The 72,089-nt window shown below is 41.9% G+C and overlaps 1 protein-coding gene across 1 annotated transcript; it reads right to left on the reverse strand.

Moving 5' to 3' along the window:
* Positions 1-25,013: 25,013 nt before the first annotated feature.
* INSL3 (insulin like 3) lies at positions 25,014-38,633 on the reverse strand. Its single transcript, XM_077475552.1, has 2 exons — positions 38,388-38,633; positions 25,014-27,310 (listed from the first exon to the last, which is right to left on the reverse strand). The coding sequence occupies exons 1-2, from the start codon at positions 38,581-38,583 to the stop codon at positions 27,039-27,041; spliced, it is 468 nt and encodes a 155-aa protein (XP_077331678.1). The 5' UTR covers positions 38,584-38,633; the 3' UTR covers positions 25,014-27,038.
* Positions 38,634-72,089: the final 33,456 nt, after the last annotated feature.

The raw sequence follows: 72,089 nt of genomic DNA on the forward strand, positions 1-72,089 counted from the left end.
AGGTTAAGGACGTGAGCTACACAGGGCACATGGGTCAGTTGTCCCTGTCGGAGGGCGGAGAGGAGGTTGGTGCCATTGTCGCAAACCACCATTCCTGGCTTAAGCTGGCGTGGCGTCAACCACCTCTCGGCCTACCCCTGCAGAGCTGACAAAACATCCGCCCCAGTGTGGCTCCTGTCCCCCAAACAAACCAGCGCAAGCACGGCATGGCATCGTTTTGCCTGCGTACTTGCGTAGCCCCTGGAACGCCTACGGAGCACCGCTGGTTCTGAGGACAGAGCACTGGAAGAGGCCATGGAGGAAGAAGAAGAGGAGGGGGTGGAGGAGAGAGATGTGTCACAACCAATAGTAGCATTTTGGAGGCGTGGTGGTGGAACAACCTCCAACACTACTGCACCTTGTCCTGCATCCTTCCCAGCTGCCAGAAGAGTGACCCAATGGGCCGTGAAAGACAGGTAACGTCCCTGTCCATGCCTGCTGAACCATGAGTCAGCGGTAATATGCACCTTACCGCTGACCACCCTGTCCAGCGAGGCAAGGACATTGCCTTCCACATGCCGGTAGAGAGCCGGAGTCGCCTTCCGTGAGAAAAAGTGGCGTTTTGGGACCTGCCACTGAGGAACCGCACATTGTACAAACTCACGGAAGGGGGCCGAGTCTACCAACTGAAAAGGCAGCAGTTGAAGTGCTAGCAATTTAGCCAAGCTAGCATTCAACCGCTGGGCATGTGGATGGCTGGGAGTGAACTTCTTTCGCCGGTCCAGCAGCTGGGGCAGGGACATTTGCCTGCTAGAATCGGACGTGGGTGTACTGCTAGCAGAGTGCCCAGAAGCACTTGGCTGTGACACACCTAATTCTACACCTTCATTCCTCTCAGAGCAGGTTTCAGAGAGGACTGAAGGTCTAGTGGGGTTGGAGATGCCAGCTGATGAGGAGCAAGGAGAGGTCCGCTTTGTTCTTTGGAGTGGGTCTTTGAGGTACGCTTGCCAACGAGCTGCATGGCAGGTCAACATATGTCTGGTCAAGCATGTGGTGCCCAAGCAGCTGATGTTTTGGCCACGCGAGATACGCTTGAGACATATGTTGCAAATAGCAGCGGTGCGATCTGATGCACTCGTCTCAAAAAAGGCCCACACCAAAGAACTTTTAGAATAACGCGCAGAGGCAGCGCCCTGCACAGGCGGAGCTCTACGGTGTGATTCAGTCGGTGTGCTGCCCCTAAGCTGGCCCCCTGAGGGCATCCTGCCTCGTTGGACATGTGTCTCCTCCTCCTCCTCCTCCTCCTCCTCTCGCCTACCAGGCACCCACGTGGAGTCAGTGCCCTCATCATCCCCTCCCTCTTCATCGCTGTAGCAAACCTGGTAATATGCTGCAGCTTGGGGAACATGACTGCCCGATTGCTGTCCTTCTTGAGCATCCCCTCTCTCTGCATTCACGCTACTGCCTTCCTCTAGCTGAGTGTCATCATCAGAGGCTACAAAACACTGGGCATCCTCCTGGAGCATGTACCCAACACTGTGCTCAAAGAGTTCAGGAGACTCCTCAGGAGGACGTGGTGGGTCTAGGGAAGAAGTCACTGATGATGACATTGAGACGAGGGAAGACGATGCGTTGGCAGCTGCTTTGCTAGTACCCTGAGACTGGGTGAGAGAGGATGAGGAGGATGAAGAGGGCTTGGTCATCCACTCTACCAAGTCATTGGCATGTTGCGGTTCAACATGTCCAGCTGCCGAAAAGAAGGACAAGCGTGTCCCATGGCCACGTGCTGATGACAATGCACCGCGTCAATGACCAGCACTGTTGTCTCTAGACACAGAGCCTGCTTGCCCTCTTTTATCAGCTCACGCCTGTCTGCCTCTCCTTGCTGGCCTTCCAGACATGGTAATGGCCTGAAGGGAGTTGGGTAAAACAGCAGTTGGGTAGTGTATATTGTGCTGGAGGCACACAACACCCACTAACTCCTGCAGATGCCTTTATTATAGAACACCAGAGATAAAGGGGTATACTGTAATGGAGTCACACAACACCCACTAAGCCCTGCAGATGGCTCTATTAGAGAACAGCAATAAACGGTAGATACAGGTGTATATTGTGCTGGAGTCACACAACACCCACTAACTCCTGCAGATGCCTTTATTATAGAACACCAGAGATAAAGGGGTATACTGTAATTGAGTCACACAACACCCACTAAGCCCTGCAGATGGCTCTATTAGAGAACAGCAATAAGGGGTAGATACAGGTGTATATTGTGCTAGAGGCACAAAAAACCCACTAACTCCTGAAGATGCCTTTATTATAGAACACCAGAGATAAAGGGGTATATACAGATGTATACTGTGCTGTGTCGGAGGCACACACAACTTCCAATAACTCCTGCAGATGGCAAGTGGGCTCAAATAGAGAAGAGCTATGTAGGTGGATATAGCGGTGTGTACTGGGTACAGAGCACGCAGACAGCACGCACAAGCTCCTAACACTACTGACTGCAAGCTCTATTATAAAAGATAGATCACTAGCTATATAGGTGAGGTGAATATAGCGGTGTATACTGCGGTCAGGGCAAGCAGACAACAACCACTACAGAAGAGCAAGATCGAAAATCGGCCGATAACGATCGGTGTGTACTGTGTTGAAGGTACACAGAACACCCACTAACTGCTTCAGACGCCAACACACTACACAAGGCCGCCGCGCTAGTGGCCTTATATAGTGTGGGGAGTGTACTACACAGGCTGAGCTATAATGGGCCACAGGCATCCTGCCTGTGGCCAATCATGGCTCTCCTCGCTGCTGGCGCTGTGATTGGCCAAGCATGCGGGGTCACAGTGCATGCTTGGCCAATCATGAGCCAGCAATGCACTGCGATAACGCAGTGCATTGTGGGCCGTGAGCGCCACACAAATTTGGTGCGAACGGCCCATAACGTTCGGAATTCGCCGAACGTGCGAACAGCCGATGTTCGAGTCGAACGTATGTTCGACTCGAACACGAAGCTCATCCCTATTTCTTAATATCACTTCTAATTCAATAATATAATTTTTTCATTCTAAACATCAAACATAACTGGAATATAAGAAATAACATAATAATACTAAAAATAATTACAATAGGATGTGATAAAATATTTCCTGCTGCTGAAGTTATCGAAGTTTTTCCCCAAATGGATACACTATTACAAAATTTTTTTCCACCAATTACTTCCTGAAAATTCTGACCATTGATGCGATATTTCTTGTAAATTACCTTGTTCATGTTTAAACAATACTTCTGCATTCTGCAATTCCTTAGCCAAAGCTATTAATAAACCTTTATCCTTTTGAATTATATTTGCCCATTTTTCCCACGAAAATTCATCTATTTGGGAAATATTATACTGTGTAGGAAGAGCGCTAATATTTTTCATAAACATATTTGTTAAATTTGTTCTCAACCCATTAATACTTATTGCAACAATGTCTCCTTCTATACAATACAACCCTTGATTTAGGTTTTCTGTATTTGTACAAGAAGAGAAAAAAGTTTTAACCCTTTCTGTATCTGACATAATCTGAAAACAAACCTTCTTTTTATCTACATGAGTAATTAATTCAGAACTTATTTCATTTTCAATTCTTGCTGAACATAATGTGTGATTATGATAACAAGAATGAAATATACTTTTATCTTGATTAGGTAAACATATCATTTTAGACTGGAATTGTAAACATGATGACAAATCTAATTGTTCTAATTCAGAATTGTCATTGTTAAATACAAAATCTGTATACTGTAATTTATAGTATAATAATTGCGTATTACTGACAGGTAATCCCAAAACAGTGATTGGAACCAAAATTTGTTCTTTTCCGGCTATTGGAATCATAGAAGAACTATAACATATGTCCTGCTTGCATCCTATCCATTTATTTACCCATAAATCTGTATGATTTATCACATATAAATATTCTTTGGGCAAATACTGCAAAATGCCAAGAGGAGTTATTCCACTCTGAAATGCTTGCGCAATTATTTTAAAATTAATGGAATATTCCGTTTGAATCTCTAAGCATGATCTGGCTATATGAGAATGTTGTTCACTTCTCATCAAATCAAGAGTAATATTTTGAAGATGTAAAATAGATGGACCCATTATATTAGCAGTTTTAATTACCATATTTTCTAAAATCTGATTTAAATGTCTTTGTATTTTAATACCATTACTTCCCACTAAACCAGCGGTTTCTAGATCAGACTTTAAAGTATTAATATCCATACTATTTGTTATACTCCCGATTGTGCCCATCCCTCCTAAAATACCTTCAACAATACCACGCTTATTTCTGTTATAATTTCTATTATTAATTCCAAACCATCTCTCAATACCCAATTCCATATTAACCAGATGTCCTTGACATTGTGGAAACCTTGTAGAAATTTTCCATTCTGAAACAATAAAGTTCCACAAAATAATGACAAACTTTCCTTCTCTCAAAAGAGTTCTGGATTGGAAATGGTTAATCTGAAAAGGGCTTGCAGAGAAACTTTTCTTATTAACACATGGAGTTTTCCTTGGAGACATAACAATAACACTTGCCTTAGCACATTTCACCGGATAATTTTCTATTGATATGCAACATTCATATATGCCAGTATCATTCAAAGATACTCTCATTTGTTGATAAACAAATGTATCATTGATCCAATTCACACTATCAAAAATTCCTTTATGAATTATGATAGTAGAACTGTAAAGAAAACTACCCAAAAACTCATCATTCCTTTTCCAAGTTAACAATGAATTTTGAGGTAAAGATATTTTTGTATCACATATCAAATGCAAATTATCTTTATCTTCCATAATTTTCAAAGATTGTGGGAAAATATTAATTTCTGGAACAATCCTATCAACTATAAAAATATCAATTTTGACCCTTATTTGAGTAAATTTTCTTGTTACTTTAAAATCCCATGTTCTTACAACGTCTCCTTTTTCATCTCCAATGATGTTTAAATGTTCTGGATCTAATATTTTTACGAAACTTTGAAAAAGATAAAAAAATTATTCTAATGGATAAAGTGATTTTCCAGATCTTGACATACTATTATCCACATCTCCAGACCAAATTGTTGACTCATTACCCTTTAAATATATAGACCAGGAACTCCTCAACAATATGTTACATTCAAAAGTTCAGATTTTGTTATTTAGTCTATAAGATCCCTGCATTTTAACAAAATTTGTTTTGGATTCTATTTTAACTGTGATTTCAATATTATTGCTGTGAATGAAATACAATTGTAAATAACAATCATATCCTTGTCCTACATATAAATCTATACAAATCTTCTGCTGTATTAATATCAACATCTCTAAAATTATGATTTTTATCATATGCATTTATATCAATAACTCTATAATTTTTGTCCTTTGTAATGATATCAATGTTCTTATTTTTTAGTTCATCTGCATTGATATCAATGTCTACATCTCTCTTATTTCTGAATAACATATGATTTTTGTTGTGTAATTCTTCAATCCTGTTAGTCTTTGCATAACTTGAGCAGTTCTTGATATATATTATCACAAATAAAATTGTCACTAGGGAAAAGATGAATCCTGTGATGAGGATACATTTTCTCTCTTTTACACTTTTCATTTGTTGTGCTGACATCTTTTCTTCTTTTGGAATACGCACTTTCTTCAGGTTCGATTTTTATATTTAATTCCTGAAAAATAAATGCAGCATCATTATCTCGGAATATAAAGTTTGCATTGATCAGTGTGTACCCACGTTTTTTGTTGTCTACGTGCGTTTTTCACTGAATTAAGAGGTCTTTGTACCTGTACCATTACCCCTTGAACATCCAGGATGTCAAATGGACCTTCCCAATTACTTTGCCATGGCTCACTTTTCCTGAAACTCTTTACCATGAGCTGGCCTCCTTTCTCAAACTTAGAAATATGAGGATGAACCATTTTTTGCATACAGGTAGCTGCATGTGGCAAGATACTGTTCAAATTATCTTGTAACATCTGCAACCATTTTGACTTTTCTATCCCCTCTCTTTGAGGTGTAGACAAAAAAGGTTCATGGGGAAATACAAGTGGTATTTTCCCTCCTGTCATTAATTCAAACGGAGAATACTTTGTAGCAGCAGAAATTGTGCTTCTTACACCCATTAAAATAAAAGGAACAACATCAACCCAAGTATTTCCTCTGTCCAACAACATTTTTGCAATTCTAGATTTAATTGTTCGATTCATCCTCTCAACAATACCTGCAGACTGTGGGTGATATGGCACATGAAATCTCTGTTCTATACCCAAAATTTTACACATTGCCTGCATGATTTTACCTGTAAAATTGGATCCTCTGTCACTACTGAGGTGTGCTGGTATACCCCAAACTGGAAAAACATGATTAATCAACATCCTAGCAGTTGTTAAAGCATCATCTCTGCGTACTGGGAGTAGTTCTATCCATTTTGAAAAAATGTCCACCAAAACCAAAGCAAATCTGTATCCAAAAGAGTTTTCACTTTTTGTCCATTAATTTTAGCTTTTAAATAATGGCGTCCACTTTTGTCTAAAAATATAGGGGCAACATGAACTAGAGAATGATAAATTATTTCCTTTTCCTCTATCTGTCATGGGGCCGATAACAAAGGCTGTCTCCCATTGCTATCACCATTTGAATGAGCATTCATATTCATTCCAATCTCTTTCAACTCTCTTCTCAGAGGGGCGTAAGGAGAAAAATTTCTAACTTCTTCTGTTGAAGGTGGGGCAGAAGGTTTATTGGATACTAATCCATTTTCTTTTCCAATGTTTTTCAACTCAATATGTTTTAAATACTGTCTACATTGAGATTTATAATGACCAAGCTTTTGACAAAAAAAACAAGTTATTGACTTTTTATTATCAAACTGTCTTGCCCTGCCATTCCTGAAGGTGGCAGTATTGCCTGCTTTAACATCGTTCTGATTGTCTATTTTAGAATTGCTATCCTGAATGACAGAAATTTTTGATTTTAAATTACTTCTCTTTAATTGTCTCCTTACAAGATCTATAACTGAGGTAGCATCATCCAAAGTTTCCTTTTGACTAGCTAACGCCATTGATGCAGGGTCTAAATATGTAAATTTGCGAACAAATGCCCTTATTAATGCAGAATTCTCTTCATCCACTGCATACACCATTTTGAATGCCTTCGCAAATGTTTCACTAAAATGAAACGGATCATCATGTATTATTACTTTTAAAGAATCCAATAACTCAGCTGTTGGGGTTTCTTCTGCATTACTATGAACTTCAATGCCATAATTATCAAGATAGGGTGTTTTGACTAAACGTCTTGCTATGTGACTAGGAACCCATAAACAAAAGATTTTATTCCTTTGTTTGTCACTCAAATTGAAACGATCACAAAAACTTTCAAAGACATCCCCGTTGAAAAACACATCTGCTCTTGAATCATAACGAGGGATATCTTTCAAAATTTTCATCAGCTGATCATGTATTAAGCTTAAGTTTAGACGCTCTTTCTAACAATTTCTGTTTTCGAACATCATCCAAAGAAGGATCCTGTATGTCAACCGGATTGTCCGGTATAAACGAGGATTTTGCTGCATCTGACTGTTTTTTCTCATCTTTCTTTGAAATTACCGAAATATGCTTGTCTTTTGAAGTTACATTATTCTGCAATTCTACTTCATTCTCTAAATGCTCAATATACGTACAAAAAGTTTCACAACCTGAACAGCTAGGTTCAAAAAATAAATTTTCATGTGTTTGTATATTTTCAGTTACATTTTTACTTGCTGCTTGATTCACTACACAAATCATTTGTTTTTCTGGCTCATTAAATATCATAGTATTAAAAACTGAAATTAATTTCATTACATTACGTAATTTCCTCTTAGTTTTCGTTAATGAAAATTTAGCTTTCTCAATTTCAGTATTTGCTTGTAAGCATTGACTATACATAGATTTCCATAAAACAGCATCAGAGACCTGTTTCGATAAACCTGTAAATTCTAATTTACTTTCATCAGCTAAAACATCTACAAATTCCATATTACTTTTCTACTCACCAAATATAAAACTTTTCAGTGTCCCCTCTGTACTCGAAATTCAAGTCTGTCAAGACTTCTGTATATCTGAAATTCTCCGGTCTTTCACAATCAATCGATCAAATTTTCTTCTAGGTTCTTTTCAATCTTTGCGAAGTTAATTTCTGTTCATCACTTCATTACTTCATTCCCCTCTCATCAAAGGATGGAAGTGGAAAAAAAACGTCCGACTTATGATTGACTGGGTGACTGAGCCAATGTAAACATAGCTCGCAATGTAAAAATATTTCAATGTCTTATATACATATATCTCTTATATATATATGGTGAGACCGATTGAGATTGTGAGACGAATTTCCTTAATTAGTTCTGAGTCAGCGTAATTCAAAAATGTGTATTTATTTGTACACATTTAAATAGAAAAGAATACTTACAAAAATAGTACAATAATAATCATTTGTATCTTTAAAAATTGTCTTATGAAAGATTTAAGGTTATGCCATGTGGCCTATATAAAATGGCCGAATAACCCTTTGTAAGCTGAAATCTCTGTGTGCATGAGATGTGTCTTTCAGAGATGTTCCTTCCAAGCTGCTGAAAATCAAGAAGGACCAGACCCCCAATCTTATGACTATATCAACCAGTCTCTAATTTCCCGCCCGAAAGATAACTCCTCCTTTACAAAAGAGTGGGCTAATGAGTGATTACTATAGCAATCTAACATCTGCTAACACTTATGAGTTTGGGGAAGTGAAACCTTAAACAACCTCTCAATTACATATATGAGGTGGCAGGAAATGGGGGGGGGGAGGGAAATCTTCAGACTCTAAGCAAAATATCATCTCAGTTACATAGGGGTAAATTTCTAAAAGTATATATATAATGAACTGGGGAATTTGAACATAAACAACATTTATCAAAATCCTGACAGGTTTTAAATGTTTACTTTTTCAATTATCGCAAGTCATAACATAGAATCAAGTGACTCAAAGTTTTCTTTCACACAGTATGGAGAGATTATATTCTGAATAAAGTATAATAAAGCCATACACGGTCGGACCCAGTTGTCGGATTTAGCGGTTGCCAAGAACGCGGTGACGTAAGCCGTGTACGGCGGGACTAGAAAAGGGAAGTTCAGCACCACGTCCGGCACCCTTTGGGCTCCTTCTGCTGATCTCGTGTTAGTAGAAGTTTGGGGAGAGACGATTCGCGCTTTTCACATTAGTGGTTCATATCGCTACTGCTCTTCTGTTTCTGCTTGTCTTTGCATATCTGATAATCAGTGCGTGCAGTCATTAAGTATTTGTTTCTCATTGTGGACTATATCTTGGTATAGTACGCTTTGAAAGGCATTTTTTCTTGTCTGCTTGCTTCTGCCATTCAGGTCGTTCTTTCAGGCATTGCTGTTTATCGGTGCTTTCTGTTGTCCGTTCTGACCGTTTTGAAACCATGTTTCGTCTACGTACTCGTCGTACATTTTGTGCTGTGCAGGGGCTTTGTGTTGGGGTTCTTACTTTGACACAAGCCCGGTCCATGAACAGGGAGGGTAGGCGTTTGTGGACCAAGAATTGGTTGCGCCAGCGTGACCAGTTCTCGCACATGCCTTTGCTCCGTGAGATCCGGGAGAATAATCCTGATCATTTCAGGAATTTTCTTCGGATGACGGACCCCGTTTTTCACCGTCTGCTGGCTTTGCTGACCCCTTATATCACCAGGCAGGATACCTGCATGTGGCAAGCCATCACTCCGGAGCAGAGACTCATCGTCGCGTTGCACTACTTGGCGACAGGGAGAAGTCTTCAGGACCTCAAGTTCTCTACAAGCATCTCCCCCCAGGCTCTGGGGATCATTATTCCAGAGACCTGTTCTGCCATCATTCAGGTCCTGCAGAAGGACTATATGAAGCTAAGTTTTATCCTTAAACATCACATTCTATGTATTTCATGATTGCTAATGTCTTGCATTTCTTTCCTCATTCCCTAATTACCATCATTGCAATATGCTGTAATTCATATGCTCTGCCCCTTTGTCCTCATGCATATTTGCCTCACTAACTTCCCCACCATGCTCTTCTTGGCCCATAAAACTATAGTCTAGTCACTTAACAATGTCTTTTGGCAGCTCCATAGTATTGCTTTCCCCTAAACACCCCCTAAAATGTCTACAAATGTGATGTGTGTGCTTCAATTCATACAAAGTGACCTTTTTTTTATTTTTGGAGTTGTGCCAAACTCATTAGGAACCCCCCTCCCCCCAACTGCTAGATCAGCTGATAGCAATCCTCTATATGATGACTTGACCAAACCCAATACACACTATACCTACCTTTTTCATGATCACATTTATGGATGAATTCACCAAAGCATGTAGTGTAAGGGCCTGCCTCAATACTTTCAAATGCTATTTTTCTTTTTTTAACACATTAATTTTCTTGCTATGTAATAGAAGAATGTCAAAATGTGCTTCCATTTTGTTATTATGACACTTCTTACCTGTCCGGTGGGCTGACAATAGTGTAACTAAGGAGGGGCTTCCCAAAGTATCACACATTATTTAGGCATTCAGCTCTCAATCAAGTGGAGAGGGTTACCTGTCCTAAACATCCCCCCTCATTTTTTAGCAAGGGCCCATCATATTGGGGGGGGGGGGGTGATGACTCTCATAAGGGGACCTTATACTTTAGGCTTTAAATACTCAGTTGCCAAAATGTTATACTAATTTTGACCAAAAATGTGGGTGTCTAATCTGCTTGTAATGTTGATTTGTCAAATTACTAATTTTTGTACTTGTTTCACTCCACAGTGTCCTTCAACGCCACAGCAATGGCAGACTGTGGCCTCCCACTTTGCCATTTTTTTTTAAGTTGTGCCTTTTTTACCAACAGTGCAAACCCAAGTTCAGAGCGAGATGAGGGGACAGTCTCTTCTTCAGATAATGTTATTATGTTGTGGGTCTGCTACACACACACCTTATTTTTGTAACTAATGTATGTAGTGCATTACTGACCAAAATCGTGCTCATTTTCAGCACCATGGCAGGAAAATGGCATGATTGTCCAAATTTCCACTCACTGTGGGTGTTTTTTACTAAAGGCACATCCACTATGCACTACAAGTGCACTGCAAAAGTACACCTGAAACTGCACTTGGAGTGCAAAGTAGAGTTTCCTTTAGTAAATCGCACTCCTTCTCAGCACAAACTAAAATTTGACTACAAATACATTTTATGCGCAATGAAAAAGGAAGCCACACATTGTTGAGAATTCAACTTTTTAATACAAGCACATTCACATGCGCATTTCGAAAAGGTTTTTTACAACAAACCAAGAGATTTTGTGTATCCAAAACAGAGTTTAATCAGAATTTTGTTTCCTTGTTGTTTTTGTGTAAACAGGCATGTATCAAACCGTTAAATACAGAACACAGGAACTTGCAAAGTTCAACTTTGAAAAGTGAAGACAATATCAGACATAAGTATGTACAAACTGGGCTGATATTGCCTTCATCACATGGGGTGTCACCCCTGAAAAATCCAAATTTGGAAGATGCACACAGTGTGTCAACATGTGCTATCTCCCATCATGGGAGATCAATGTACATGCTTTGGGGCTGCAACCCCTTCATCTCAGACACTTTACACACTCTGGGCATCTTCCAAATTTGGAATTTCGATAAATACAACATTTTGGTTTTAAAATAGCAAAAATAAAACCCTATCTAGTTTTTGTTGTTTCACACTCTCCCCAAAACATCAATGATGTTCTTCATTTTATTTTTAACATCACTGATGTTTTGTTGGATAATTTCCAAATCACGATTGCACCCCATTATCTCCCCGATCAAGATCTGGGCACTTTCACTGGTAAAACGGGAATCTTCTTCCACATCACCTACAAAACAAAGCAAACAAACACACCATGTCATCAAAATATGGTGATATACATTGATGAGCTTACCGGAAGCTGTGTTCTCCCACACTCACCTGTTGTGGTGACAATTTGTCCAACCTCCATGATCTCTCCTTCCTCCTCCTCCTCCTCCTGCTCCTGCTCCTGTTTCTGCTTTTGGAAGTTGCCCTTCTTTGGGAGGGGTGTGGTCCCTGGTGTCCTCATACTTGTCGAATCTTCTCTCCCCTATGAGAATGTAAACAAAGAATAATTAGCACACAGAGGGCAGAAATAGGAATCTGAAACATTGCTTGGAAGTGTTGTACAATTGTGTTTTTGGGCCGAGTTACAAGGTGAGAACATTATTGGGTACACTTTGCTAAGCTGGAATACTTCCCTGCAGAACGATGTTTCATACGAGCGAACGAAACCATGAACTTGAAAGTGGCCATTTTAAAATGCACAACATGAAATCAAAGCACATGGAGCAGTATGTAAGCAAGAATAATCATATGAACACACAACTACTTACTTTTTTAAGAACACGCTTGATCCTTAGGTACTGCTCGTGCTCCCTCAGTTTCAGGTCTGACCAGCGTTTTCTCAGTTGATCCTTGGATTGGTGTACCCCAAAATTCTTCTGAAGACTCTTCACAACTTTAGTCATGATCTTGGCCTTTCTGATATTTGGGTTTGGGTAAGGTCCATACTTCCCATCATAGTCGGTCCTGTTCAATATGTCCACCATCTCCAACATCTCTCCAAAAGACATATTTGAGGCCTTAAATCTTGTCTTCCTGGATCAGGACGTTTCAGGCTCCGGGCTTTCCTCACCCTCCTCCTCGTTAGTGGAACTATTATTAGTGCGCACCTGTGTTCTCTCCGACATGTGCTCTCCCCACTGCGCCAGAAGCGAAGGGGCGGGGAATAGTCTGGAAAGAACGTCAGGGGTGGGCGGAGTTTCACGCATGCGCACTGTATATAAAACGCAACACGCGTGTATCGTCCGTACGATCTGGGAAGAGAGTGAGGCGCGGACGTGACGAACGTGGAAATGAAGGTAAAATTTTTAAGTTGGTGCTTCACTAGACTACGCTGCTTCTATCTAGGCCGATGTTGGGACAAGATTAGGAGGGTTTTTAATGGCATTATTAGTATTTGAGGGTTTGTCTTGTGTTGTGTCTTGCAGACAATATGGATCCTTTCAAAAATGCCAACTTTATGGGGCTATTCATAGAACTGTACATGGAGATGCCCTGCCTGTGGCAGTTCCACAACAAGTTTTATGCTGACAGAACAAAGAGGAACGCAGCACTGGAGAAACTGCTTTCTTTGGTGCGGATCATGGTCCCCACGGCAGACATGGACTATCTGAATCGGAAAATTGTGGCCATGAAGCTTATCATATTTCAGGGAGAGAAAGAAGCACCTGTAGTCCTTGAGAGCAGGAGATCCAGATGCCGTTTATTCCCCCAGGATGGTTCACTTTGAAGGGCTGCATTTTCTGGTAGACCAAGGGGTACCCAGGCCACCACTCAGGCCACCACTCTCCAGTCTTCCTTCAAGGCATCCTTCACCCCCAGCTGAAGCTTCTGATGTCCAACCTGGGCCTTCTAGGCAGCAACATGTGGTGCCCAGCTTGAGACAGGTATTGCATTGTTGAACATATTTCTTGTGTTACATTTAATGATGTTAACTAGATGTTCTTATTGATCAGTAAGTTGTGATTTCTCAAAGTGGTTTACATCTCAATAGACAGTAGTGACCAAAAATGATTGGGACGGGAAAGGAAAATGCTGGTCTCAGAATGATAGTCTGTTCTATTTGGTAACATTCAATTTGCAAAAGCCAGGAGCACAAAATGGTGTGATTGATGATCAAAAAACTAAAACTATGTCCCCTTTTCATACACAGGAAGACCTCAGTCGGGGGGAGGCTGTGACAAGTGGCAGCCAGAAGGTCGAACAACGCCCTCCTTCTCTTCCTGCCTCAACTACAGGAGCCGAGCCACAGCCTGGAAGGATGCCTGGTGGGAAGTGCCCAAGGAAGACGAGAGAGTGATGGCCTGGGTTGAGTCTGGTCTGCCAGAAGATGCAGCCTCTTGAAGATCCACATCCTGGGGACAGAAATGGTATCTGAATTTCCTGTTCTCTAGGACTTCGGGACCAGACTTCTCTCCCTGAGATATCTACTCCTCAGGCCACCAATTTTTTATATTAGAATTTGTTCATGTCTGCCCTGGTGGCCAAAGGCTGCACCAAAGTTAAGAAGTTTCTCCAGTGCTGCGTTCCTATTTTTATTTTATGGCGACCTAAATAAAGGTTTTTTTTTGTTTGATGAAATACTTGTGTAATGTGTTTTCCTTCCAAAAGGCCAGTTTATTTGTGAGCAGGCAGGTACATTTCAAAAATACAAAGTGAAATTAATAAAAAGGGGTACCAACACTAAACAAACTCCTGTAGATTAAAAAAGAAAAACCAAAGATAAAAAATAAAATAATGTTGTTGTGGTAAGTTTACACACAAAAAACACACCAGAAAAAGGAGAAATGAGCAAACTGTCTTTAAAGGAGATTTTTAGGAATTAAAAATAAAAAAGCATCCAAAAAAGAATAAACCAAATCTAAAATTGTGTAGAGGTGATGCAAACTAAAATTGTATTGCTGAAATGGTTAAAAAAGAGTAATGAAATACGTTCGGGAGAAGTGTGTGTGACTATGAGCATCAAAAGAAGTTCGTTCTTGCAGCATTGTAAAGAACAAGAGAATGCGCTTGATGAAAGAATTTTTGAACATTGCAGCGTGACGAATGTGCTATATCCCTTTCGAGCAGTAGTTTTACCTGAACGAGCGCTTCCGTGTCGGAATTTGAATGTGAGCATGCGTGGCACCTTATCCGTTGGAGTAGGCTACACATGATCGGAGTATGTCCGATCGGCCCAGTTGGTCGGGAAATATTTCCAACAAGTTGGAAAATTGGGTCCGATGGAATCAGTCCGATGCATACCACACACAGTCGGATTATCCGACAACACGGTCTGATAGGACACATTCCAACGGATTCTCCGACTGTGTGTACAAGGGCTAAGAAAGCTCCAATCTGCCCACACGTACTAGAGGGTTGGTCCCTTCATAACATCCTGTTGGTGTTTTGGCCTCTACTCTCGGAGTGACCACATTTGAAGGATTCAGGGGGGCACAACAACCATCGGTAAAATCTTCCCTGGTTTTCTGTCGTGTTTTTAACCATAACTCGGAATGTCTATTCAACACACTGTTATGAATATGTAAGTAAATTATTAGTAAATATATCACATATGTGCATTTTTGAAGATAGGAATCTCTCTCTAATGTACATGTTATGTACATGTTTTATTTCCTGTTTCAATAGATTATCACTTATCAATGTACATATCCCTTGAAGAAGGAGATTTAGTCTCTCCGAAACGTGTAGGGTATTTCGAATAACCGATATATGTACAGATCATCAGTGTATTTATGTATTCTTTTAATATTTTTTTCAATAATTTTTTTTTTTTATGTATTTTCAAAAATTGATACTTACTGTAAGGGCCTTAAAAGTCCACCATTAGGGGTATTCCACAATTTTCATCTGGAATTGTACTTACCTGGGGTAGGCTCTGCAGGTGCTCAGGCAAGTTGACGCTATGCCCACGATCATTCCCGAAATCTGCAGGCCTCCCCAGGCTTTTAAAATTGGCGCCACGTGACGTCACGGCCGCACCAGGCCCACGATCCTCATGCACGAAACCAAGCCTTGCTTTCATTCCAGGACCGCACATGGAACCAGAAGTAAGAGGGAGCGGCGGCTGGAACACAGAGGGAGCCAGCCGCTGCTAAGGCAAAATATGAAAAAGGACAGGTAATGCAGAAAAGACAATACGCAACAAACACTGCTGCCATGAAGGCGATCGCTTACCACCACCTACGATCGATTCAGCCAGGACATCCATACACACACACACACACACACACACACACACCGGGCTTTTCAGGGCAGATAATGGCCACCTGCAAACTGCTAGGCAAACAGGTCTGTGCGTGCTTGTCTTTCCAATAGTAGACATGATTCCAGCTCTTCAGCGCTTACTCTGTAATACACTCCAAACCCTGCTAACAATCAAGGCTTATCTGAGGGATGTGACACCATATCGTTCGGCCAATCATGATCGTAGGACATCGTCTTCAGCTAGGAGAACCAAAACATATGGTCCTACGGAGGAGGACAAAAGAACATGGCTAGGAGCTCACAGCTGAAATTTATAGGGAGGGGTCCTATTGGGTAGTTATGGAGGCTTGGGCAACCCACACGTATGCTGTCATGGAGCCTGTCAGGAAACGAAATGTGTCATTTATGCTCCTAGAACGCCTGAAGGTGCTACTTCAATGTTGGGACTGTGTGTGGTCAGGCTGTGTAAAAAGTCTCACACATGGTATCGTTGTACTTGGGAGGAGTAGCAGAATGTATTTTGGGGTGTTATTTTTGCTATGTAAATGCTGTGTGTTTGAAATATCTTATAAATGGACAACTATGTGTAAAAAAAATAAATAAATAAATAACCGCATTTTCATTTTTTTCCGTAAAAACCTCTGGAAAAAAATGAACCATTCAAAGGACGCGTTATGCCTCATAGATTATACAATGGGGTGTTAGCTTTCCAAAATTGGGTCATCTTGTGGGGGTTTCCATTTTCCTGGTGCTCCAGAGCCTTCAAAGGTGTAATAGGTGGTTGAGACATGAAATGTGTAATTTATGCTCCTAGAGTGTCTGAAGGTGCTACTTCAATGTTGGGCCTCATTATGTGGCTAGGCTGCTGAATAGTCTCACACCTGTGATATCATTATATTCAGGAGGAGTAGAAGAATGTATTTAGGGGTGTTATTTTGCTATGTAAATGCTATGTGTTGGAAATATCTTATAAATGGACAACTTTGTGTAATAAAAATGTGTTTTCATTTTTTTTCCCAAAGACTTCTGGAAAAAAATGAACTATTGAAAGGACTCGTTATGCCTCATAGATTATACATTGGGGTGAGCTTTCCAAAATGGGGTCATTTTGTGGGAGTTTCCATTGTTCTAGTGCTCTAGGGCCTTCAAAAATAGGTAGTCCACAAGTTGTGTAATTTATGCTCCTTGAACACCTGATTGTGCTCCCTGCATGTTGTGCCTCTGTATGTGGCAAGGTAGTGAAAAAGTCCCACACTTGTGCTATCTTAATACTCAGGAGGAGTAGCAGAATGTATTTTGGGGTGTCATTTGTGGTATGCACATTCCATGTGAGAGAAATAAGCTATTACAATGACAATTTTGTGAAAAATTTTTTTTTTTTTTAAATAAAGTCTTAATTGTGCAAAAAAATGGTTGGAAAAAACTTCATTAACTTAGCATGCCTCTCACTAAGTTCCCTGGAATGTCTACTTTCCAAGGGGTCATTTGGATGGGGGGGGGGGGGGGGCATGTATATGTAGCGGCCATAACCCTTGGCAGGGAGGCCTTGACTTTTGGGCTTACCAGTTACCTCCACTTGGCTGGTTCTTCCATGTCTAGGGGTTCCCAGGGCTAGTACCCAACAACTTTGGATGCTGACACCATAAAAGTCTTTTAGAAAAGGTTTTTATTTGCAGGGGTAACATCCAACAAACACAGTCTCATATGGGAACAGAGGGCAAGGGTGAAGGAACTCAGGCACCTTGAACTGCTAATATCAGAAAGTCTCTAATACCACCCAGAGAGTAGCCACTCGCAGCTGGGCGCTTCAAAGCTGAACAAATCTCTAGCCAGAGATTGTGGCAGTCAGCACTTTGATCCAGAACTTGTGAAATCTTTGACCTTGAGTAACTTGTAACAGAAGTGAACAGGAACCTTTTTTCCTCAGTACCTGGAACGTTCTCTGTCTCCTTGACAGTACTGAAAAAAGCGTGGATTCGTCAGTGTCCTTCACAACCCAGCAACCAGGCACTTTTCAGGATGCCATCTTGTTGGCCCTCCCCTGAAGAGTCCTCCCCCAGTCATTTACATGAGCTGCAGTGCCCCTCCAGGCCGAGAGCACACCCGGACGCCTTGAATCCTCCCTCAGTTACTGTGCCTCAGACCAGCCGGTTCCGAGACTTGGGAACAGACGGATCCTCACCCCAGACCAGGCGGGTCTATTGGGGCTAACCAATCGAAGCATGTTGCGGAGTGACATACGCTCCCGTGACCAGGACCCCTCGCGGGGCTACCCCGGTCCAGTATTGGGAACAGGCCGCTATGGCCTCACTAACGAACAAAGAACACGTGACTTCAACATCTTAATTACCCTTCCCCAGACTCCTCAGCGGGGCACGGCGCACCCATTAATTTGTTCTCGGGGAACGCTGATACCCAAAGCGTCCAACCAGGCCTGATTCTAAACTTATGTGCACTTAACTGTACACATCACCAGGTAGAACTCTAACACAGCCCAGTAGAGCTGCCACGACGCGTCAACGTAATCGACTACGTCGACTACGAAAATGCGTCGACGTGCATGAATGCTGTCGACGCGTCACGCACGTGTTATCTCGCGGGTAAATTAGTGGTAATGGCGGCGGCGGCAGCTGCTGCTGATGCTCCTCGTCCCCCTGCTCCCAGGAATGGGGAAAAAAGTTCCGGTGCAGCACGAAAAGCCAGACCAGGACTTTCAAAGGTATGGGAATTCTTTAAACAGAGGCCAGATAAAATGGTCCTTTGTTCCCTCTGCAAAAACGAAATGGCGTACCACGGCAGCACTACTGCGATGCACGAGCACCTCAGAAGAAAACATCCTGGCGCACTATGGCCTCAAACAGACGAGCCATCTTTGTAAGTACTACTTACTAGTATTTTGTTCGTTTTGGGAGACAATGGGAGTAATTTGTGGTCAATATTTATTAATATATTAATTTTATATGGTCATGCTGCTACTGCTAGTAAGTAAGATACATCATTATTAGTGCATGCCCAGGGGGTACATATTTGTTGCTGTGCTAGTGTGCTGCTTTACTCATTTCTTTTTTTAGTGGCCATCTCATGTTTTTTTTAAATGTTTCACATTCACAAGGCACTTTTTGCACTGCAGCCCTCTTGCTGATCTGGGGATCTCTCAGGGCATGGTTTGACAACTTCCTGCAATGTATGAGCTGAGAGAAGAGATGCTATGCTTTTCTTCCAATACACAGAGCAGCAACAATATGAATATAATATTAATTTAATTGCAGACAGACATTTACTACCCTACCTGTACCCTCTTTTAAATACGCAGTACAAGTACATTATTAGCATTGAGCATTCATGTTGGTTAAACTTGGTTCAGGTTCCTAAATGTAGCATAATCAACATAATTGTAAAAGATATGAGACCTTTGAAACATTACCAGTTGCTATCTCCATGCCTCAGCTTAGGAATATTCAGCGAGCCTTTGCTAAATTTATATGGGGGAATAAGTTGCATAGGATAGCCCAAACAGTGGTTTTTGCTCCACGGTCTCATGGAGGGCTGGGGGCCCCCGATATAGTGAAGTATTATTATGCAACGCACCTTCTGGCGGCTATCTCCTGGTCGTCTTATTTTGCTACCAGTAGATGGTCAGAGCTAGAAATGAGTGTGGTCACTCCTGTCCATCCTTGCTCCATGCTATGGTCTGATCTGACCTCCTCTATGGCTCAGCTTAGGCGCATAAGCCTTGGACCGATGCTTTTTACTCTGTCCATATGGAAAAAGTGTCACAAGCGGTTCTCTCTCTCCTCTCCATGCTCACCCCTGTTGAATGTCATTTTTAATCCAGATATGCCTGACAGCCTCTCGGTGAAGAATATGTTTCCTTGGTACAGGTCAGGCATCTTCCAACTCCGCCACCTGGTGCATCCGGTGTCTCGCAAATTCCTATCCTTTCCTGAGCTTCAGGATAAATATGACATTCCAGATCGACTCCTTTTTTCATACATTCAATTTAAACATTATTTCCACTCCAGATCCCCTGACCTGACTTTGGCCAACCCTAACACCTTTTGAAACTTTGTGCTCCCAAGGCCCATGCCAGAAAGGACTTATACCTCTATATACAGTATCCTCCACAATTCAATCTCGCCCACCACGGAAACACATCTCTATATGAGAAGATGGGCTACAATTTTACCGTCCCCCTTAACCATTTCTCAATGGCAGGACATCTGGACTTCTACTTCTAAAGTCTCCAGATGTGTGGAGCAGAGAGAGACGGCTTATAAGATACTAATGTTTTGGTACAAAACCCCTGAAATGTTACATAAATATGATCATACCGTATCTAAGCTGTGTTGGAGATGCCTAAGAAATTAGGGCACCCATTACCATATTTTCTGGAGCTGCCCTTTGATTATACCTTTTTGGTCTATGGTCCAATCCCTACTACAATCTGTTTTGGAGATAGATGTTCCGTTAGACCCTAGACACTACTTGTTAGGCCTACCTATTGCGGCGCTATCTAAACACGCCAAGAAACTGACAGCTTATATTCTCCTAGCTGCTAAGAGAGTGATTCCTGCCCTTTGGTTGTCCCCCTCCCCTCCGTCCCATTCGCAGCTAATTTCTGCAATTGCATACATACGCAGGATGGAACATATGACTGCGCTGGTACAAGACTCCCTACCCAAGTTTTCTAAAATATGGGACAGGTGGGACAATTCTGCGTTTAACCCTGAGACAACACCTTAATCTGTGGCTACTTACTCTCGGGAATGTTTTTCTCAGGTTTAACCTTGGGATTCATACTCTACGTCCCCTCCCACAAATACAAATACAACTCTTGGTCTATTTACGTATCCTTTTTGGTAGATTCGTGGTGTGTCCTTTTCTTCTTACCTTTTGACGTGATGTATTAAAATGTTAACATTTTACATTCCGCCTGCGGCAGGTTTTTTTTTTTTTTGTTTTTTTGTTACTATTGCATTGTCAATCTTGATTGTCTGTATCGGAAGTACAAATTTATCTGCTGTACAAAAATCTTTTTTCAATAAATATACATTTAAAAATAAAAATAAAAGATATGAGACCTCTTTCCATTGTAGACGGTCAAGGATTTTGTGAGATGATCAACACATTTTACCCATGATACACGCTTCCCTCCAGGTCCCATTTCACTAAGCTGATGAAGAAGAAATATGAGGAGAATTTTGAAAGATTGAAAGCGTCACTCAAAGATGTGAAATCAGAAATAGCTCTCACCACAGACCCATGGACCAGCATTGCCACAGAGGCATACTTGGGTGTCACATGCCACTTCATCAATGAAGACTGGAATCTTACATCGCACAATCTGACCACTATGCCACTTGAAGATCGGCACACAGCTGAAAACATTGCTAACTGGGTGGAAAAAGCAGCTGAAAAGTTTGAGATATCCATGGCCAATGTAAATGTAGTTGTCCATGATAACGCTGCAAATGTTGTCGCTGCTCTGCGTATTTTGGAAGAAAAGCATGGCATCTCTTCTCTCAGATGTGCTGGTCATACATTGCAGTTAGTTGTCAACCATGCCCTGAGGGATCCCCAGATCAGCAAGACCCTGAGAGCTGCAAAGTGCCTTGTGAAACATTTAAAACATTAAAAAAAAAGTGAGCTGGCCACTACAAAGCTTAAAGCAAAGCAGCAAAAAATGGGTAACCCTGAGCATGCACTAATAAATGATGTATCCGTAAGATGGAACAGCACTTTACACATGATCAGCCGCCTGCTTGAACAGAGGTGGCCTGTGACTGTAACTCTTTCCGATCCTGATGTCACACCACGAGGGAAGCGCTTCCTGGATTTAAAGCATGATCAGTAGAGCTTACTTGAGGAAGTGGAACAAGTCCTGAAGCCATTTGAGTGTGCTACTGTTTTCTCGAGTGAAGAGTCCTATGTGACTGCTTCTGCTCTACTTCCTCTGGTAAAGGGCCTCCAGAAATCAGAGCACAATTTGCGAGACAGCAGCAGTCAAAGCTTTCCAAAGTGTTGCTGCACAGGAGATAACATCAAGATGGGAGCGGGAAACTAAATTCAGAGATGATGGTAGAGAAAATATATGTCTTATTGCAGCAGCCCTGGACCCCAGATTCCGCAAACTAAAATTCCTGCCAGCAGAGGACAGTTTAAAAGTTCACCTCAAGGTCCAAGCTCTTGCTCTTGAAGTGAAAAGAAGATATGAGGAAGATAAAACGCAACATCGATGTGAGGAACAATGGTCAGCCAGTGCAGACATAAAATTTTCTGAGAAGAGGCAAGTGTCTCTGTTAGACACTTTGTTCGGTTCTTCAGATTCAGATGACCACCACAGTAATGGCGAGGATGACACTGGTCACATCCAAGATCAAGAAACCCACAGTGAAGTTGTGCAGAATGAGATACACATGTATTTCAGTGAGCAGGCTATTCTAAAGGAAGAAAATCCGCTGAAATGGTGGAAGGAAAATGAAAAGAGGTTTCCCATCTTGGCCATGCTGGCAAAGAGTTACTTGTCTGTGCCTGCAACATCAACTAGGTACTACACATTGTTGCACATGCACAATGCCTTCTGAATGCATCTTTTGCAAAGTGTTAGGCAGAATTTATATGGCATTTTCATGCCTCATGCCCTAAAGCGTTACCTTGTATTTTTTGGCACTTGTGTTTTTGCACACACAGTGTTGAGCAGCAGCAGTTCAGACTCAGAGCAGCAGTGCTTTTGTGGATATGGCCCCGCCTCCTTCTTGAAAACTATGTTACCTCCTCGGGTATATTTTACATTACAATTAAAGTAACACACCACATAAATACTGCTCAATCAGCACTCTCTACAATAACACTATGTATTTAATCAATGATGATTACAATTACATAGTGTTATTGTATGTTGACCAGCATTTTTGTGGTGTTAAATAACAACACTTTAGGTCAAGAGGCATAATGCCATATAAATTCTGCCTAACACTTTGCAAAAGATGCATTCTGAAGGCATTATGTGTGGTTGAGTAGTAAGGTTAACACACAATGCCTTCAGAATGCATCTTTTGCAAAGTGTTAGGCAGAATTTATATGGCATTTTCATGCCTCATGCCCTAAAGCATTACCTTTTTATTTTTGGGCACTTATTTTTGTATATGATGTCTTTCATGTGGTTTGTACACATTGTTGAGCAGCAGTGCAGAGCAGCAGTGCTTTTGTAGCATTTTTATATGGCATTTTTTAATGCTTCTGGCTCTGAATTAATGGCAATGCCATTATTCATGCCTGATGCTAAAGTGTTGTTTACATTTTATTTTTGGCACTTTTTTATACTGTAAAAACTTTACCACATTAAAGTACTTTTTGGAAAAAATGTAATAAAAGTTGAAATATTATATTTAGAAGTTGTACATGTAATTTTTTTGTAAAGTTATCCAAAGGATTATTATCTAATCACAAAAGGAACACACTAGATTCATAAAAAATAAAAAATAATAATAATCGGATAGTCGTTGACTAATCGAAAAAATAATCGATAGATTAGTCGACAGACAAATTAATCATTAGTTGCAGCTCTACAGCCCAGCCAAAATGATGTCAAAGTTAACCTACACAATTAACCCTCAGAACCCCATTACTGTTCTGAGATAAACTAAATGTATACATGACAGACACCTTGTCCAAACTGTCATCGCTACCTATACTTTCCTGGCTTGTTAGGGTCTCAAGAAATAGGCTGCCAGTACATCAGATGTGATCATTTTTTTATTATTTGCACCACAGCTTGTAGACTCTATAACTTTCACACAGAGCACATAATATCCACTCATTTGGGTTGTTTTTACCAAAGATATGTAGCAGTATAAATTGTGGCCAACATTTATGAAGAAAAATTGCTAATTTGAAAAATTGTATCAAAAATTAAATGAATAAAAATGTGTTTTTTTTTTTGTTTGTTTTTTGCTTTTTTTCCTACATTTTCTGTCTTTTTTCATTTATAGAGCAAAAAATAAAAAACCCAGAGGTGATCAAATACGACCATATGAAAGCTCATATTTGTTTGAAAAAAAGGACAAAATAATCACGTGGGTACAGTGATGCATGACTGAGTAATTGTCATTCCAAATGTCAGAGCACTGACAGCTGAAAATTAGTCTGGGCAGGAGGGGGTTTTAAGTGCCCAGTAAGCAAGTGGTTAACAAGGTCCCACCTCCTAGAGTCCAGTGATAGGCAGAACAATACCAGTGTGTGTTATAAGAGGCAGAACCTAGTCACAGCAGCCGCTGGAAGAGGACAAGCACACTGGGATGACACCCCCCCCCCAATGTGTGGCACCAAAGAAGACTGACCGCCGTTGGCACTGGTAAAGCTGCATTGCTGGGGACACTGGTAAAGCCGCATTGCTTGGGGAACTGGTAAGGCTGCATTTGATGGGCACTGATCAGACTGCATTTGATGGGCACTGAGGAGTGAACAGCCATATCTGTGGGAGCCCCCTGAGAAAATGCTATGCGTTTCCTGAATGGTGCCCATGGAGTGACGACCTCCTGTATTTGCTAAGCAGCAGGGGACCCACTCAGCACGGGGCCCAGAAGCTAGCAGCAATCAATACAGTTAGCAATGCTCACTACAGTGATTGGCAGTTTTTTGTGGGGACCCCAAAAGCACATACTGTACATGCATTGGTCCAAACTGGATTAATATAGCTACCATATGTAAAAATTGCCATACCTGGAATTTAGCTTTAAATTAAAAGCGATGTGCCTGGAGGTATAAAGTGCTGGCAATATCTACAGCCAAATCCCCTGTTTTGGAAAGAACAATTCTCTGACACTTCCTTGAAGTGATGGCGCTTGCCTGTCCCCTCCTTGCCTTACACACATTCTCAATGACCAAAGGGGCAACTCCATCATAGTCATGGGCAAATAAGAATGTGTTGGCGAGATGGAAGTGGATAAATCATGACACTATCTACAAACCTGCCCCTTGTAATGGTACTGGTTATTTTTCTAAAGCGACGGTCACTTTAATTAAAAATAAATACCTATAATATTTAGACTTAAGAATACCAATGTATACTAATGTCCCCAAAATAATTCCAGGCCAATTATAAGTTCATTTCATACACTAGAATTGTTTATTTTATAACGCTAAGAGAACATAAATGAAGATCAGGCGACGAACACAATTCAGGAGATTGTGCATTGCTATAATAGTCACTTCACATTCTCCAGTTATTATGTTTATTCTTGTAATTGTTTTTATTTTTTTATGATTTTGGTTGATAAGCAATATTCAAAGCCTTTGCTAAGCAGGAACTCCATTCTAAAGACAAAACAGGGTATATATTTTTTAAAAGAGTAACATATAAAAGTATTACAGTTAACACCTTAATTGCCGGTTTATTTTTAATGCCCAATAAAAGGTATATACTTTTATCCAAAATGATATTTGCTCATTTATTCTTAATTGCCCAGATACAAAGCCTACTTAAATTCGTTTTTCCACATACTAAAAGAGACCCTGTCAATTTTCAGGTGACAGTGCATAAAAATCTAGTATTTTAAATGTTTACGTGTAGTGTTTTTAGTTTCTTTGAACACATTTTTTCTTTCACTTGCAATGTACCTCTGAACTTGTTAATGGAATTACTACTCTAGAAAGTATCAGCTCTCTAGCAGCAAAATTGTTGCACACAGAATCTGGTGCAGCTCTGTTTACAAACCAATTGCTTTCAATGCTTTATTATCAAAGCTTAATTGAACAAGCTGAAGTTAGAAGCTGATTGGTTACTATGCACAGCTACACCAGATTCTGTGTGCACCAGTTTTAGTAAATCTCCCCCTATGCGTCACCAGAAGTCAGGGTAAATCTCCTAAATGGTGAAATGGACTGTGATAAAAATCTCAAAGACCTTTCCTCACTGTGCTAATAAGGTTTCGATAGTACTACATTGTATTTATATGTATCTCTGTAGGAGAGATGTCTTTCTACTTCCAGTCACGGGAAAGCGAGGGGACATTTTGCCAACTGGGGCCAAGCAACAAAAATGAATTCCTCCCCACTTCAACCACAAAAAACTTTTATCTGGAGTTGGGCTTTAAGATATATACAAGTATACTATTTATTTGCAGCTGCACTTAGCAACACAGCTCATATTTGTGGGGTGAGATGTTCACCAATAGATTTTTCTGGCACCTAAAATTATCCTATTTAGAATTTGCACACAGCCCTACATTAGGATGTATTCACGGCTGTACAGAGTAAATTTCACCTGTTGTTGTAGCACCCGGGAGCCACAGCTGCTGTGTAATTTTGCCCATAGTCATGCTTTGCAGAATACACTGTGCGTGGCAATACACACATAAAGACTGTTATTCTTGTGCCCACATATGGGTGTATTTTGCTAAATTTTGCTTTCAGGAAAATGCGCCCATAGGAGGGTGTGACTAAACAAGTGTCAGCAATTATTTGCGTATAGCCACACAAAGTGTAATCTGTAATGCATATCTATGGGCAAAATTTCACTGCAGCTGTGGTTCCTGGGCACCACAATAATAGGTCCTAATTTACAGCCATGTGCAAGAGCCCTAAAAAAAAAATGTAATATTAGAATATGTGTAAAGAAGAAAAATATCCAAAGATGACATGTCCCAATGCCATTTGATTTGCATTTCATATTATTTATGTTTGTTGTATAAAAGTATGCTCTGTATATAGTAAGCATACATTGAGCACACAGGAGTTGATTTTATAAAGAGAAATTGACTGTTCACTTTACAAGGGAACCTTCCCCAGAGAATAATGATGCTTCGTCGTCTTCCATCAGCTAATCAAGCAAAAATGCACATAATTGTATATTCTTTGTAGTGTGAAACTTCCAACACATTCACAAAGCTCTGCGGCTAATTCCCTTGCAAAAGTGAACAGTCTATTTGCCTTTAGTAAATCAATCACATGATATCCAGTCAGAACATGAATACTATATCTATATAGGCAGGGAGAAAGGCATGAGAATAATTAGGTGTGAGTATAGTTTTGTATCTAGGATGAGCATCAGAGTTTCACATAGAAAACAGATGTTATCAGTGCTTGCTGTGAAGACTTCTCATGGAAGAATACAAAAAGATAAACAAATGTTAGCAGAATTTCATGAGCTCGTTCTTGGTGCAGCCTCGTTGGCAGCAGGATAAAGCTGGTCCTGAACTTCTCTTCATCCGCAGACCGACACCTTGCTGTTCCTCAGGAATACGTGGATCATAAAGGGAACCATGGAGCTGTTCCATTGTTGGGTCATCTTTCTGCAGGGAATTGTAAGGGGGATTTGGTGCCATGTGGCTCTCTGCATACAGTGAATTCAGTCGATCTTCATCCTCCAAGGAAGCTCTGTTTAGCCAGTCCAAAAAGTCACCTAATAAGAAATGAAGGTAACAATGGGGGTTATTTACGAAGGCAAATCCACTTTGCACTGAAAGTGCACTTGGAAGTACAGTCGCTCTAAATCTAAGGGGTAGATCTGAAATGAGGGCAAGCTCTGCTGATTTTATCATCCAATCATGTGCAAGCTAAAATGCTGTTTTTTAATTTTCCTTGCATGCCCCCCTCAGATCTACAGTGACTTTAATTACACTTGCAGTGCAAAGTGGATTTTCCTTTAGTAAATAACCCCCAATGTGTATTTAAAATTGTCACTATGAGGTACATATGAGGTAGATGCACACATAGACCCCCCTCTATCCTCACAGGATTTGACTGACAGCAGCAGGAACCATTTCAGAGTCTTTTGTGCATCAGTAAGAGAGAGCAGTAGCGCTGCAGATGGAGACAACACTGGATTGTAAGAGGAGTCAGGTAAGTGTTTGCGGGGGATAGGTATAGGAAAGTTTTTTTACCTTCATGTAGAGAATGCATTAAGATGAAAACCCTTTTTGAGTTTAGAATCCATTTAAGTTAACATAATCTGTATCTAAATTACGTTTAATTGTGCAAAAGGAATATGATGGCTAGCTGTTAAAGCAATAAAGTAAAACTATTTCATAGTATTTAAAGTGGTTTTAAGATCAAAATTTTTTCTACCTTATACATTTATTGCATTAAGGTAAAAAATGTTTAGGCACTGGTTTTTGCCCTTCACCCCCTCCTTATTCTTACCTGAGCACTCATTTGATCCAGTGCTGTGCACGGCTGTAGCTCTTCTGTCCCCTCACTTCCATGTCTCACTGGCTTTGTTGGGGCCTGGGAGCCATTGGCTCCCAGTGCTGTCAATCAAAGCAAGTGACAAGGGGGGCGAGAGCGAGTCAATGCAGTGGGGATCGGGAGTGAGCATGCACAAGTGCCCCCATGGAAAGCGGCTTTCTGTGGAGCCACTGAATAGGACCGGAGAAGAGAAGCAGGTAAGTATACAGATGTTTGTTATTTAAAAAGAAAAAAAAACCCTTTACAATCACAATCTTTGTACCGTCTTTGTAGCTCATGTCACTATATTGTACATACTGTAATTATGTTGGTCAGGCGTGGGATCCCTCCCAGAAGCTAGGAGCCATTTAGAGAATGTTTGCATTTTCTCAAGCATTCTTTGATAGGGCGAGATGGAGAGGTGTCTCCACTTCATCCAAGTAGAGAGCGTTTTGAATGCACTGAAAAAGTGCAAATCTTTTTTCTGAGTGGTGTCCATGTTTAAGTTGGAAAGGGCAAGGCCACAACTTTTAATAAATTCCAGCATAACAACATAACCAGTGTTAGTTAGTTATACTGTGAGCACACATGAACAATAAATTTACATAATCTGAATGGCCGTTCCTTACCATGAGGACCAGACAGCCATTAGACTGATCCAACTAGGTCCTACATTAACATAGATGCCACATCCATTTGCTTGCCCATGCTTTCTTCAGTCAAGGCCCCCTTATTCTAGGGGCTCAAGGGGCCTTCATCATCCTTGCTCGCTTGACAGCTGCAGACAGAATTGTCTATAGCAATTTTCAGACCTAAAGTTGCTTTGCTTATTTAGGGCAGTCATTGCAAATACCCAGTGATTCCAGGTATGAGGAAGTATGTGAGCTCCTCCCAGCATGCTTTGCTCAGGCCTGAGTGGCCAATTGGCAAGCCCAAACATGGTCACGTGAATGAGGGGATGACATCAACAACTCTGTGTTAACTCTGACACCTCTGAAACTATCTGATATAAAGCTTACACAGGGTTTGGCTCCAGACAGTGTAAGTGGGCTAGTAATAAACTCTGTCAGTTTGGGGTTGAGTTACTAACACTGAACAGTGAAAAATATAGTGCAGCAGCTCTGCATAGAAACCAATCAGCTTCCAGCTTCCTTTGTCAAAACTTAATTGAACAAGCTGAAGTTAGAAGCTGATTGGTTACCATGCACAGCTGCACCAGATTTTGTAGTTTTAGTAAATCAATCCCATTGTCTGTACTTTAGTGGGTAGCTTGTAGAGACACAAGACATGTAATAAAACAATGTTGCAAAGTTTAGTATTTCACTACTCTGCATTGCTATATAAAGCTTGTCAAAAAGGGGGAGTTACTGTTTAAAGTGAGATTCAAAGCAAACCTTTTTTTCACAGGTTTAGAGCATTTGTAGGAGGTTTACTGTGTTGCTCATTTACTCATTGGTGGGATGTCCACATAGTACACTTATTGAGGCCCTGGAGGCAAATTCACTCGCTATATGCTGTCCAACGATAAATTTAATTTCCAAACTTTGGCAAATGATGTGGGGCATGCTTGGATATCAGGGGATATCAGAATTGGCTCCCCTGTGGGATAATAGGAATTTAATTGAGCTAAATAAAGTTGAAATATCTAGGGAATGGGTGAATAAGTGGATTAATCGGATGAGTCAACCATTTGTGGGTAATAGCATGAAATCATTTGCGAATCGGAAGCAGGAATTTAATCTATCTAATAGTTCATTTTACAAATATCTCCAAGTCAGACATGCAGTACAGACACAATTTGGATCTCAAAGGGTGCAGTGGACCCAAATCCCTATTCTCACACAAATAATATCCCTAGTGTCGTCCAAAGGAGTAATATGCCGACTATATGCCAGTCTTGGGGACAGAACTATAGACCACGATGGCCTGATCAAGAATAGAGTAACCTGGGAGCAGGAAGTAGGTCCATTGCCAAATGTCGAATGGGATCGGATTCTTAAACAGGGCATACTGGTCTCAATCTCCCCCTCCCAGAGAGTATCACAGCTTTATTTTTTTTATCAAATATATCATACTCCTAAAAAAATGTTTAAGTTGGGATGGCGAGATAACGACCAGTGCCCAAGATGTGGGTTAACTGGTGATTTCATCCACATGCTTTGGAAGTGTCTGAAGCTATTTAGATATTGGACAAATATAATAGATGAGATTAATAAAACGTTTAGGATTGCACTAGACACAACGGTTAAGGTCTTCCTCTTGGGTTTAGTGAAAGGGTGTAGTGTCCCTACAAACACAGTCGAACCAGTCTGGAGATGTATATTCCTGGCAAGGAAGCTGATTGCTCAACACTGGCAAGCGCATTCGCCTCCGATAGTGGAGTCCTGGGTAGCAGGGGTAAAATCAACAATAGGAAATGAGAGAGTGTTTTTTATAAAACAGGGCAATCATAGTAAGTTCATAAGACTGTGGGGGTCTTGGTTGGATAGACTGGGGCTCTCTCCATAGGTTGAATAATGATTTCAAATCCCGCCATGACTTCCCTGTTCGGGTTGTTTCACTCTGTGTCTCCGTTCCCCCTCCCCCGGCACCTGCGGACGGCACGGGAGTTGGTTCATTGGGGTCGGCGGGAGGGGGGGGAGGTAAAGTAAGCTGAAAAACGGGTGTACAATAACTACGAGGAGGGGATAGATGGGGGGAGACGGGAGGTAAAGGGAATGGGGAGAGTGTTAACATATGTAATGTACCTGTTTAAAAGAAAAAAAAAGAAGAAAAAAATAACGAAAAAAAAAAAAGTTAAGAAGCTGATTGGTTACCATGCACAGCTGCACCAGATTTTGCACTCTTCATTTTTAGTAAATCAATCCCATTGTCTGTACTTTAGTGGGTAACTTGTAGAGACACAAGACATGTAATAAAACAATGTTGCAAAGTTTAGTATTTCTCTACTCTCATTGCTATATAAAGCTTGTCAAAAAGCGGGAGTTACTGTTTAAAGTGAGATTCAAAGCAAACCTTTTTTTCACAGGTTTAGAGCATTTGTAAGATGTTTACTGTGTTGCTCATTTACTCAAATTACTCATTTTATAGAGAATCAGAGCCAGATTTTCATCACTGGAGTCTGTGAGCACAAATATTGAGGTTAAAAGCTACATCCTTCAGCTATACATATTATTTTATTGGTGTATTAGTCCTCAGCTGACCTAGAATATCATATCAATGTGTAAATAAACATATGAGGAGGTGGAAACATGATGCATTGGGGCTGTTTCTGCTAAAGGTACAGACCAAATTTGCCACAGTGAGGGGCCAATGGTTGGGGCCATGTATTGTAAAATCTTGGATGAGAACCTAGTTCCCTAAGCCAGAACACTGAAGATGGGTCATGGATTTGTCTTCCAGCATAACTATGACCCAGAACATACCACCAAGGCAATAAAGCAGTGGCTCACGAAGAAGCACATTAACCACATAAGCCTCGGGCCATTTTGCTGGCCAAAGACCAGAGCACTTTTTGTGATTCAGCACTGCGTCACTTTAACTGACAAATGCACGGTCGTGCGACGTGGCTCCCAAACAAAATGCACGTTTCTTCCCACAAGTAGAGCTTTCTTTTGGTGGTATTTGATCACCTCTGTGGTTTTTATTTTTTGCGCTATAAACAAAAATAGAGCAATAATTTTGAAAACTCTTTATTTTTTACTTTTTGCTATAATAAATATACCCAGAAAATATATAAAAAAAATTTTATCTTCAGTTTAGGCCGATATATATTCTTCTACATATTTTTGGTAAACAAAAAACGCTCTATTTCCTTTAATAAATTAGGTAGTGATATTTGTGGATTAGAGAGTGAAAATAATAAATCATCAGCATATGCTGAGAGTTTATATTCCTGGTCCCCTAAGGGAATACCTTTAATATCAGGATTCTGTCTAATTCTATTTAACAGAGGTTCTAATGACAATGCAAATAAAAGAGGCGACAGGGGACATCCCTGACGGGTCCCATTAGATATCGGAAAATTTTCAGAGTTTAACCCATTGACCCTCACCAATGCTTGTGGCTTTGAATACAATCCTTCTATCCAATCCAACATTCGATCACCAAAGCCCATTTGTTTTAAAACTCCTAACATAAAGGGCCAATTGACCCTATCAAAGGCCTTTTCTGCATCTGTATTGACAAAGATACTCGGCAGCTTCCTATGATTTACATGTTGGATTAAATTCAGGACCTTAATTGTACTATCCCTAGCTTCCCATGTGGGAACAAACCCCACTTGGTCCAAGTGGATCAGCTGCGTCATAAATGACTGTAGGCGAGATGCGAGTATCTTTGTGAATATTTTATAATCAGTATTTAATAATGATATTGGACGGTAATTACTACATATTGCTTGATCCTTTCCTTCTTTTGGGATAAGTACAATATGTGCCTTTACTGCTTCTACAGGTGGAGGCTCGGTTTTTCCTTGTATATTAAATGTTTTAACCATATAGGGGGCTAGTTGTGATTGAAAACTTTAAAAATATTGCAGAGTAAATCCATCCGGGCCGGGAGCCTTTCCTTGCTTTAACGTCTTTATTGCCCGGGTAACTTCTTCTACTGTTATTGGTAACTCAAGCTTATTTCACGCTGGAGATGACAGTCTTATTAAGTTTGAGGATTTGAGATATTCTTCTAATAGTGAAGAGGGATAGGAGGGAGCTGAAAGATTGTATAATGACATATAATATTGTCTAAATTCCTCTGCTATATCTTTCGGAAGTGAACATTTGAGATTTCCTTTTATTCTAATATAGGGTATGTATGAACGGAGTTGTTGCTTTTTTACTTTCCTTGCTAATAGTTTACCACATTTATCTCCAGATTCATATATTATTCTTCTCTCTTGTTGTAAAATAGCCCTTGCCTTATACCGTAGGATATCAGATACCTGTCTTCTTAAATGTGCTAATTCAATCCCTGTATCCCTATCCATTAACCTCTTATGTTGTATCTCTATCTCTCTTATCTTCTCCAATAATCTACCTGTTTCCTCTTCTCTGGCTCTCTTTATTCGGGACCCATGTTTTATCAAAATTCCTCTAATTACTACTTTATGGGCTTCCCACACTATTCCTATTTTAGTCTCTCCGTTATCATTCGTTTCAAAATACGAATCAATTTCCTCTGCCACCTCTTCTCTAATTTCAGGACGTAGCAAAAGACTTTCATTCAGTTTCCAGTTCCAATCAATCTTATGTTTAGCTTCCTTCAAAAAAATATTAATTGTAACTGGCGCATGGTCAGACCATGTTATATTTCCATTACTTATGTCCTGTACTAGTGATAGTGATCGTTGAGGTAGCAAAAAGAAATCGATGCGTGAGTACCGTTGATGGGGGTTTGAAAAAAATGTATAGTCCCTTTCGTCTGCATGAAAAACCCTCCATACATCAACCAATTGAAATTCATTTAATTTACGTAAGATATTTTTCCTGATTTTTTCAGAGACAGACGATGTCCCATTTGAAGTATCTAGTTTTGAATCTAGGGGGACGTTAAAATCCCCCCCGATAATAAGAATCCCTTCCTTAAATTCCATTAATTTTGATAAGGTTTTGTTCAAGAACTGATCTTGATGTATATTTGGGGCGTAAACTGTAGCGAGAGTTACTTTAACCTTTCCTATAAGTCCTTTAAGAAATAAATATCTTCCCCCTGGTTCTTGACATTTATCCAACAAAGACCATGTTATTCGATTAGAAATCAGAATGGCCACTCCCTTGGTTTTAGCTTCATGATTTATGTCATGATAAACATTTGGAAAATTTCTATTTTGAAGGTAAGGGAATTTTCCCTCCTTTAAATGTGTTTCTTGTATCATGCCAATGTCCGTTTTGGAGCGTTTTAAATCATTTAATAACATTTTACGTTTTTCGGGAACGTTGAGTCCTCTAGTATTAAGCGACGTTACTCGTAGTGCTGTCATCGTGCCTGGGCTAGAATGGGAAAAAAAAAAAAGGAGGAAAGGGCCGAACCCCCTTAGGGAATATCAAATTTCCCCTACACCTACCTATGGGTTCTTTGTCTAGTTTTAAAATAAACTATAGCAAGTCGGAGGCGATGGGGATATCACTGGAGGGTTCCATTCAAAAAAATTTAGAGGATAACTTTAAGTTTAAATGGACAGCCACAGCGCTGAATTATTTAGGGATACAGATTCCACCTAAGTTAACAGATGCATATGCATTGAACTTCCCACCCTTACTAAGGGTAATTAGTACAACGTTGACTGAATGGAGTAAATCCTCACATTCCTGGTTCGGGAGAAGTAATATTCTGAAAATGAATATAGTCCCCAAGTTTCTTTATTTGTTTCAGGCACTACCAATCCGGATTCCACAAGCCTTCTTTAGTAAAACCCGAACAATTTTTACAAAGTTTATATGGGCAAGTAAGCGCCCTAGGATTAACAGGAAGTTATTAACAATGCCTAAAGAGGCAGGTGGAATCGCAGCACCAGACTTATACAAATATTACCAGGCTACTCAGCTTGGTAGAATTTTGGATTGGTGCCGACATAGAGACAGGCGTTACAGGTTAAGCACTTTTTGGATACTCTGGGCCCATCTGAGGATTTTGAGCGACCCCTTACTAAGTTTGAGGAGTATTGTGAGAGGAAGGAGCCCCTCTCTCATATTATTTCTAAAATATATGTTTTACTAGTCTCTCCTTCGGAGGATATTGATATAAGGAGTTTTGATAAATGGGAAAGAGATCTTGGAAAAACTTTTACCCCGGCCCAAAAGAAAATAATACATTTGACTTTTAAATCATCCAGATGTGTTAAGATACAGGAATTAAATTATAAAGTATTAATGCGTTGGTATTATACTCCATCACGAATGCACGCGTTCGATTTAAGAGTTATCGGATAGGTGCTGGAGGTGCGGCAAGGAGAGAGGCACTATTGTCCATATTTTCTGGCAATGCCCAGTGATTAGACAGTTTTGGGAAGAGGTTCGGAAAATTTCTCAGATGTTTACTGAATATCATCTTGAGGAAGATCCGGCCTTTTTTCTACTACAAAGTACATATATTCCACTAGAGAGATATAAAAACTCAATGTTGTGCCACTTGGTGAATGCAGCTAAAAGCTGCATCACCACATGTTGGAAAGAAACGAGCTCTCCACGAACCTCCCAATGGTTAAATAAAGTTAGGAAAATTGGGATCTTAAAGAGTCTGATCCCGATGCCTCCCGAGGAAAGGGAGGCTATAGTGCAAGTCTGGGCTCCATGGGAAATATTTTTACAGTCAGAGGAAGGGAAGAGGTTGATTGGAGAGGAAACTGAGGATTAAATTAAATGGTTGAGTGATGTAAACCCTACCTATTGGAAGGGTGATGTCGGATTCCTCCTTTTCCTCCCCCTCCTCCCAATCCTCTTTCTGTTTTTTTTTTTTTTTCTAAGGAGAGGTATGGGAATCGTTGAGGGGAATTGATGCGGTATTGAGATCATACGAATACTGTGTTGTTTTGTTTATAAAAATGGCAAGATACGGTTATGAGAAAGTGTTTCTTATGTATAACGGTTGTTGATAACCTATATATTGTTTTGTTCTTGCGAAGAAATAAAGAATAAAAAAAAAAAAAATATATATATTTTTGTCAACTACATGCTTTCAGTAGAAAATAGGTTTGATACCAGAGACAGGGAGGTCTAACTACAAGCACTATCACCCCATAATATATTAGGAAGTAGGGAAGAACAGAAATGGGAGTTTTAAGGTGCATAGTTTTATTGAACAAACAATGTTAAAATGGATATAGTTAAAACCAAAACATGAAAATTCTGTGGTCGCAGTACAAAAGTTTGCTGCCTCTACATGTTTTGCCATAGTCATGGCTTCTTCTGGAGCTTTTGTAAGACCTTATATACAATGTCACTAAAAATAAGGAATGAACAATAAATTAATGAACATTCAAACATTTCTTTTTTGAATGTTCATTAAAATGTATTGCTCATTTCTTATTTTTAGTGATATTGTATATAAGGTCTTACAAAAGCTCCAAAAGAAGCCATGACTATGGCAAAACATGTATAGGCAACAAACTTTTGTACTGCGACCACATGGTTTTTATGTTTTGGTTTTAGAGGGGTTGTAAACCCTCGTGTTTTTTCACCTTAATGCATTCTATGCTCAAAAAATACTAATAGACTAATGTAGTATGCATGGACACATAGGATAACAGTATTTAGCTTCTAGGAGCAGAAAAAATGCTAATAACAGCTTTTAGAAGCTTAAAAAAATGCTAGTGTGCATGGAGCCTTAACCCAGTAGATTTTAGTCAACTAAAATATAACAGAGATTTTAGTCAACTAAAATACGACTAAAAATAAAAAGGCATTTTAGTAAAAAAAACTATGCGTGTGTTTACTCTGGGTACTCCAGATTAGGGATCTTAGATTGTAAACACTGATGTGAATGTACAATATACAGTATGTAAAGGGTTGTGTAAATTGTTGGCACTATATAAATACCTCAAATAAATGGTAAATCTGGCCACATGGAGTAGGAAAAGAGTTAGAACCATTCTGAGATTTTAATTACGGTGTCTCCTGTGGTGAGGTTTTCTCTCACTTTCTGATGGCACAGCAATTAGGGATGCACCGAAATTTCGGCCGCCGAAACATATCGGCCGAAAATTGTGTTTTTGGCAAATTGCCGAAAGGAAAATCTTGTCAATAATGGGGCCGAAAATGGGGGTGGGGCCTGTGTGGGGCCTGTGTGGGGCTCCACCCCCTGGTGCCGCCCATTGCACGGGTGTTTTCCTGGCTCGTCCCCAGTCCTCTGTCCTCCCTCCTCCCTCCTCCTTTCCTCCTGCCCGACAGTGCGGTGATCTCCGTGTGTCACGGAGCTGTGCATTGAATTGCCTGGGCGGCTGCAGTAACCATGTCCCGCCTCCTGTGACAGATGGTACACTGATCCAATGGCGGGACATTGAATCAGCGTGACGTGATTACAGGAGGCGGGACATTGTTACTGCAGCCGCCCGGGCAACTCAATGCACAGCTCCGTGACACACGGAGATCACCGCTCTGATCCGGGCATGGGTAAGGCTGCATTTAGACACTGGCATGAGGGGGAAAGAGTGTGCCCAGGGCAAGCATTGCAGAGTTTTGTCCACAGCTAAATCAAGTTTTTTGTGCCCACAGTGCTGCTGCATCCAAAAGTCATTTGTTTGCCTCTGAAACGCCATGCTATATAAAACCAGGTCACAGGACAAAGGCTGTACTCCCTTTATTAGCCATATAAAAAAAAAAAATAATAATCTTGATTTTGACCCAGCTAGATTTTTATCGCCATGTGATAGAATGGGGAAGGGTTAAGTTATTGCTAGTAGAGGTAACAATATGATCATTCCCAATAGAAGTCTGTTGGAACGGAACCAGGTAGCTTGCTTGGGGCCAGTTCACACCAGATGCAGTTCCGTGTGCTTTTTTTGCACAAAATGCATGCACAGTGTTTTCCATGTATTCCGCACAGGAAACTGACTGCATGGTATGAACTAAAGCCATTGGAATACATGGAAAACACTGTGCATGTATTTTTATCAGGCAGGCTGCATCTGAGGGGAACTGGTGAGGCTGCTTTGATCTCCTGTAGCATGCCTGCAGTCTCTGACCATCTCCTGTAGCATGCCTGCAGTCTCTGACCATCTCCTGTAGCATGCCTGCAGTCTCTGACCATCTCCTGTAGCATGCCTGCAGTCTCTGACCATCTCCTGTACCATGCCTGCAGTCTCTGACCATCTCCTGTACCATGCCCGCAGTCTCTGACCATCTCCTGTAATATGTCCCCAGTCTCTGATCATCTGCTGTATGAAAATATTTTTTAAAAACAGTCATTTTCGGTATCAGTGCTGTTTCGGGATCGGTTTCGGTTTTCGGCCTAGTGTATTTTTCATTTTCGGTGCACCCCTAACAGCAATAAAACCGAAAGACAGAATGTTTGCACCCAGGGCCACTCATCTGTCCTTAGCTGCATGTAACTGTTTAATGTTCAGATACTTACAAACAACTGTGGGCAGCCGTGACACATGTCAGCCTATCAAAGATTTGTGCAGGCTTCCTGGGCGCAGCTGATCGCAAACACCTGTGATACCTGATACAGATAAATGCTTATTCTTGGCAGCACATGACCCTAATTGGCCATGTGAATGATGTCATGTAGGTTTCAAATCAACACTTGCTGAGGTGGTGCTCAAGCCATTTACAACACCCCGTATGTTGACAATGCTAAGAAAAACATTGGCTACTTACGGTTAGGATTTGATCTTTCCTGTCCAGGCTCTGATGAATATCTTTTCCATCTCGATCCTCCACAGGACATTACAACTGTCCGAATGAAATCTCTTCCACACAGCCTTATACCAACATCAGAAACCTCCATGCCTTGGCACCAAACAGGTAAAGCAAATGCAAGCAGTAGGGCAAAGAGGCAGAAGTTGAGACTCATCGTGTATGAAATATTTTTGTGTCTGACCTGATGTAAGGTGCAGTAACTAACTCCTTTTTATATATGACATAGACTATTATGTATTCAAGGACTGTTACGAAATGGGATTCTAAGAAGCAGCCTTGGAAGGGAACAAAGAGAACTAACAAGGTCGTCATGGAGGCCAACAGCTGTAGTGGTGACCATGGACATTCTTTACCTCATAAAGGTTTCTTGCAGAGCCATAACTAGAACCTTCAGGGGCCTGATGCCAAAAACCATGAAGAGCCACCCGGCCCACCAAGCACAGGCCTTTCCGATTAATCCCCAGGCTCTTTACTCCCATTGCGGGCCCCTTTCCTGCTCTTACAATAGAGTCCCCCCCTTATATTAGTGTTCCCACCGTAACCTTTACATCAGAATTACCCTTTACAGTACATCAGAGCCCGCAGGGTTTCCTCTTACAGTGCAAGGGGGAACTCTGGGGACCCCGATGTAAAGGGGAACTCTGGGGACCCCGATGTAAAGGGGAACTCTGGGGACCCCGATGTAAAGGGGAACTCTGGGGACCCTGATGTGAAGGGGAACGCTGCAGACGCTGATGTAAAGGGGAGCGCTGCAGACCCTGATGCAAAGGGGAACTTTGTGGACCCTGATGTAATGGGGAATGCTGCAGACCCAGATGTAAAGGGGAACTATGTGGACCGTGATGTAAGTGGAAATGCTGCAAACTCTGGTGTAAAGGGGAACTCTGTCGTAAGAGGTTCTCTGGTCACCAGAGCCTCCCCCCCCCCTTACATCAGAGTTCGCAGAGTTCCTCCTTACCTTAGAGCAAGGATATGCAATTAGTGGACCTCCAGCTGTTGCAAAACTACAAGTCCAATCATGCTTCTGCTTCTGGGTGTCATGCTTGTGACTGTCAGAGTCTTGCTATGCCTCATGGGACTTGTAGTTCTGCAACAGCTGGAGGTCCGCTAATTGCATATCCCTGTCTTAGAGTATGCAAAAATGTCCCCATATGCACTGTAAAGGTGGTATGGCGCAAATACAAAAAAGTGTCAGAACCTCTTTCCCTGCATGCATTTCCTGCAGGTAACACTTTTTCAGTCCTTTATTCTTTAGGCATAATTGAATATACACGGCATTTCTATTTTTTTTGGCTTCACATTATATATATATATATATATATATATATATATATATATATATATATAATGTGAATTTAATGTTTTTATAAAAACATATGAATAAAAAATATAATAATAAGGGAGCATGCATGGCAGCCTGTCGGATTGCAGCTTAGTCCGCGAGCTCTGCACCGCCCTGGCCTGACACCCCCTCCGGCGCCGTTCACAGCACCGAGCCTCAGCCACAACTAAGCCAGGCTGACGGGGGAAATACCCCCGGGAATCCCGGGATGGAAGGGGGCACAGCAAGGAGAGACCTTTCCCGTGTTATGGACACGGGACCGGGACCCGTGGCCTCTGCCAAGATGGCTCCGGACGCCGCAGCACAAGGGGACACACAGGAGAAGGAGGACACAATAGCAGACCAGACTCTCTGCTCAGCAGGGTTAATGGGCCCCACAGTGAGTAACAGCTCTCTTGCCTGTCTGTCCCCCACCTCCACAGAATCCCTCATTGGCAGAGCCTTAGAGGACATGCCTCTATCCCCTATGGAGGACATCACAGCCAGCCGAGGAGGCAATGAGGCCTACGCACAGGGTTTCCACTCCACACCCCAGGCCTTTTCCTCCATGATCGCAATGTTTGGCTCTATGCTTGCCAGGGGTCTCTCACAAACTGCCACCCAAATCACTAGTGCCATTCAAGCTGACTTACAGCAATTGGGCTCTAGAATTGAAACAATCGAACTTAAAACAGATCAAACAATAACCAGAGTGAACCAGAACACCGCTCAAATCCAAGACTTGCAAGACCAGCTTGAAACTGCGTTTACCAAAATTGATGATCTCAAAAATCGTTCAAGGAGATATAATTTCCGCATCAGAGGAGTCCCTTAATCCTTCAAGGACACGGACCACATAGTCAGATCATTCATTAAGGATCTCATTCCCAACATTCCAGACCACTGACTTGAGATGGACCATGCTCACAGAGCACTACAACCCCCCCGCCAAGACGGCCTCCCAAAGGACATTATAGTCAAGCAGCACTTTTACAAAGTTAAGGAGGAAGTAATGCAGCAATCCCGTGCTGAAGGGCCTCTTATGTTCCAAGGCCACCCCATACAACTCAGCCTCATCTCTCGGGACCCAGAATCGTCAAAGACTGGCAAGGCCCCCAACTCATCATCTAAGAGGCCACCACCATCTAGCCCTATCGCCCCTGCGTGGCAGAAGTGCCTGTCCAAAAAATCCAAAGCCACCCTAACGGCATTGTGAAGCCTGGGTACCGTATGGACCTGCGTTTCTCCCTTCGATCCTGCCGGATCCACTGATGAACACTTTTCCATCAGTTACCAGTATTGGTGCTTGTCCTAGCACCTCTCTCCCAAGTTGGAAAACGCAGAACATCTACCTTCAAGTGCTGACTGTTTTGCTTTTGACCCTTTGTTCCAAAGTTTTGGGTCTGAAGACACTGTTTTGGATATGGTTTATCTCAGTTTTGCTTTTTTTTTTCCTTTTCTCTTTTTTTTTCCTATCAATTGATTTGTTATATACAATGCCAATCTAGTTCATGTTTTCATGTTGTCCTACATGGGGGTACCCTCTTAAGCTTATGTCACATATGGTATTAGATACCTCTTGAAACAAAGGGACATCCCTGGGACCTGTGGCCAGAGCTCAGGGGGTCAATATGTGTCCCAGGGAGGGGGGGCTCCCTCCAGGCCCCGGGACCATTTTGGCTCTGACCCTCCTTGGGGGGTCTTGGGCTGGTCCGGTTGTCGGGGGGGGGGGGGTTCGTGGCCCCTTGGGACACTTGTTAGGGCTCAGCCCTACTGCAGCGTGATATTATCATTGCTGGAGACGGCCGGGGCGGCTGTCCTGCGCCTTCACATATCTCTAACCGAGAGGGGGGGTTCCTTTCAGTTCCTCTCTTGGATTGGAGATCACGTGCTCCCTCAGTTTATGGGGGTAGCGCACTCAAGGTTGATTTTGGGGATGGGTTGGATGATGTGCAGGAATGGGTTCTTGTGCACCATTGGGGTTTTGAAAAATACTTCTTCTCTGTCTCTGATTAACACTATGCATCTATTCTTCCCCCTAGCAGACCCACCAATACCCTCTTCAGTCTCCATCTCTTCTTCTCCTCTCCTTCAAAGATCACCTAGACTCCTACATTCCTCCGAATGTGTGGTCCTCTGTAAGGCTGTACAATGTAAGTCCCACTCTCCTCCAGTTGATACCTCCCTTCTGATCCATGCACGTAATTGACACCACCACTTCTACACATAATTTCACATAATGTCCAGGTCCTGGACTCCCCTATCAAAAGACAAAAACTGTTCAAACTTTATCAATCCCAAAAGTCTGAGGTTCTCCGGCTTCAGGAGACCCACTTCCCCAAATCTTTCCACCCAGCATTCCTCCACCAACACTACCCCCAATTCTATCTCTCCAACGCAAAGAATAAAATGAAAGGAGTGGCCGTCTGCTTTTCTACAACACTTAAATTTCTCCATGTCACATGTTACCATAGACCCCTCGGGCAGATACCTTCTGGTAAAGGGCACCATAGATGGTACACTTTATTCATTTGTCTCATACTATGTGCCTAATAAGGGCCAGGGCAATTTTTTTACTTCAATGATACAATCCCTCACCCCTCAGCTGGAAAGAATCATTATCCTGGGAGGAGACTCAAACATAGCATTTGATCGGACTCTAGATAAATCAGGTTCAGGCCTGCCACGCTCTAAACGACCCCCCAGAGTACTAAAATCGCCAAACTCCTCTTTGGCTCAGGCCTCGTGGACATTTGGAGGGAACTCAACCCCACACCAAAGACCATATACATTACTCGGCCCCCCATCAGACCTATGCCAGGATAGATCATGTTTTCCTTCACGGAATAAATGTTCCCCTGTCTCCCCTGTCTCCGATCATTTAATGGTCACACTATCCCTCTGTCACTCAAACAACACAAACAAAGAATTTAAATAGAGACTCAATGAATCGCTTCTCAGTAATCCGGTCCACTGCACTCTGTTAGAGAAGGACCTTAAAGATTACTTCCAAACGAACGACACTGAGGGAATCTCTCCAGTTACGTTGTGGGCAGCCCATAAAGCAGTAATAAGGGGCCGAATCTTACAACTCTCTTCCCGATTAAAAAAAGAACACAGCCGAAATAGCCAATCTCATTAAAGAGTACCAGGCAACCTGTAAACGTAACAAACAAGATCACACTCAGTCATCCCTCCGAGACCTAGAAGCGATGAGATTGAAGCTTAACTTGGCCCTCACCACCGAGGCTGAAAAACACCTCCACTGGTCAGGGGCAAGGTTTTATTCTCAAAAAGATAAAATTGGATCCAAACTAGCTACCAAACTGTCCCCCAAAACACGCCTTTTGGCTTTCCCTAAAATACGGTTACCTTCAGGCACATTTACACAAAACCCACAGCGTATCATGGAGTGCTTCCATGACATCTACACTTCCCTTTATAAAGACGACAATCCCAGCCCTCCCTCCAGTATCGAGGAGTTTCTCGACTCCATCACAATGCTCAAACTCTCAAAGGAACATATGGATCTTCTTGAACAACCCATTACATACTCTGAGATCAAGGAGACCATTAAGAATCTTAAACAAGGCTCTGCCCCGGGCCCAGGCGGTTTCTCGACGGGCTACTACAAAAAATTCTCAGACACCCTAGCACCCTACCTAGCTATATTTTTCATTTCCCTACAGCAAGGATCTCCCCTAGATAAAACATTGAACCTGGCATACATCTCGGTTGTTCCAAAACCTGGAAAAGACCCTTCAATGACGAGCAACTATTGCCCAATCAACAACGATCTTAAACTTTTAACTAAAATAATGGCAAACCGTTTATCCTTATTCATTGTCCACAAGGATCAAGCCGGATTTATCCTGGCGAGACAGGGCACGGATCAGGTGAGAAGGACTATAGACATAGTGACCCTCCTAGGCTCTCAATGGGATGGGGGACCCTCTCAGGAGGGATTCCTGCTTTCCATTGACCTACAAAAAGCTTTCAATACGGTCACCTGGCCGTATATTTTTAAAGTCCTTGAGAAATGGGGTCTAGGCCCAAACTTCCTAGGTACTTTGAAATCCCTTTATTCCAATCCCAGTGCCCAAGTAAGACTACAAGGCAGGTACTCGTTTAATATCGAGAAAGGCACCAGACAGGGATGCCCGTTATCGCTCCTGATTTTTACAATTGCCATTGAATCCCTAGCAATCGCCATTCGTAGTAACCCAGATATCAAAGGAGTCTAATGCGGCCCTCAAGAACATAAATGTGCCCTTTTTGCGGATGACCTACACTTCTTCATCATGTCACCCCTCATCTCCACTCCTAACATTCTTAAGCTCCTTGAGCAGTTTGGGGTTGTCTTGGGTCTCCGAGTCAACGTCTCCAAATCCGCCGCTCTGAATATATTGAGCTCACCGAATCTTCTTATACGCCTCCAATCACACTTCCCTTTCACCTGGAACTCAACTGCTATCCCTTATTTGGGAATAAACCTAACCCGTAGATTCGACATGTTATTCTCCAACAACTACCCCCCCCCCCCCCCCCCATATTCAAAAAACTTGAAGCGGGCATGTCCGCATGGTCCAAGCATGATCTATCCTGGCTAGGCAGGGTTAATTCCATTAAAATTACCCTTCTACTCCGCCTTCTGTACCTCTTCCGATCCCTGCCGATCCCAATTAAAAAAGCGCAACTCATGCGGTTTCAATCCTCCATTCTGAAATTTATATGGGGATCCAAAGACGATGCTCCAAGAAAACACTTTATAGTGTCAAAACCCAAGGTGGTCTTGCTCTCCCTAACATTTGGTGGTATTACCAATCTGCACAATTGGCTCAGATCTCAGTAGCCTATTCTAGGGGCCCTAAGCCAGACTGGTTACTGATGGAGAGACAAGCGACACGAGACACACAATAGATTACTTACTCCATCGCGACTCAGACTGGCAATACTCATCCCAACCCTTTCTCACTCCATGTCCTTATGGGACAGGCTTCAAAAACACCCAGCCCTAGCCTCCCCTATGCACCCACGGGCACCCTATGCGCACTTATTTCACAATCCAGAATTTCCACCGGGACAAAATATACTTGCGTTTAAATGGTGGGTAGACAAAGGCCTATACAGGATAGGTCACTTCCTGAATACTACGGGGCCCCTCTCTGCCGGATACTGTGAGAGTAAATTGAAGATGCCCACCACTGAAAAAGATACAGGCTATTTCAAATCACCCACTTCCTGCGTTCCAAATGGCCTGTCAGCCCTGACCCCCCCACACTGACTCCGTATGAAACATGGTGCTCCAACATAAAGGATCAGAAGGGAGGTATCTCCATTATCTACAACTCTCTAGCCAGAACTGCTAACAAACCGTTGTATGCCCGACTTTGGGAGCAAGACCGGCAGTAGAGCGGGACTTGAATAAATGGTATTTATGTTTTCACAGATCCTTCAAAGGTATCATGACTATTTCTCTTATGGAAGATAGCATCAAAATCATGATGCAGTGGTACCGTGTCCCGGCTACCCTAGCCAAAATTTTCCCAGACTCCTCCCCTCTGTGCTTCAGGGGGTGTGGCCACATTGGCTCTCTGCTCCATTGGCACGGTTCCATGCATCAGAGGGGGCGGAGTCACCGGGTGGCCCTTCCCTCCATTATGTAAGAACTGTCAGAAGAAGAGAAGTGTCACACAGCGGGAGCGGCCCGAGAATGAAGAAGAGATGCCGTGGAGGAAGATGCCAGACGAGAACACCGGAGCAAGAAGAAGCGGATCAGAGGAAGAAGAAGATGGAGGAAGAAACCGAAAGGATGAAGAAAGGAATAAGGAAGAAGACCAGAAGAAAGAAGATGAAAGAAGAACTTTAATAAAGGAATTGTCAAAGACGGTCTCCTGTCATTTTTAACACTTTTTTCTCTTTTTTGGTGAAATGGTAGGCCTTTACCATTTCACACAGGGGGGTGGCTGGGATCTGGGGGTCCCCTTGTTAAAGGGGACTTCCAGATTCCGATAAGCCCCCCGCAGACCCCCACAAAAACCGGCCAGGGTTGTGGGGATGAGGCCCTTGGCCTCATCAACATGGGGACAAGGTGCTTTGGGGGGACCCCAACGCATCCTCCCAATGTTGAGGGCATGTGGGCCTGGTATGGATTTTGAGGGGGACCCCCACACCATTTTTTTTTGCTGCGGGGTTCACCTTAAAATCCATGCCAGACCTGAAGAGCCTGGTATGGATTTTGAGGGGGACCCCCACACCTTTTTTTTTTGGCGTGGGGTTCCCCTTAATATCCATACCAGACCTGAAGGGCCTAGTATGCTCTTGAAGGGGAACCCATGCTGTTTATTTTTTTTAATTAAAGTCGTGTTGTAAGTCGCGCTGTGATTCACACTCAAGTCGTGTCCAAGTTGCCTCCCAAAGCCGCACTGGAAGTCGTGATGCCCCTGTGTGAATGGACTGTTATGATACAAGTTCAACAGACAGATTGTTATTGTCAGAGTCACGTTGAAGCTCCTATCCATATCGAACTGTGTGAAAACGAAAACGAAAATAAAGCATTTATGTCGGATCTTTTGTTTTTTGGATTCTGTGCTTTCATTATCCTTTGTCAAAACGATAATGAAAATAACTGAAATTCAAACGAAAATGCATTCGGACGAAAACCAATGCACATGTCTAGCCCAAACCACAATGCCAAGTATTCAGGATTATCCGCATTATAACATACAGCCCTGTATGTGATAGCCTCAGACCGCAACACACAATAGAAAACTAGCAGAGTAACATTATTGATAGACTAAAGGGGTCGTGCTCCTTCCCTCCGACCGACCACATCATCTTTAGGGGTGAGATTGCCTCTGTTCTCCCTTCCCCACAGTGTGCTCCCGTTGGGGTGGAGAACAGCCCAACTCGAGCAATCTATCTCTCAATCTATCTCAAGTAATAGGTTCCGAGGGATCCGTACAGTCCTCATCCCACACTTGGTCATTCTGATTGCATCAATGAATAGGGATCTGCAACGCCCTGGTTAATTTGGTTCTATTAACTGTAATGCCTCACAGGCATTGGATATCTTTCATGTATTTCTTGTTGCATGTATTTTTCATGTACTATGTTTTGTTATAATTTCAATAAAAATATTGAAAAGAAAAAAAAATTATTATTAATAATAATAATAATAATAATAATGTGATCCTTTCTGTGCCATAAAATAAAGTAAAAAGAACAGTTGCAATTATTCAGAAAAGTGAGAGGGATAAACAATGAATATGTATGAAAAATTGTGCATGTGAAAAAGTGTGTGTATACACATGTATTGGAGAGGGCTAAAAAACTAAAATTTGTATATATATCTATGTGTCAAAAGAAGTGCATCAATAAATTGCCGCAGAGAAAAAGAAGAGGGGATGTCAAAGTACCTACATTAAGCCCATATGTAATTATGCGATTCTAAAAAAGAAGGTAAAGTATATTGAAATCTAGAGGGACCATCCAAAAAAGGACGGTTCCATATTGATCTTAAATATACCGATCCCTCTTATAGGATTAAGAGCTTTAATATAAGCTGTATATGGTTAATGGTTGTATAGTATATGACCGTGTCGAATAAAGATTGTATATAGATTATATTAGTGATAAAAGGATGGAACAAACCAGACAACATGTATCAAGACCTCAATAGAAATAGTCTCAAATTTCTATCAACGTGTGCATATATATGTGTAAACATATAGACCACTACCCGTATTAATATCCCAAATCTTCACTATACTCTAGACACAACAAAAATAGAAATAAAAATGCAAAATGAACATTATGTAACTAAGTGCATATATATAAAAAATCAGATGACACAAAATTACACATAAAAGAAACTATTTTGCACAAAGATCTAGGCTGTGCTTCCTCAACAGTTGTTACGTTCAGTCCTAACCAAACCGTACAATACAGCTCATTGGGAAATATAAATACAGTAAAAATATATGAAGAATTAATAGAAATTACATATTTAAAACTAAAACCAATGGGTCTGTACGTATAAAAAAGATGTGCAAAGGATAATCATATGCACATTATCGGGCAAGAAGGACAACCGTTTAAAAACACAGAAATCTTCCACGTTATCTGCTATAGATTGTCCAGCTAGAAATAATGAATTATATGTACACAATATATTTCAATGGACATATATTCATTAATAAAACTAAAAATGAATACAAGTAGTCATGAGATAACTTGCTTTACGGCACCTATTGCTAAATCAGTCAACACATAAAAAAGTGAAAAAAGAGGAACAGAAAAGGAAAGAGAAAAGAGAAAATCATGACCGATATAAATGTATGTGCATGGATGTCAACATTATAACAGTGTAAATAGAGGTCACGATATCGGAAACATGCAGGAAATAATTAATCATAATAGCGGGAAACATCCCATTCAAAGTTTAAACCTGACGGAATTCACAGTCCTGTTCTTACATCCGAATCCCCAATCCCCCCTTTATATTACAGTCATTAATCTTCACATTACTATCTTCAGCCCCCTATTATAATCCTCAGCCCCCTATATTACTGTCTTAACCCCCCCCCCATTACTGTCCTCAGCCTTCATCAATGTCCTTAGCATCCCCATTACTGTCCCAAAACTCCCTATTACTGTTCTTAGCCCCCCTTAACTGTCACAGCCCCTCGTTACTGTCCTGAGCCCCCCTTCATTACTGTCCTCAGCTCCCCATCACTGTCCCCAGTGACCTCATTACTGTCCTCAGTGACCTCATTACTGTCCTCAGCCCCCACCCCCATTACTGTCCTCAGTGACCTCATTACTGTCCTCAGCCCCCAACCCCCATTACTGTCCTCATTGACCTCATTACTGTCCTCTGCCCCCTTCATTACTGTCCTCAGTGACCCAATTACAGTCCTCAGCTCCCCCCCACCCCATTACCATCCTCAGCTCCCCCCAATAATGTCCCCCTATTAACATCCACAGCCCCCCTCCATTAATGTCCTCAGTGACCCCATTACTGTCCTCAGCCCCATCACTATCCCCAGTGACCTCATTACTGTCCTCAGCCCCCACCTCCCCATTACTATCCTCATTGACCGCATTACTGTTCTCAGCCCCCCCCCCATTATTGTCCTCAGTGACCCAATTACAATCCTTAGCTTACAACCCCACCCCATTACTGTCATCAGCCCCCCTTTCATTAATGTCCTCAGCTCCCCCTATAAATGTCCTCAGCCCCCCTTCATTAATGTCCTCAGCCCCCCCATTAATATACACAGCCCTCCCCCTTCAATTTATGTCCCCAATGCCCCTCTTTAATATCCATAACCCCCCCTCCATTAATGCCCTCAGCTCCCCCTTTAAAATCCATAGCCCCGCTCCATGACTATCCTCAGCTCCCCCTTTACTATCCATAGCCCCCACTCCGTTAATGTCCTCAGCATCTGCCCCCCCACCATTAATGTGCTCAGCTGCACCGTTAATATCCATAAGCCCCCCTCCATTAGCATCCTTAGCCCCCCTCCATCAATGTTGTCAGCTCCCCCATTAATGCTCATGCTTGCCGTGTGCTCTATGTTTGACTCTGTTACCGACCTTGGCGTATTCTCTACGATTCTTGTCTGCTTGCGACCTTGACCTTTTGCATGTCTCCGACCATCCCTGTCTGCCTGTAACCCTGAACATTTGTTGTGTACTCTGTTGTTCCTGTCTGCTAGTTGCCCTGACCTCTGCCGTATCCACTTACTATCCTTGTTGTTCCAGCCTGCTGCTTCCGTCTACTGTAGTCTACTGTGAACGTGAGCTGTGAGACCCTAGGGGTCGCGACCTGGAGCCAGATTGCAGCGAAGTCCATCCTCACCACTGGAGGCTCTGGCGAACACCCGCTGGCTCTTAGACTCCGCACCCTGGGGAATCTATGCTCCAGCTCCCATTGGGATCTGTGGTAGTGATTCTGTAGATCTGTGTCCTGAATCTCCCTGGGTACAATCTGCAGCAGTCAGTCCTAAGGTCCACTACCTAGCGGTGCACTTCCGACTCCTACAGAGTGCATCTGTCACCTGGTCTCAGGTGACCTGACAGTTTGATCAGCCATGGACCCAGCTGATGTGCCACTATCTGCAGATGATCCATTGCAGGGCTTAGTTTGCAGACTTGAGACCCAGGAATCGCATCAGACCAAGGTGATGCGATTCCTATAGGATTTGGCATCCCGTTTTGAACAGGTTCAGGCCTCATTAGGACCCCTGGCTCAACAACATCAACCGCTATCTGCTGCGGCACCTATCGCATCAGTCGCAGCCACACATTCATTACAACTACCAGCTCCGGCCCGTTTCTCTGGGGACTCCAAGGCTTGCAGGGGGTTCCTTAGCCAGTGCACAATTCATTTTGAACTTCAGCCCCAAAATGTCCTGTCCGATCAGGCGAAAGTAGCATATATTATATCCCTCCTGTCCGGTGAGGCGCTAGCTTGGGCTGCCCCTCTGTGGGAACTGAATGATCCAGTGGTTTCTAGCCTGTCTGATTTCTTGAAACTTTTTCGGAATATCTTCGAGGAACCAGGTCGTGTCTCCTCAGCGGCTAGCGCTCTTTTACGTGTCAGTCAAGAGTCCGCTTCTGTGGGACAGTATGCTCTTCAGTTCCGTATCCTCACAGCTGAATTGAGCTGGAATAATGAGGCCCTAGTTGCAACCTTTTTACATGGCCTCTCTGATAGCGTGAAGGATGAATTAGCAGGAAGATCCCTTCCTGCTGATCTGGACAGTGTCATCACCTTGTGTAACCAGATTGATATTCGCTTTCAGGAGATCCTGTAGACCTGTGTCCTGAATCTCCCTGGGTACAATCTGCAGCAGTCAATCCTAAGGTCCACTACCTAGTGGTGCACTTTTGACTCCTACGGAGTGCATCTGTCACCTGGTCTCAGAAGACCTAACACTGAGTTTGCACTAGTGTGAACAGAGTCCAACTTTTTAACATAGGACAGAGACAGATAAACAGATATTCAGAACACAAATTAAGAAGGAAAGATTTATATAACCATTATAATGTTGATATACACTGTATATTGTGTTCTAATTGTTTCTCTAGAATTTATCAAACTCAGAGGAGATCTATTTTTCATCAAGCACAAACGTATAGGACCCTTTTACATATAAGCCCTGCTGAATGAGAGCAGAATGAGATGGATTTCACAGGGTAGTGTCACCCAGATGAAGGCATGTGTCAAGTGGAAGTATAGGTGGAACACAGCTGTGTTTATGTGATGTTTGGAGTCTTTTGGCTCATTGTGAGTGCATTTCTTCTGTCTAATTACATTTAATTAAAAATACTATACTATTTTGGGGCCCTTTCTCTTGTTTGAGATATTTTGAGGTGGCCAAGAATATCTTCCAGCCTGCTAAAGGGATGCACAGCCTAGTGGGACTATCACCTTCAGATGCATGGATGCAAAGACACATAGAGGATGTTTTGAGTGCTTATGACCTATACAGTGCCTTGCAATTGTATTCACACCCCTTGGCATTTTTCGTGTTTTGTTGCCTCACAACCTGGAATTAACATGGATTGTTTGAGGATTTGCATCATTTAATTTACAGCACATGCTTACAACTTTGAAGATGATTTTTTTTTTTATTATTATGAAGCAAACAACAAATAGGACATCATAACAGAAAAACGTCAATGTGCATAACTATTCACCCCCATAAAGTCAATACTTTGAAGAGCCACCTTTTGCGGCTATCACAGCTCCAAGTCACTTTGAATAAGTCTCTATGAGCTTGCCACATCTTACCACTGGGATTTTTGCCCATTCCTTGTAAAATTGCTCAGGCTCCTTTAAGTTGGATGGTTTGCACTTGTGAACAGCAATCTTTAAGTCTGACCACAGATTTTCTATTGGATTGAGGTCTGGGCTTTCACTAGGCCATTCCAAGACATTTACATGTTTCCCCTTAAACCACTCAAGCGTTGCTTTAGCAGTGTGTTTGGGGTCATTGTCCTGCTGGAAGCTGAACCTCCATCCTAGCCTAAAATCACACACTGAGTGGTACAGGTTTTGCTAAAGAATATCCTTGTATTTAGCACCATCCATCTTTCCCTCAACTCTGACCAGTTTCCCAGTCCCGATTGCAGAAAAACATCCCCACAGCATGATGCTGCCACCATGGTGTTCTTTGGGTGATGTGATGTGTTGGGTTTGCATAGCATTTTCTTTGATGGCCAAAAAGTTAAATTATAATCTCATCAGACCAGATCACCTTCCTCCATACATTTTGGGAGTCTCCGACATGCCTTTTTCGCAAACTCAAAACGTGTCATTCTGTTTTTTTGCCAAAAGTAATGGCTTTCTTCTGGCCACTCTGCCATAAAGCCCAACTCTATGGAGCGTATGGCTTATTGTCGTCCTATGTACAGATACTCCAGTCTCTGCTGTGGAACTCTGCAGCTCCTCCAGGGTTACCTTAGGTCTCTGTGCTGCCTCTCTGATTAATGCCCTCCTTGCCCGGTCCATGAATTTTGGTGTGCGGCCGTCTCTTGGCAGGTTTGCTGTTGTGCTGTTTTCTTTCCATTTGGTTGTGATAGATTTGATGGTGCTCCTAGGGATCATCAAAGATTTGGATATTTTTTATAACCTAAGCCTGACTTGTACTTCTCAACAACATTGTCCCTTACTTGTTTGGAGAGTTCCTTTGTCTTCATGGCAGTGTTTGGTTAGTGGTGCCTTTTGCTTAGAGGGTGCAGCCTCTGGGACCTTTCAAAAAGGTGTGTGTATATGTAATGACAGATCATGTGACACTTACTTTGCACAGGTGGGCATCGTTTAACGAATTATGTGACTTCTGAAGGTAATTGGTTGCGCCAGAGCTTTTTATGGGCTTCATAACAAAGAGGGTGAATACATACGCACATGCCAATTATTTTTTTATTTCTGAAAAATAGTTTTATGTATATATTTTTCTAATTTTACTTCACCAACTTAAAACTATTGTGTTCTGATCCATCACATATAATTCCGATTAAAAAAAACATTGAACTAAAAGCTGTAATGTAACAAAATAGGTAAAAAGCCAAAGGGGTGAATACTTTTGCAAGGCACTGTAATTGTATGGGTCCTCGTTTGAGATAAGCGTTCACTTTGACTGGTGGTGGATCACAATAATTTGAGTATCTTAGTGGAGTTGAAGCACTATAAAGAAGTCGCAGTTTATACTCACTTGATTGGACTATTGGGAGTTTTTATGTTTATCACACTAGATCAGATTTGTGACACTTTTATTTTTAATATGTATATTTTGCCAAATATTATTGAATAATGCAATTAAGTATTCAGGAAGTTTGGCTGTGGGTGAGGGGGGTAGGTAAGGGAGGAGGGGGAAAGAGAGAGGAAAAAAAAGGGGGGGGGGATCTAGGTGAGTATTATCTTATTCAATAGTTATGAATAGGTTTGGATCTTTATTCAGTACAGTTTAATCTTTATGAACAGGTAAAGGTAAGATAATCACATTACTCCATTGAGGAAACCTTAATCCAGGTTAAGAGTAGTGATGAAATTATATATTCATGTATATGCAATTGAGAATTTATTGGAATGTGTAAAGAGCCACCATGGTTTCCACATTTTATTAAATGCAACAATGTTTTCACCTTTCATAGCAGATATCTCATCCATTTTGTATATACTGTATATTGTACTTTGTTCAGCCGATCCCTGACCTTCGGTGTGTTGTTGGATTTCCAAAGTAAAGGAATTAAAGATTGTGCTGCATTTAACAAGTGCCTCGTAAGGGTTTTCTTGTATTTACTCAGAGGGTAAGAATTGATATGAAGTACGCAAGCAGCAGCATTGAGGTTTAATCTAGTTTCTGTTATGTGTTTAATCCAGTATATTATTTTTCTCCAATGGTCATGGACTGGGGGACATGTCAACCAGATGTGTAGAAAAGTATCTGTTTCTATACCACATCTCCAGCATAGGTCTGTGGTGTTGGGGAACCACCTCCTGGCCCTCTGTTGTGTCACATACCATTGTGTTAGGATTTTGTAAGATGGTTCTTGCAGTTTTGTGCTCAATGAGCATTTATGAGCTAGAGTACAGGCCTTCTCCCATTGTGTGGCATTAATTTTGATTCCCAGGGCTAGTTCCCACTTTTCTCTGTGTTTGCTGCTTTCTTTATTTGGCATCTGGTTTAACCATGTATATGTCGTTTTTAAAACCTGGGATCTTTTGAAGCATAAGGATTCTAAAGCTGTCATGGGGAGGCAGTATGAAGCTTTATATTTTTTATTTTGTAAAAAATCTTTCAATTGCATGTGAAATCGGTAAGAAGCTGAAAGCTTACTTTGGGTTTTTTATCTGCCCAAAGGAACTTTCTTTGTAGATATGTCAATTTGGTGAAGAAGGAGTTAGAGATTTTTATAGGTAGGGAGCTAAATAAGTATAGTAACCTTGGGAGAATTGTCATTTTCAGTATTAATGCTCTACCGAACCATTAAAATGGTTTTGGGGGCCATTTTTTGAGGTCTTGTGCAATCGTGTTTAATAGTGGTTTGAAGTTGGTTACATAAATCAAATCAATGTTGGGAGTGAGTTTAATTCCTAGATATTTTAGGGAGTCATTTTCCCATTTGTAGTTACAGTTACTTTTTGTCAAGTTGAGTTGGTCAGGGGATAATGTGAGGTTTAGCGCTTCTGATTTATTTTGGTTAATTTTTAAGTTTTCGAAATATATCCAAATATTTTGAAGATTTTTTTGAGGTTGGGTATGGAGATGTGGGGGTGTGTAAGAAAAAACAGGAGGTCATCCGCGTAAGTGGCTAGTTTGTATTATTTTTTTTTACTTGGAAGCCGTGGATTTACTTGGAAGCCGATGGCTAAATTGATGGATCGGATAAGGGGTTCTAATGTTAAGATGAAAACCCTGTCGAGTGCCATTATGTATGTCAAAATGGCTAGAGAAGGTATTATTTATTTTAACTTGAACTTGTGGGTTTTGATAAAGTGCCCTAATCCAGTTCAGCATGCTATTACCTAATCCAACATAAGAGCATGTAGTGAGCATTTAATCCCACAAGAGTCCGTGGACAGCAGAAGGCCTTTGATTTTGGATTCTCTGGTGACATGGATTAGGTTCAGTGATTTGATAATATTATCTCTGGCTTCTCTGCCAGGCATGAAGCCTACCTGCTCAGGGCCGATAATTTTTGAAAAAGTAAAGGTTTCAGTCTGGTCATAAGAATTTTGGCCAGTATCTTTAAATCTACGTTTAAGAAGGAGATGGGTCTTAAATTGGCGCAATCGATGTGGTCCTTGTCTGGCTTAGGGACTACGGCTATGTGTGCCATTATGAAGGAATTGGAGTCATGTTTGTTCTGTGCTAGGTGGTTAAAGGCAGCTAAAAGGTGTTTGGGGAGGAGGTGTATATAGGTTTTTTAGTATTGAGAAGTGAATACATCTGAGCCTGGACTCTTCCCTGACTTTAGCTCTTTAATCGCTGTTTGTATTTCTGTAGTTGTGATTGGTACGTCAAGGCAGTTTGAGTCTTCTGTATTAAGGGTCGGGATTTTGCTGTTTGTGAGAAAGTCTAGAATTGCTGTTTCTTTTGTGTGAGTTATATGTGGAGGTGTGTTTTGGGCGGGGGTAAATTATATAATGTAGAGTAGTACTTATGAAATATGTTTGCCATTTTATCAGGGTTGTGTTCTAGGGATCCGTCTGAGTTACGCATGGCATGTATGTGATTTGCAATGGCCGCGTCTTTTAAGGCTTTGGCAAGTAATTTTCCACTTTTGTCCCCCTGCTCATAGTAGATGTGTTTTTTAAAGAATAGTAATCTCTTGGTTTTAAGATCCAATATCTGCTTGAGGGAGGATCTACATTGTATGAGTTTATCTCCTAGCTAAGCTGTGAGAGAGTGTTTATGCTGATTTTCAAGCGTAGCTATTTTCTTGGAAAGTTTTTTGATTTCCTCATCCCTTTCTTTTTTGCCGCCTTGAGCCCTACTTTATTAATTCACCCCTAATGACGCTCTTGTAAGCTTCCCAGTTGTTAAGGGGGTTTGTATCAGAGTCTGAATTGTTTTCAAAGTACATTTTGATGGATTCATGGATGTTATCCTGTATGATTTGGTCTGTTAATAATGGCGGGTGGAGTCTCCAATTAAATGTAGTGGGTTTGGGTGAGGCCGGTTTTATTATTACGTCGGACTCACATCAATCGCCCTTGACCCGCACATTTCTATAGCAGCGGCAGGCTTGCATGCCACGCCGTACGCACAACCTCTTTTTCGCTCTGGCGTGTGTTATTGAACTCAGCCACGCTGCGCACGTTGCCTTGGCGATTGCAGGCTTGGCCTTTTCTCTTCGCGCCACTGCATTTTAGACCGCCTCCTCATCTATTTTACTGGTTGTTCCATTGACATGGGACCACCCTCTAGACCTGCCCTAGTGTAATTCATGGCTGTATTTAGTCTGGACTCTATCCTGGAAGTTCCAGGACGTGAGCCCGATATCAGCCCTCATACACAAGTGCTGTAAGTTTCTTTTTTCCTTTCTGTCTGCTGGTATGACTATGTTTTTTACGAATTGTCCATATTATGCCATGTGGCTGGTTATGGAACTAACTAATTCCCATATACTAATTCTGGACCAACGTGCTTGATACATTCTATCACTGTGGTTGTCAGCACTCCTGTATATCTTTTTCTTCCTTCCTTAGGGCTTGTTTACTCTACACATTCAATCTGCTGGCACACCATCTGTGCCCGTCATTGAGTGGTGGACTTTGGGATGCAGAGCAGAGAACTTTTTGGGTTCCACTCACGCAACCGATGTTTGTTGTGATCAGGTACTTATTATTCCTATACTCTATGTTTTAACTTATGGTTTCCATATTTAGGCACCAACCTCTTGATGTTGTTGAAAACTCTTATTATTTAATGGTGGATCTAGCATTTGCTAATCATTCCCTGCAGGAGGTTCCTCATTTTTAGACATTTAATTATGTTGATTATCTTCACCTGAGTCGGGTTATACAAATTCATGCAAAATAATTTCGGGTACATTGCAATATTTGTTTGCATTTTACCTTTATATCCCTTCTCCTTATTATCTATGTCTATCCTACAGGGTTACATTTATTGATGTCCCTTGTGAGTACCCTGCCACGTGGTTCATTTATATGACGGCTGTGAATCTTACTGGTGCATTTTCCACTGTCCAGGGCTTTGAGAGAGGTTGTTTCCTCCCTCTTTACTATTACACACCCTCCAGACTGTGAAAATTACTGATTTTTTGTCATCATAGTGGTGAGTGATGCTTTTTGCTACAAAATAAATGGAAACATTTTTTTTTTTTTTGTAACCTCATATTTAGTTACCTTTATTTAACTGTGTTTCTCATTAATATAGATACTAAATTTTGTTGTATTTTGTTTTTAGATTTCCTGTTCTTTGTGTGACGCAAATTTTGTATACCCCTGATGAAGAGAGTTTATTGATTTAAGATCTCGAAACGCTTTGGGTTTGTTGCCCTCCGCCCACTGCAGGGTTCTCCTTTACAGTTGGATCGGGGAAGTACACAGTATAACAGGATATGTACAATTATTTTTCGATGTTTGGAAACATATGTCATGTATATTGTATTTAATATTGTAAATTTTTATCTTTCTATACTATTAAATTACGCATTGTTATTCTAATTCAATTTTGTATATTTTGTATGGCCACCTGCCCATGTCAAAGTCCTCTCCCTAGAGGAGTAAAAGTGTCTTTTCATATCATTTGGTATATTAGGATGGGGCATTGGTAGGCCTTTCTAGATTTGTGATGTCCAAGCACCTTGTTCAACTTGTCTGGCTTAGGGACTACGGCTATGTGTGCCATTATGAAGGAATTGGAGTCATGTTTGTTCTGTGCTAGGTGGTTAAAGGCAGCTAAAAGGTGTTTGGGGAGGAGATGTATGTAGGTTTTGTAGTATTGAGAAGTGAATACATCTAAACCTGGACTCTTCCCTGACTTTAGCTCTTTAATCGCTGTTTGTATTTCTGTAGTTGTGATTGGTACGTCAAGGCAGTTTGAGTCTTCTGTATTAAGGGTCGGGATTTTGCTGTTTGTGAGAAAGTCTAGAATTGCTGTTTCTTTTGTGTGAGTTATATGCGGAGGTGTGTTTGGGGGGGGGGGGAGGGGGGTAAATTATATAATGTAGCGTAGTACTTATGAAATATGTTTGCCATTTTATCAGGGTTGTGTTCTAGGGATCCGTCTGAGTTACGTATGGCATGTATGTGATTTGCAATGGCCGCGTCTTTTAAGGCTTTGGCAAGTAATTTTCCACTTTTGTCCCCCTGCTCATAGAAGATGTGTTTTTTAAAGAATAGTGATCTCTTGGTTTTAAGATCCAATATCTGCTTGAGGGAGGATCTACATTGTATGAGTTTATCTCCTAGCTAAGCTGTGAGAGAGTGTTTATGCTGATTTTCAAGCATAGCTATTTTCTTGGAAAGTTTTTTGATTTCCTCATCCCTTTCTTTTTTTCCGCCTTGAGCCCTACTTTATTAATTCACCCCTAATGACGCTCTTGTGAGCTTCCCAGTTGTTAAGGGGGTTTGTATGAGAGTCTGAATTGTTTTCAAAGTACATTTTGATGGATTCATGGATGTTATCCTGTATGATTTGGTCTGTTAATAATGGCAGGTGGAGTCTCCAATTAAATGTAGTGGGTTTGGGTGAGGCCGGTTTTAGCGTGATAGCTATGGGGGGCGTGATCTGATAGCGAGATTATGCCAATTTCTGCACTCTTTAACCACTTAAGGACCAGGCCTCTTTTTCAGACTCTGTGTTTACATGTTTAAAACAGTTTTTTTTTGCTAGAAAATTACTTAGAACCTCTAGACATTATATATTGTTTTTTTTTCTAACACCCTAGAGAATAAAATGGTGGTCATTGCAATACTTTTATCACACCGTATTTGTGCAGCGGTCTTACAAGCGCACTTTTTTGGGAAAAAAAAAAAATGTTGGAATAAAAAAATAAGACAACGGTAAAATTAGCCCAATTTTTTTTTATATTTTGAAAGATAATGTTATGCTGAGTAAATTGATGTCACACTTCAAAATTGCGCCCGCTTGTGGAATGGAGTTAAACTTTTACCCTCAAAAATCTCCATAAGCGACATTTAAAAAATTCTACAGGTTGCATGTTTTGTGTTACAGAGGAGAGAATTATTGTTCTTGCTCTACTGATCACGGCGATACCTCACATGTGTGGTTTGACTACCGTTTTCATATGTGGGCACTACTCGCGTATGCGTTTGCTTCTGCGCGTAAGCTAGTCGGGACAGGGTGTTTTTAAAAAATATATATATATTATTTATTTTACTTGATTTTATTTATTTTTACACTGTTTTAAAAAGAAAAATGGATCACTTTTATTCCTATTACAAGGAACGTAAACATCCCTTGTAATAGAAAAAAGCATGACAGGTCGTCCTCTTAAATTTGAGATCTGGGGTCAAAAAGTCCTCAGATCTCATATTTGGACTTAAATGCAATAAAAAAAAAGAAGAAATGTCATTTGAAAAAATGACATTGAAAAAAATGTGCCTTTAAGAGGTATGGGCGGAAGTGATGTTTTGACGTTGCTTCTGCCCTCCTATGGTATAGAGACGAGTGGGGGACCATTTTAGCCTCACTCGTCTCCATACCCAGCACAGAAAAGGACCCGATCGCCTCCGCTGCTACTGATGGCTCCGGTAAGCGGCAGAGGGCACGGGAGAGCAGGGGGAGGGGAGTGGCCCCTCTCCCGCCGTCGATAACGGTGATCTTGCAGTGAACCTGCCGCAGAGACCACCATTAGTGTACACACGACCGGTGCCTGAAGAGATGGATATATCGGTTGTGGCAGCAGCTGCTGCCTTTACCGAGATATCCCTCTTCAAAAAATGGATGTACATAGTTGTGCGCCAGTCGTAAAGTGGTTCAATTAATCAGATCTCTTTGGGATATGAATATTAGATCAATTCAAGAATATCTTCCATGAGAGGGAGAGTAAAAGGTATAGTCTTTTTTCAGAGGGATGCGTGGTTCTCCATGTGTCTACTAAAGAGAGGGACTGAAGCAATAATTTGATTCTTTTTAGTAGCCTATAGATGACGTGTGGAGCCAGAGGAGGTATCTTGTTGGGGGTTAAGAGGGACATTGAAGTCTCCACTGAGTAAAATACAGCCCTCGGCAAACCATTTTTGTGGCAGAAGGTTATATGTTCCTTGTTGGGGAAGTAAACATTTGCCAAGTTAACTGGTGTCCCATCCCATTTCCCTTAATAAGTATAAATCTTCCCTCGAGATCAGATAGATGTTGTGAAGGGGAGAAATTAGAGTTTTTGCTCATAAGTATAGAAACCCCTTTAGTTTTAGCTAAAGGGTTGGTGGCATGGAAGGCTGTAGTGAAGTAATTGTTAGTTAGTTTAGGGATGTTTCGGTCTTTGAAGCGTTTCCTGAAGGTAAACTACTGATGGAGTGACTTTCTTCAATTCTTTCAGTATTTTTATTCTTTTTTCGGGTATATTAAGGCCATTTACATTGTGGGAAATAATGCTTGGATTTCCCTAGAAAAGAATATGCCATTTTAAGAAGGGAGAGGATGAGACAAAAAGAGAAAAAAAAGTGGGGGGGGGATAGAGAGGGGGAGTAGGAAAAAGGGGAAGAGTAAGTTAGGGTATTGTTGTAAAGAAAGGAGGTTCTTGAAGAACCTTGGTTGAGTATAGGTTTGTAGAAGACCCTTAAAAGGTGTCTATCCAGCTGGTGTTAGTATTGTTAAATACCAAAGGCAACTCCTGGGGGTAGGTGGGAGGTGCATTGGTGGAGTGTGTATTGATATAGAAGGTTTAATTAGACTCTTGCGAGTCTGGGAGGAGTACCTAGGTGCATGTGTATATGGTATGAAAAAGTAAGCATATTGACCTTTAAAGCATGTAGAACAAATAACATTCTGTAGGCCTGTGTAAAGGAAAGTAGACCTTAATGCAATGTGAACTTTACAAGTTTTCTATTGTTAGCAAAATTGTTTAAAGGTAGTGCAATACAGCAACCTAGGGTATACCTAGAACAAGTCAATCTCAGGGGGAAACTGCTCCCAGCCATTTTCCCCACAGGGACCGACCACCATACATTCCCAATTCAACTGAGAGAGAGTCCACCGTGGACAATCACAGGTACAACTATTCAGTTTTAAACTGAACAAAAGGCATAACTTTAACAGTTACAATGGTGAGCAAGTGAAATTGAGAAAAACAAAGAAAAGGTGCCTCTAAGTGTAGAATTAAAAGCTGTTTAATTTCCCCAAAAAGGGTTAAAAACACTTACAAGATATGTAGACTGGCAGAGCATATCATTAATATCCATGTAGGTGGTCCGGCATGAAGGCAGTGGTCACTGGCTTATACAAGTTCTTTAGGCTGTGTGTGTCCAGTAGCAGGGAGGTCCAGGGGATGCCAACGGGGAAAAAAACAGGGACCTCCAAGAGAACTGACAGGCCAGCCCACAATCACAGTCTCAAAACACTAGGATCCCGGAAGTGACGTCAGCGGCAGGAGACAAAAACAAGCAACCAGCGTGGGCCACAAACAGGAAGCAAAGCAGGAAGCAGTCATCAAAGAGGGAATGCGTTTCGGAACATCTCATTGGTTCCTTTATCAAGTGAAATTGAGACACACAATTAAGGGCACATGTGTTACAACTGTGCCAGATTATATGTGAAAGCTTACATTCCATTTACTTGAGGTTTAAATGGAGAAAAAAAAAGGAGATAGGTCTGGCTATAGGGTTTCATAGTATGTTCATTCTTTGAGTCCCTTTGCCCTATAGCAGATTGTCGTGTGCGGTTGGTAATGACATTCATCTTAAAAGAATGAAAGGACAGGTTCCCCTTGGGGTTTTCAGGCAGCGACAAGAAGCAGAAATAAATTTGTAAAAATATATTTATTTTATTAGTTCAAAGGCTTAATCGCCGTCATAAATGACATTTATCTTACCCAACAGCAGAGGTGATAGTCCATGGAGAAGCGGGGTAGATGAGCAGAGTCCTCTGTTTCCACCAAAAGTGTGTCTGGAATGTAACTACTTCACATATTAGTAAATGATCCAGCTGTGTGAGCAACATCAGTAGATAATTCAAAGATGTGTATACAGCATTGTATTAATGCGGTACATTATAGATAACAACATCTATTGACCCCTTGTCCAAAAAATTCCTATGAATTGTATTGGTTTCAAGTATGTTAATTAGAGTAATCCTTTTTTTTTTTTTATTCAATTTTACATTACATACATATAATCCGACTTTTTACAAAAAAAGAGGAGACAAAAAGACAACAGCTTATTAACAGATCTAAAATGAAGTAAATTCATTTTTTAAATCAACTACATTGCATATGTTGGTACTCACTCACTCACTTTTTCCTTTACTTCCCACCCCCACCCATCTATCCCCTCTACCTGGTTATTGTACACCCATTTTGCAACTTGCATTGCCCTCTCCCCCGCTCCCCCCGACCCCCACGAACCAGCTCCCATGCCTTCCGCAGGGGCCTGGGGAGCGGGAGCGGAGACACAGAGTACCACACCCCAGAGAGGGGTATCCTGACAAGGTCTAGAATCGTAGTTCCACCTATGAAAGGAGCCCCAGTCTATCCAGCCAAGGCCCCCACAGTCTTACAAAATTATCCTGGTTGCCCTGTTTTATAAAAAAACACTCTCTCATTTCCTATTGTTGACCTTACCCCTGCTACCCAAGACTCCACTGTCGGGGGCAGCTGTGCTTGCCAGTGTTGAGCAATCAGCTTTCTTGCCAGAAATAGTCATCTCAAGACTGGTTCGATTATATTTTTAGAAACAACACTCCCTTCCACCAAGACCAGGAGGCAAACCTTGACTATTGTCCCTAATGCTATCCCAAAAGTTTTATTGATCTCATCTATTATATTTTTCCAATATCTAAATAACTTCCGACACTTCCAAAGCATGTGGATAAAATCCCCGGTTAACCCACATCTTGGGCACAGGTCATTATCTTGCCAACCCAGCTTGAACATTTTTCTAGGAGTATAGGATACTCGATAAAAGAAATAAAGCTGTGATACTCTCTGGGAGGGGGAAATTGAGGCCAGTGTCCCCTGCCTGAGAATCCGATCCCATTCGACATTTGACAATGGTCCCACCTCTCGCTCCCAGGTTTCTCTATTCTTAATCAAGCCGTCCTGGTCTATGTTTCTATCCCCAAGACAGGTATACAGACGGGATATTATTCCTTTAGATGTTACTAGGGATATTGTTTGTGTAAGAATGGGGATTTGGGTCCACTGCACCCCTTGAGATCCAAATTGTGTCTGCACAGCATGTCTAACCTGAAGATATTTGTAAAATGAACTATTAGATAAATTTAATTCCTGCTTCAAGTTAGCAAATGATTTCATAGCATTGCCAACAAATAGCTGACTCATCCGAGTAATGCCCTTATTCACCCATTGCTTAGATCTTTCAACTTTATTTAACTCAATTAGGTTCTTATTGTCTCACAGGGGCGCCTCCACTGATGTCCCCTGGTATCCAAGCATGTCCCATGTCTTACGCCAAAGTTTAGAAATAAAATTTATTGTTGGACAGCGTTTAATGAATGAGTTTGTCTCCAGGGCCTCAATGAGTGTACCATTCTGCATCCTGGCATCCTGCCATCATCAATTTAACACTGGGGTTACCCCCCCTTGGAGCCCCTCCCCCTGCTAGATGTTGTAACTGGGATGCCAGAAAATAAAGTCGGGGGTGTGGGACCGCCAATCCCCCCTCTCCCTGCAGCAACTTCAGCGTCCGCAGACTGATTCTCGCCCGTCCCCTTCTCCAAATAAGATCTCTAAAAAAGGATTCAGTTCTCTTAAACCACTTAAGACCTATCCATAATGGAGCATTATGGAGGAGATATAGAATCTGGGGCAGCCATACCATCTTGACAAGGCTGCAGCGTCCCGCCACTGAAAGGGGAAGGCGGCTCTAAATATCCGCCTTATATTTTAGCTTCAACAAAAGAGGGGCTAAATTATCCTCAATATACAAGTTTATATCCTTTGCGATCCAAACCCCCAAATACTTTAATTTTTCTACCACCTTAAGTTTGGGAATATCGCTTGGTATATCGCTAACATCCGGGTCGATCGGAAGTAGCGCCGATTTGTCCCAGTTAATGGCTAAACCAGAAATTTGACCGAATTCGCCTACCATACTTATTACCGCTTTAAGTGATGTTTGGACATCTCCAAGAAAGAACAAAACATCGTCGGCAAACAACGTTATCTTGTCCTCCTCCAGTCCTCTCCTAAAACCTTGTATATTCATATTTGCCCTAGCAACAATAGCCAAAGGCTCGATTGCTAAGGCAAAAAGTAAAGGGGAGAGGGGGCACCCTTGTCTCGTACCACGTTCCAACTGAAACATATCAGAGTATTCATTATTTATCTGGATTTTGGCCTTTGGGTTGGTATAGAGCAGTTTCACCCAATGGATGAAATTACACCCAAACCCAAACTTTACAAGTACACTAAAGAGATAATCCCATTCAAGACTATCAAATGCCTAGTCTGGTCAGGATGTATAAGCTGTGTTGTGTATACAACTAGTTAACGTGTCGCCAATACTTTTGCTAAGATTTTTACGTCTGTACATAATAATGAAATCGGGCGATATGAAGAGGGATCCCTAGCATCTTTACGTTCCTTAGGGATAACCACAATAGTGGCTTCTGTCATTGAACACGGCAGGGTCCCAGCAATTGTGGCTTGGCAGAGTGTATTCAATAATTCTGCCAATAATACGTCACCATATCGTTTATATATTTCAATTGGCAGCCCATCGGGACCTGATGCCTTAGCATTTGGCATCGCAGCCACAGCCTCCCGTATCTCTTCAAGGGTAATAGGATCTTCATTAATAGCTTGGTCATCTACTGGTAGAATAAGGGTTTTTATATTTTCGAGAAAAGTCCCAATTTTACCCCTCTCACCCCCTCTCTGGGATTTATATAATGAACTATAATATTGCCTAAATGTGTTTATTATGTCGCCCGGGTCTGAAGAAATCTCTCCTGTTGCAGTCCTAACCGCCTGTACTGAAGAGGGGGGATTATATGCGCTAATCAACAAAGACAATGTGCGACCTGCTCTCTTTTCCCCACTCCAAATGTTAGTGAGCCTCCCCCCTCTCAAAAAAAAAAAAAAAAAAAAAGGGGGTGGAAGTCAGTTAAATAAGATTGTAGGTCCTTTCTGTTTTCCTCAAGCCATTGAGCTGCTTCAGACGGGGAATTAAAGAAAAAAGTCCTCCCAAGTGCAACCACCCTTAAACGATCCGGGTACAAAAGAGCATATTCTAGCTTGTGGTTGAGCATACTATGCTTGATTGAGACAAATTCAGCTCTACATTTCTAAAGATCAGGTAAAAAGTCAGGATAAAAAAAGACCTTGGCACCCTCAAATTGAATGCCCCCCATCTCCCTGGCTCTTCGTAGCAAAGCCAATTTGTTGTTGTAATTAAGAATTTTCATGAGTATTGGCCTAGGATGGGCCCCCTCTTGCTGGGTTTTTGCAGAGGCTCTATGGGCTCGCTCAATCACAAATAAGGAGGAAAAAGAGGCATCTCCAAAAAGTTCCCTTAGTCGCCTCTCTAGAAAACATATTAAATTAGGACCTTCACTAAGTTCAGGAAGGCCTAATATTCTAACATTGTTCCTGCGATTCCGATTTTCCATCTCGTTCAATTTAGCGACTTGGACCTTGATTGTATTCTTAAGCCATTTAATTTCACTCTTTAACGGGCTCAACTTGTCCTCAACCTGGCTTACACATTCTTCAAGTTCAGAAGTTCTTTGTCCAGTTTTACACAATTCTTGTCTCATGGGAAGCAGTTCCTCCATTATACATTTTAGCTCACTGTCAAAACTAACAATTGAGGTTTTACACTCATTTATAGCATTTAATACCTCTTTAATGTAGGTTCACCCTCCAATGTTACAGAAACAGGTACGGTGGTCAACCCAACTTCCGCCAGAACGATTGCCATAACACTCTCAAATTTGCCTCCCCCCAAGCTCTTAGTACTCACACTTTTGATAGTATATGGGGTAGGTGGATTGGAGGGGGCATGGCCTTGGCTCTTTTTTGTCTACAGAAGAGTTCTTCTGTTCTTTGGATTGTAAATTTAAATGCTGAGAGCTCGCCTTGTTAGGTGACACCGAGGCTGAGTGAGCGTAGCGCTCCAATTTGGTTTCTGCGGCGGATGCCATTTGATTAGTCCTATCCTTTGCAGAACGAGGGACCTGGGACCCTTCCTGGGGGGGGGGGGGGATGCTCCTCTGGCAACCTCTTACTGAACATAGCAACGTTACTAAAAAAGAAAAAAATATATATCAAAGCCGACAGAACCCCAAAAGAGAAAAAAAAAAGGGGTTCCCAACAACTCTCCTATGTTTCCTCCTATGCTCTCTTCCTCTGCCCACCTACAATTATTGCAACATGGAGTAGCGATTCTATAGCAGTCAGATAGTAATATAATAGCAATCTGTTACATTTTTGGCAGCATGTTCAAGTGTCTTTAAAATATAAATGCACCTCCCTTACTCACTTGTCCGCTTTCAATTCAAGTGAATTGTTGTATCTGCGGGCTCCCTCACAGTACTGTGCAGCGTCCCGGAGTTTTATCGCCTGCTTACCGCTCCCCTCTCCCCTTCTCCTTGGTTGCGGTAAGGCTCTACTAAGGCTGTCTCTGCTCCGAGCTCCTGCATCGGTTAAATTCAAATTCCCCGCCGCTGGCAGTCTCTGCTCTCAGCTCAAGCAGCGCACCGTGTATGACGTCACCTTTCGGCTGTCTCCGGAGCAGCTCGGTGAAAATCGGGACGACTCGGGGCTCCTCCAACAAGCTCGCGCCGGTCAGCCCAAAGCGAGGAGAGGTGATGAAGGGATTGCTCCAGCTGCCCGGTGTGGTAATCGGCAAGAGAAGTGGAGGGGGGGGGGATCATGTAGCATACTCTCACTCCTCTCCGCACATTGCGCCACTCATCACTCCACACACCACACACCTCCGGTCACGGCCCCCCAGATTAATCCTTAGGAGTCGTATGTAGGATTGAATAACTACATACTTTAAAGGGTCACTAAAGGAATTTTTTTTTTAAATAACAAATATGTTATACTTACCTCCACTGTGCAGCTCGTTTTGCACAGAGTGGCCCCAAACCTGGTCTTCTGGGGTCCCTCAGCAGCTCTCCCTCGGCTCCCTCCCGCAAGGACTCCACAACTTCACGTGAGCTCCCTCGCATGATGTGGAGTGCTTGCGGGCATGCTCCCCTGATACAGCTGGTGGCCGTAGCCGCTCACAGTATCACTCGGCCCCGCCCACAGGCGCTCCTCGTCATTGGATGGGATTGACAGCAGCGCGAGCCAATGGCTGCGCTGCTTTCAATCCATCCACTCTAGCCAATCAACGGCCAGGGTGGGCGGCGAAGAGGACGTCGAGGGCGAGCACGGGACTTTCGAAGGGTCAGGTAAGTAAAACGAGGGGGATGGGGGGGCCAGCACTGTTGGATGTTTTTTCACATTAATGCATAGAATGCATTAAGGTAAAAAAACTTTTACCTTTACAACCCCTTTAAGTAATATTCCGCCCCCTGCTCCAGGTGTGCTTATGTGGAAATGGTTTTCCTTGAGTAAGGGTGAGGGCCTGTAATCGGTTTGGTATCCCGTATACCTTACCGTATACCTTACTTGAATTTATTTTGTAGAGACATGTGATAGTGCAGTGTTATTCTTTCTTTACATTAGTGTTTGTTCACAGTATATGTAAGTAATGGTATAGCTAGCGAACAGGTGCCATCTAGTGGACAAAAATTTGTCAACCGCACATTTAATTTCAGCTAGTTTCAGCAGCATTTAGATTTAGCAGGTATTATTTTCTACTGTCAATGGTAAGGCACAGTGCAATGAATCTTCCACAGTAACTGAAAAATAAACGGTAAAGTTTTATATATTAAACTTAAACCATGAGAACGGCTTTTCCTGTGAAGTGAATTTTTACTCGGTTTGTGTAGGCGTTGCAGTTATCTAGTATCCCTCAATGTGTAGGCGTTGCAATTATCTAGTATCCCGCATTCTTGGGCTTTTAGCTGCAGGAGAATTATAATTGCTCTTATTGGTGTTTCTGCAATGCTTGCCATATTGGAAGGGAGATTTTTCCGGGGATATGCCTGGGTTGGGTGGCATATTGTTGATAGCAGGGGGAAGTCGGAACTCCTCATACCATTCAGGCAATTCCACTGGTGCAAATTGCAGGTTTTCATAAAAATGCAGTGCATCATCAGGGGTTTTTAACATGTATTGCTTGCCATTGTATGTGGCTTGAAGAGCAATGGGGTATTTCCACCTATAATGGATACCTTTTTCCTTTAAGACTTCCAGCAGGGGTTTCAGAGCCCTTCTGTTTTTCAGTGTTATGGGGGAGAGATCTTCAAAACAGCAGAATGTCAGCACCATTGAAAGTGATTAATTAATTTGTTCTCGCTTTTTGTAGGATTTCTTCTTTTAATGAGAAGTTGGGGAGACAGCAAATTATATCTCTTGGGGGGTGCGCTATCAGGGGCTCTTGGTCTGAGGGCCCTGTGAGCTCTATCAAACTCTACTGGAGATGCCTCGGGCCTTTCCATGAGGTTATTGAAAATGGAGGTAAAGGCAGGTTTCATTTGTTCAGGGGAGACTGACTCAGGTATGCCTCTGACCCTGATATTATGTCTTCTGCCTCTATTGTCCAAATCTTAAATTTTTCTGTTCATATCTATTAGATGTTGAGAGTGAGCAGGGCTGCTGTTAGAAATCCCAGGGCCCCGTACAGCCTGCCTGACAGGGCCCCCCCCTCCCCCCAAATATATCAACACAAAATTTTCACTAAAAATACAATAAAGTCATTATTATCGAACACAAACATAACAGAGAGCCTGTGTGAATGAGCCATTTTTTTGTACAGTTTTTAAAAAAAAATTATATATTTTTTTTAAATGTTAACATTTTTTTAATTATTTTATTTTACAATTTTTAAAAATGTATTAAATGTTTCATTATAATTTTTTGTACAATTTGTTATTTTTTTTACAGGACAGGGAAGCCTGTAGCACTGCAGGGGGGGGGGGGCACAGTGACAGGGGGACTCACGGGGGGATCAGAAGCAGACAGAACAGGAAGGGGGATCAGTGCGGGGGAAGCAATTACAGGAACAATGTCCTGTGTCTCTCCCTGCAGCAGCTGAAAGCCGGCAGGAGGGGAAGCAACCAGCTTTCAGCTGCTGCAGAGAGCCGCACATTGCACCCTTCTATAATTGCCCCTCCACCGGACCACACTGATTCCACCTGCTGTTTGGGGCCCCCTGTATTCACCAGGCCCCCTACAGAAGGACTGGTGGTCCCCCCCTATCAGCAGCCCTGAGAGTGAGTAGTAGTAATATCCTCCAATCTGTTTAAAGCCCTGTCTCTCCTTTTTCCAGCCCTTTCATTTTCTGCCATCTGCTCTGTGAGTCTCATCAGGTCAGTTTTTAAGTCAGTAATGGCGGCTAGGGAGTTTTTAATATCTGCTGCTATTTCAGTCATATCTGCAAAAGTGAGAGGGTGACCGTTAGACAGTTTACCTCTGTTGGAGTCTTCTGAGGCAGGGAGAGAGATCTCATCATCCTCCAGATCCTCCTCAGCGCCTGCTCTGTGAGGCGGCGCCATCTTAGGTCCCCCTCCTCTGCCGTTATAGCGGTATTTGCTCAGGCTAGCAAGGGTATTTTTTCCTTTAGGGGTGCCCAGCAAGCACAGGGTTCATTTGTTGATTCTTTCTTGAGGAGTGAGGACATAATTGGCCATGTATCTGGTCGTTTGCTTTCCCCAGGTCTCTCAGGCTGCAGGAGCTTCTCTATTCAGCATCCATCCACGCTGCACGGCAAGCCACGCCCCCCATTCTATTTCTAGGTCCGTCTGATTTATTTTTAGAAAAACTATCTGACTAGCCCACACACGATCGGATTGTCCGGACTAGTCCCTTCGGACCTAGTCTGCCAGAAAGTCCGGTCGTGTGTACGCGGCATTACAGTTATCATTCAACGCATGTCTGTTTGGGAAACAGTTAATTTGGTGGGTTTAGTTACACTTTAACGCGGTTGTCCAGTCTGGGCAAAAGAAAAGAAAAGTCAGCAGATATAAATCCTGTAGCTGCAGACTTTATACATCCTCACCCGGGATAGTTCTTCACTAGCCTTTGGGTTCCCAGTGCCGGCATACTAACTGTGGGCAGCCGACTATAAACAAAAATCATAAAAAACTGCACTATTCTGAAATAAAAGCATGAAAAACCGCCACAACCTCTACTGTGCGATATAGAACAGTTCCAAAGCAAAAAAAAATCATACAAAGAGTTGCACTAAAAAGTATTAAGTCAGACACAAAATGTATATAGGTGAAAATTATTCTAAAAATCTGACATTTTCCAGCAGCTGAAGCTGAAATCTGGAGGGGGGAAAAAAACCCTCTTGTGGTGGGGTTCCCTTGCACTGCAAAGGTTAAATGCTGGTTTTTGCTTAGTTACCAGTAAAAAAGAACTTTTACTTAACTAATCCCTCTGCTATGCAAACCACTCCTGCAGCTTCTTCTCTTAAGGTGCTATGGTGGTCGCAGGCACTTTGACATCATCAAGTACAATGCAGGGCCAATCTGCATTGTACATGAGAACACCAAGGGACCTGTCACAAGCTGGAGTGTCAGGGACAAGAGGAGAGTGCTGGCTGTTGGGGAAGCAAGGGTTAAGGTAAAACCCCAATTCCAAAAAAAGTTGAGTAAAATCTACATAAGTACAGAATGCAATGATTTTCAAATCTCATAAACCCAAATTTTATTCACACAGAAAATAGAAAACATATCAAATGTCTGGGAAAATGTACCATTTTAAGAAAAAAAAGTAATTGTGAAATTGATGGCAGTAACTTGTCTCAAAATTTGGGTCAGGGCAACAAAAGCTGGCAAAGTAAATGGTACCAACAAGGAATAGCTTAACCACTTGCAGACCGGACCATTTTGCTGGTCAAAGACCAGACCACTTTTTGCGATTCGGCACTGTGTCGCTTTAACTGACAATTGCGTGGTCGTGCAACGTGGCTCCCAAACAAAATTGACGTCCTTTTTTTCCCACAAATAGAGCTTTCTTTTGGTGGTATTTGCTCACCCCTGTGGTTTTTATTTTTTGCGCTATAAACAAAAATAGAGCAACAATTTTGAAAAAAACGCATTATTTTTTACTTTTTGTTATAATAAATATCCCCCAAAAATATATAAAAAAAACTCTTTCCCTCAGTTTATACCGATACGTATTCTTCTACATATTTTTGGTAAAAAAAATCGTAATAAGCGCAAAAGTTATAGGGGACGAAGGACATGGGAGGAGATAGGGGGGGGCATATCTCCTCCCTTTTTTTTTTTTTCAGTGTTTTTGCCCAAGGGGGGGGAGGGGGGCTTAGGGTTTTAAATGTATTTTGTAAGAGGAGGGGTGTAAGGAGATTTTGTAATATACTGTACAATTACTTCCCCCTCAAGAATTGTATAAACGTGTTTGCATACTTTGTCAAAAAGAAAAATAAAGAATATATAAAAAAAAAAAAAAAAAAAGTTATAGCGTTTACAAAATAGGGATAGTTTTATAGCATTTTCATTAATAATTTTTTATTATTTTTTTTTTACTAGTAATGGCGGCGATCAGCAATTTTTATTGTGACTGCGACATTGTGGGGGACCCATCGGACATTTTTGACACATTTTTGGGACCATTGTCATTTATACAGTAATCACTGCTATATAAATGCAGTGATTCCTGTGTAAATGACACTGGCAGTGAAGGGGTTAACCAGTGGGTGGCAGTGTAGGGGTCAAGTGTTCCTAGGGGTGTGTTACTAACTGTGGGGGGGTTGGGCTTTCATTTAGTTTACACTGATCTCTGCTCCAATCACATGGAGCAGAGATCAGCGTCACTAGTTGCTAGGCAGAATGGAGAAATGCTGTTTACACGGCATTTCCTCCATTCGGCCGCTCCGTGAGACGTTCGCGGGGATGCCCGTGGCGATCGAGTCCGCGGGTCCCGCGACCGGACTCACGGGGGTCCTGACCAGCGCGGGAGCGCGCCGCCTGCGGCGTGCTCCCGATGGCAGGGTGGCATTGAATATTGGACGTACCTGTACGCCAATATCCCTGCCATTCTGTCGACGTACATCGTCGTGCGCTGGTCGG

The sequence above is a fragment of the Lithobates pipiens genome, unplaced genomic scaffold (genome assembly GCF_037356315.1).
Source record: "Lithobates pipiens isolate NorthernLeopardFrog02 unplaced genomic scaffold, aLitPip1_a1.2 Scaffold_13, whole genome shotgun sequence".
NCBI classification, from domain to species: Eukaryota; Metazoa; Chordata; class Amphibia; order Anura; family Ranidae; genus Lithobates; species Lithobates pipiens.

Coding starts and splice junctions, on each gene's coding strand:
- INSL3 (XM_077475552.1), bottom strand. CDS start 38,583: ATGAGTCTCAACTTCTGCCTCTTTGCCCTACTGCTTGCATTTGCTTTA. Junction 27,311..38,387: donor GGAAAGATCAAATCCTAACC/GTAAGTAGCCAA, acceptor ATTTCTTATTAG/GTGACTTTTTGGACTGGCTA.